Genomic DNA, 72,089 nt, shown 5'->3' with positions numbered 1-72,089 from the left:
TTAATATATAAAAGAGATTGAGTGGAGCTGCTCTAGCAGCTCCGGGAAGGGAATGGGGGGCGGCGGGGGGGAAGACCAGGGTGCTGCCCATTTGGCTTCTTCCTTTAGTCCTCTTGCCCCCTGCACCTGCACTAAACCATGGAGTTCCACAGACAGGGTGGGAAAAGTACTGACCACTATGCAGGCTATTACTTGGTATACATTATTATTAATACAGAAGAGGTCACTGAGGCCTACAGGATGAATGGGGATGCCAGTGTCATGGGCCAGCCGCAGGGACCACAGCCCGTCCTGACTGTCCTGGCTCCATGCGCATGACACTTAGCAACCCAGCCACCATGTGGATGGCACATGCTCACTGCACCTTAACAGGAAGCAAACATTTATACTATTTTGACTAAGAATGTAAAGCCATGGATTGAAATAACCTACTTAGAGCCAGCCTAGCCCTTCAGGGCTTTCTGCTTTTGCTGTAGATCCAGTATTTTGGGCTTCTGAAAACAAAAGTATTCTGTGGGAGGAGATTTGGTTTGGTTGACATGTCTTTGCTAGTAGTAGGGGACGTTGGGTAGCTGGGCATCCTACCGTCCTGCCTTCCACATGCCTTTTTCCTGCCTTTGCTGGGTGTCACCTGGCCTCGTGGAATGGTGGGCCTGCTCCCCAGGGCCCTGGGCAGGAGGCTGGCCAACAGGAACCTCATCTGAGACAGCTTCAGCTTAGCTAGTAGTGTGTGTGTGTGTGTGTGTGTGTGTGTGTGTGTGTGTGTGTAAGTAGCATGATTTCCCTTCCAATTAAAAAGATAATATGACTCATAAGGAACATTTATAAAACATAAGCATGAAGAAAAAATTAGCACACAGAGAAGCACTTTAAGGTGCATATCCTTAAACTTTTATTTTTTCAAAATGAGGATTTAATTTGTGGTGTAACAGTTTCCCATGATAGGAATAATCAAAATCATGAGATTTAAGTGTGAGCAGCAGAGATGGGAGTGAAGACCGATCTTGCTGGCTCATGCCATCCTTAGACTTTTCTGTCCTTTTGTCCCTCCCTCCCTCCCTCTTCCTCTTCTATACCATTTCACCAAAACAGGATCATTTTCTTTAATTTCTGTACCGTGAGCCTCTTCTTGCAATAAATACCTAATAATAAATAATTGTTAATGGTTTAGAAATATTCCTTTGTGTTATAACTCATTCAACCAAATATTTACTTTTTAACATTTTTCTGCTTTTGAAAAGAACACTTGTATCACCATTTTTATTCATAAATCATTGAGTATTTTTCTAGGATAAGTTTCTAGAGATAAAACTGATGGTTATTCAGGGTGGAGACTTTGGATAGTATCATCAAATTGCCTTCCAAAACACCTTCCCAATTTTGTTCTAAAAGCAAATATAAAGATGCAGGACTCCCTACACCTTCGTCAGCTGAACAATAGGGTAGACAGACAGAGCCAAGGACACTGGGGCCGGCCAAGCAGAAGTCTCAACAGGACTAAGCTGAGGACAGCACATCCAGGCTGTGGGATGTTGCATTCAAATGGAATTTTAGTTTTACTGAGAATTTCTGCAGATGTGTTATGTGTCAGTTTTCAAAAACCAACAGAAAAAATAAAACAAAAAGCACTTGTTTGTTTTTGTTTATCTCCTGCAAGAACGTCAGGCAGGGCTCGAACAGGCTACAACCTAATTTGACCTGCCGCTGGGAGGGCTTGTGGATGCTCAGGGTCTCAGGTGGTCACTGCGAAGCTCAGCATAAAGCCTTCCCGCCCTTGCAGTAGGTGCAGAAGGTGGGGTTGAGGAGCTGAAGAGCTTTCTCCTCTTTCTTTTGTCCCAGAGGGAGGGATGGGGCTGAGAAGTGTGCGGAGTCGAGGTTGACTCACCTGTGGCCTCGCTGGCCTCCTGTTGTCCCTACCTGGTGGTCTGAGCTATGGCTGATGGGCAGCAAGGTGAGGGTGGCAGACTTCCTATGTCCCTATCCACCAAGGATTTTTTTTTTTAAAAAATCCATCTTTCCCTGCCCCTGCCTTCCATAGGTGTCTCTCCCAGTCTCCTCTCTGCCTCTCCCCCAGCCCCGTGTGAGATCAAGTGAAGCAGAGAGAGTGCAGGTTGTGGAGAAGGAGCTGAATCAGGTGTATAACAGAGGTCTCCTGAGGGTGCTGAAGACCAAACTAGAGCAGATTCGGATCCCAGTCCCAGGAGCTCAGGGAAGGCCTCATAAAGAAAGTCGCCTCTCTAAGGGCACCACAGAATGTCCAGTTTCCTGCACCCTGGATTTTCTCCCTACCCTTCAGCGGCCTCCTGCCTTTATTTCCCTCCCCTGCAGAGTTGATGGTTGGCCATGAAGTCAACCCCTCTCCTCCACAACCCTCTCTTCTCTGTCTCACAGTCCCTCAGACACTCCAGCCTGGCCTCCATCACACCTGTTTCGTCCATGCTTCTACCTAAACTGCCAACAGCAGCTGGAGAGAAATCACACAGCCCTGCAGATAGATGGGCGCCACTTCTTGCAGGTGGCCTTGAACCACAGCTGCCTACTTAGCCCTCCCCAGTGGCCTTCTGTTTGCCATTATTTTCCACTCTCTACAGAAGGATTTCCAAACTTTCTCCTCTGTCCTGAAACATTTGGCACTTACTGCATCACCCCACCCGTCTAACCACACGGGCTTATGCAACAGTGACACTTGATCCCCCCTCCAACATTTCTCAAAGAGCTAATCATCAAATAGAAAACTCACTATCTTGAAGAGTTGAACTAAAATGGGGTGGGGGAGTGAATGTGACAAAGACAAAGTGGAGAATGTGACAATGACAAAGACCAGAGCAGAGAGAAGGCCCCTCCAAGGAGGAGACCAGGTGTAAATTCTCCAGCACCTTAGCTCTCCCTTTCTCCCATCCTAACTTCAGGTCTCGTTAGGGCAGATGGTCCAAGGACTCCTAAGTAGACACTGCAAGATAGCCCCTGTCCTCCACTGCCCTGGAGGTACAAGACTCCCGATCTCCGTCATTTCTTAGCTGATCTTTTCTGAACTCAGCACAACAGTGTTCAGACTTAGTTTTCCACTGAGATTTAATTAACAGAGATTTAATTCTGGGCTGTGTTCCCTGGGGCACATTCAGATGCATGCTCAGTGGCTAACTTTGGGGGGATTTCTCAGCTCCACCAACTTCTCTCAACTTTGGACATAGCAGGTGCCACAGAAATGTGTAGGGAGAGTCCGATGCAGGAGGAAGAGCCAGTGCTTGATGCTTGAGCAGAAAGGCTTTATATATTCGGGGGTCTCGGGAGCACAGGCCACTTCTTGCTCCCTGGGGGCGACCTTCCAGAACTGGTGGCGGCCTTCCTGAAAGGGGTGGTGGACCGGGCGAACGGGTGTCCGCTGTGAGTTTGAGAGGTGCACATGCGTTCACATGCAACAAGGTGGGATCCTGCCAATTCCTTTGGATTTCCTGCCAGTTGGCAGCGAGACTGAGCCCTCCCCGAGGAGAGCCAGGGAGCGGAAGGCCGGCCTGGGGCTCTGGCCTTAGGAGCGAGCAGTATCTTTCATGTATGGGGCGTCTGAGCGAAGCCGGGCCAGACGGGCCGGCCCCTCACAATTCACTTCCCGGTTTTCTGCCAGGATCTATGATTTTTTTCCAAGGGAAACCTTAGCATTTGTTTGGGGGATTTCGAACGTGCGTATGTATGTGTGTGTGTGTGTGTGTGTATATGTGTGTGTGTGTGTGTGTGTGTGTGTGTGTGTGTGTGTGTGCACGCTCTTGGTGCTTGGTGTGTTTGTTCATGGAAAGGAGCTGGCAGAAGCACTCTCCTCTTCTCACTCTGTGTGCTTGACCCTGTGACCTTGCATTCTCCTGAAGCCTCCTCGCGCAATCTCTTCAGTCTCCTTGCTGCACGATGACCATGACTCCCCTGGACTATCCCATGGCATTTTTATGTCAACAGACTGGAGTGCTTCTCTCCTCCCTGGGAAAAGCTCCTTTGGTCTCCGTGAACTCGGAGGTGGAGGAATTCATGAGAATCAGGGAGCTTGCCTCTAATTGCCTCCTGTGACAGCTCCCCACAGGCCCAGGGAGGAGGTTAGAACATCTCCCTGCAGCATCCAAGGAGGGAGAGTGGCAGGTTCCATTCTCCTGCCAAAGCCACGCAGAGCCTCACAGCACACCGCCGTGGTGGAGGGCCCTGTAGAAACATTCATGCCAAAGGCCACACTGGTGCTCCCACTTGCCTGCCGGAGACCACTTTTTCTCATAAGAGCCTGGCAAAGCAGGGTTATCAGTCCCACCTGACAGATAAGGAAAACAAGCTTCGGACAGGCCCATCACTTTCCCTCAGCCACACATTTTAGTGGATGGAAAAGAGAGAATGTGACAGTTAGCATGTTTTATTTTGAGTTGAATGGTATTATAAGCTTGCACCTGGCCTCCTGGGAGACAAATACCTCTTAGGAACCCTGAAACATCCTGTCCTTAAGGATGATTTTATCCAAAGGAGAAGAGCTCCTAAAATGTGAGGTGATGCCAGGAAACCCTGAAACTACTTATGTGAAGTTTCATCATTACAGTAATTCTTTCATTTAATGGGTTATCCACATTATATATCTTTAGGGATATAATCCTTTGGGCAGTCATTTATATCAATGCATAAATAAATTTATTGAGTCTTAGTCAATATAACAACTAATTGATTTTCATTCTCTTCATGCATTTTTATTTCCATCAGTATGTATTTTCTAGTAATCTTGTCTGAGGAGAAGACACTCTGTGAATTTGAAAGTGGAATGATACCTGTACTCTGAGCTTGCAATTTAGAAGGGAACTTAAATCACCATAAGATAGCATATAGTAAGTGCTGTAAGAATAAAACAAATAGAATTGAAATATTGATTGAGAGCAGGGACTGAGGACAAACAGCTGGGGAGTTCAGAAACACACATGGGAGAGGCAACATGGGGGGTGAGTGTTTGTGAAGGATGGTCAGGATTTCAATTCTAACCTATGGTGGTAGAGAGGGTACAAGGTTGGAGAGACAAGAGGTGTGGCTTTTCCAGGTGACAGAAAGCCATGAGCAAAGGTATGGGGGGCAGGGGAAGCCGACATAAATGAATAGTCATACTAAGTAATAGAGGGAATAAGTACTCTGAAAAAAGTGGGGGGGATGTAAGGTAAGCTTTCAACTTTCCCAGCACACAGAGGGGAGCATGTAACCTCCAGGGAGAGGCACGCTGGGCCTGAGCATCAACACACTCTTGGGATGAGTGATTAGTGCCCCCACCACTCTGACTCCCTTGGGACAGAAGTAAAGGCTGGACTAAAGGTGGGCTTCGTGTGGACTGGGTGGAGGGAAGTGAGTTGTTCAGCGTGGCTACGTGAGAGCCCCACAGGCGTAGTTGGGTGCATTCCTTGCCTGGGGTGCATTTCTGGCCTTGATCTCTGGCTCTGGAGGTGGTTGGGATAATTGAGAGCTTATGCCCCACTCCCCAAAGACTGGTTTTAACACATTTGCAACCTGCATTTTTAATATTATTCCTTCTGACTGGAAGCATTTGGAAATGGTCCTTGCCCCTGGTTTTAAAAGGTGGCATTATTTTATGAACATTTAGACATTGATTAATAAAATTCCGAACCCATTAACTAATGGGGGAAATGCCAAACTTTTTTGTGTATCCAAGAAAGTAAATGTAATAAAAACTATCCCAAAAGGTAAGTTAAATTATAGCCTTCGTGTTTTTTTCTCCTGATGGCCCCACCAGATGTTTTAAAATGCAGGACACAGGCCTTTTTTCCTGCTTTCTCCAGGGAAAGGAGAAAGAAAACTTGGCTCAGATCTACTAACTTTTAGGAGTTAAAGAAAGAGTTATGGCGGGAGAAAGTCTGTCGGGAATCCCTGTGCTGCTGGTTTATAAATGTGGAGACAAGGGAACTAGGGCTCCGTTGATTTTTTAATCCACATTTTCTTACTCACCCACACCCACCCTTCCAGATCACCATCAGAATTTTGTTCTGATTTTGAAACGAAGAAACTGAGCTCAGTGCCCCCTCAGCCCTGTGAGGCTGAAAGGTGACCATTTTGTTTTTTCTTTGTTGAGCCAGGCAAGGCCCATCTTCAGGGCAGGGCCCTGGGTTTGAGGAGTCCCCTCGAGGGCACTGAGCCAGGGTGGGAGTGGCTGTGTGGTCAGTGAAGTGTGCTGTCAGCACCTCTCCCCAAACAGTGTTCTCAGTCTCTAAGTGGCTGGTGTTGGCTCAGTGGTTGAGCATCATCTCATTAACCGAGAGGTCACTGGTTCAATTCCTGGTCAGGGCATATGCCCAGGTTATGGGCTCGGTCCACGGTCAGGGTGCATACAGGAGGCAACCAATGGATGTTTCCCTCTCACATTGATGTTTCTCTCTCCCCCTCCTTTCATCATTACCTATTACAAAAATTTGAGTGCAGTTGGTATCTGGTCATCTCCCACACCAATCCAAACTAGCCTTCTAGCCTGGGCACATGAGAATTTTCAAGGAAGTTTAGGGAGTTGTAGCCCAAGGTCAACACAGGTCAGATGAGACGAACCACTATTGTGTCTGAACACTGCCACCTGGGACCCCAAGTTGTCTGTTCTTTCATTTGCCATCCTCTTCTTTAGGTATCTTGGTGGGCTTGAGATCAGGGTTAAGATGTGTAGGGAATAAGATGGGTGGAAAAGATGAATTCAAACAAAGTTAACTATAAAATTAATTTATGTAAGAGGAATTGGATTTTTTCACTAAAACTTATAAAATCTATGTGGTTTTCACAAGGGGAAAAAGTCTTCATTTGAATAAAATAACTGCAGAAATGGGCTGAAGTGACGTCCATGGAGGAAACCTTCTTGGCCTTGAATGACAGGTGGTTTTGCGGTCCATTCTTAGTTCCTGGTCTGAATGTCCTCTCTCAACTCCCCACATGTGAGGACTTACTGGTACCCTGATCCCATAACTTAACTTTCTCTATTTTTCTTTTGGATTATGAATGTCTACTGGAGTTAGGCAGCAATAACATAATTTGTCACTGTCTAACATACAGTGTTATGTTTGAGCCTTTTGACTGAGCTGAATAAATTAGTGTCTTATTTTATTAATGGCATGCCTTTAAAAGACTGGGTTTATTTAAAGTGAGAGATAAGCTGCAGCGTAAGGGAAAAGATGGAATGAAAATGCCACTTATTTTTTATGCTACTCCCCCGCTGGGCCAAGCTTCCCTCTCACAGAGATCTACCTGCAGGCAGTTTTCAACATCCCAAGCAAGAAAATCTAACGTATTTTCAGCTGTGTTTATACACCTTCCTTCTCATTTCCGTAGTCCTTAGGGGCAGTGGACCAAATGGCCATTCTTTGATTATTATTTGGAGTATTGCAATCACTTCTTGGAAGGCCCCACCTCCTGCTGAGCCCTTCCTTTCAATGTTTCTGCCAAAGTTATCTTACACTCCACACACTCAGTTCCTTCAACCCACCCAGAGCTCTTAGAGAGGCGTCTAGAGACTCTGCAAAGGAGGCCCGCGGCTGTCACCTTCTGTCCCAGAGGCTAACCCTTTCCTCTTATTCCTGTACAATCCCCGTGGCTCCTGGTCAGGTTTCCCCCAGCCTCATAGTGTTCCAGCCACTCTTTCAAGAAAAGTCCCATTTCTTCATGAGACCCTTTCCCAACAGCTTAGGAAAAGAATGGTTCTCTACTGGAAACATATCCACATGGTGCCTATGCCACTCATTACTCCTGACCTAGAAATAATGATGATGATGATGATGATAATAATAATAATAATGGTATTCAAATCTCTTTCTGTAAACAGACATTGGATACATACACATCCTATTAGTGCTATTTCTCTGTGGAACCCTGACTACTATTGGTGGGTATTTTTATGATTATCACATTTTACAGATGTGACCCCGGGGGCACAGAGAAGTTAGGTAACTTGCCCTAGGTCGTTGGCACCAGGAAGTGATACACTTGGGATTCTGTTTGACTTTTGAGTCTGTACTCTTTGCCATGAAATGAAATACATATCCCTTATGCTGTGCTCAGGAATTTTGTTCATCAGTTGGCTGCATGTACCTTTTTTGACCAGAGCACTTATGCTCTCAGCTGTCAGTTTTGAGAAGACAGAATCTGCCCATCTGGTGAATATGCCATGTGGTGTCCCAGCCCAGCCTTCTGAAAGGAAGGCGTTTAGGAAAGCTGCTGCTGATGAATGGTGCTCACTGTAAAGGCAGTTCATGATTCGATGGTCTGGTCTGCTCCTTGACCATCTTCCTTCCTATCTGATGATCATCACAAGACAACTGGGGAAGACCCCATAATTTCATCACTGGACAAAATGTTAGCCATTGAGGAATTATATTTGGGGTTCCCTAATCACCTATCTCAGCATAAAAGCTGGTCAACATTTTAGAAGAGGTGACTCTTCCAAAGTTGAAATGTATGTGCTAGCTCTCTGTGCAATGGGGAGCACAGCACAGACAGGGGCCACCTCATCCTTGTTTTATTCTGAGGCAAGTAGAACCCCTACAGGGAGCAGAGCTGAGTCCGAGGAGACCCAAACTGCGGAGCCAGGTCTCCTCTGACATCGCCATGGACACTCCCTCCTTGGGGTGGAAGTGTGGGAGCCGGCTTCCTAACCTAACATCACGCTCGCTTTCCCTCGTGAATTGTCTTAATGGAATGGTGTTTACGCGAAGTTCTTGACGCATTTGTTTCTAAATATCAGTGAATGCTCTGGTACTTCAATAGCTCTGTTGGCACCCTTGTTCTTGGAGCAGTTTCATTTTCCATTGGCACCGTGGGATTGTTTCTGAAGGCATTTAAAAAAAATGTTTGAGGTACCAGGCAGGACCAGTGAGGTAGACTGGGTGCCCAGCAGTAGACCTCTGTGTGTGTGTCTCTCTCTGTAGCTGTCTCTGTCTCTCCATCTGTCTCTGTCTCTCTTCTTTAAGCAATTTACCTCAGCCCTATTTTCAACCTTTCAGGCTATCAAGCACCAGGGTGTTTAAAGTTTTAATAGGCTTAGAGGTGACTCTTGAGTCCACCAACATCTGCACTCATCTGTAATTTATGGCTGCCTCTTATTTAGTTGGTTTAGTAAATTGTACCTAAGAGTATTCTCTGAGACTTGGCAGCCTGGTGTACAGTTTCACGATTCAGCTGTGTTTTTGCCAACTATTTGGGTTTTTTCTTCTCTCTCTCTTTCTTTTGGATGACATTCTCAAATACTTAATTTGGAGCTTTGGTCTGGAACACACTTTATCAGACACCTTTTGCGTGCCAAGAGACCCCTTATGCGTTCTGTGGAGGCTAACTTTCCACATGCTAACACATTTATTTCTAAATCGCTTTTAAAGTCACCACATTTCCAAATAACAGAAGGTAAAGGGTGGTGCATTTGGACCACTTGGTTCTTGTGCCTCTTGCTTCTCCCCACACCCTCCACCCTCCTTCTCTGGATTTGAATCGAGGGGAAATTCTTCTCTAAGTGGAGAGGTGAGGGTGATGGTGCCTAACCAAACCATAAAATTAATGTCTATTGCAAAAATAAAAGGGCTTACTTTGTTATGTGGTATGTGAGGACATGTTTTGGCCTTATTTCATGTGCTCAGTCTAACCATGCCCCAAAGATTAAATCAAGGCTATTATGGGTATAATTTATTTCTCTTTCAGGTCTGTCATCATGTGTGTAGATTTGGGATATTGTGTTTTCCCACTTTCAGGGGGTAAGGTCCGGATCTGGCAAACATAGTTTTAAGGCCATCTATGAAAAGTCCCCGAGGCAATTTGTTTACAGTTTCACAGAATTTGATTTTCTAGCCAAATCTGTGACTAACTCACGGCTCCCTTTTCCTTTTAATACACACGATGGAGGGCTCAGCTTTCTGGAGCTGAAGTTCCAATTGTGTGGTGGCCTCCAAACAAGAGAAGGTGTAATCCATCCGTGTTATGATGAATACTCTGTAATCATGCAATCTGCTAGAAAAAGGTGATCTTAAGGCAAAATTTGCAATGGAATTAAATCCCTCACTCACACCATTAATCTTCCTTTAAGGTCTGAGGAGAGATTAGTGCTTAGAATAAATCTTTTAGCATTCTTTTTTATAAGTGAAGAATAATGTAACCACCTTAACCCTTTGCATTAGGGGAATGGGAATTTCGGTTGTTAAGCGTGAAACATAAACTTCCCTCCATGTTCCCTTCAGGGTTCATGTCTTCTCTATCCCATTGCACTCATGGGCCAGCGGAGAAGTGTCTGAGGCCACATGTGCAGAACACTCTGAAACTGACCCACATCCTGGGTTGCTGCCTATTTGGTCTCATCTCATGGTGCAGAGATGCCGGATATGAGGACAGTTTGTGCATACTGATGGCTGAGGTATGGGCATTGTGTATCTAAGATCATTGGTGAGTCTGATTTTTTCCTCTGCTGCACCTATATTGCATGTTAGAGCAGAGAAAGACCATGACAAATAACGTCATAGATGCTCGAGTGAAAAATAGAGTAAGCACATTTTCCTTCTACTCAGTGGCCCCCGATTCCTAAACCCATGCAGAGGTTTCTGCCACTAACTGCTTATCTATAGCCTTGTTGGACATGAGGTGCCAGAGGCAGCCTCCCTGCCTGGTATAACCCCGCCCCTTCCATGCACCAGCCTTCCAAGGCAAGGGTCTTGCAAAGGGAGAAGGACAACAATGGTACTTTTTGTATGGCTGTTGCTGATGCAAACAGGTAATTATTTTGTTAAAACTGCTCATAGGTCTCTTAGTTTACTAGAAAGTAAGGAAGTGCTCCAAGATGAATGGAGACATATGTAAAGGACAGAGGAGCCAGTTTAAAAGGACTCCTACTGGTTGATCTAGGTCAGGGGTCCTCAAACTTTTTAAACAGGGGGCCAGTTCACTGTCCCTCAGACCGTTGGAGGGCCGGACTATAGTTTAAAAAAGCAACAACTATGAACAAATTCCTATGCACACTGCACATATCTTATTTTGAAGTAAAAAAACGGCAAAAACACCCGGTGGGCCGGATAAATGTCCTCGGTGGGCCCGCATGTGGCCGGCGGGCCGTAGTTTGAGGACGCCTGACCTAGGTCAATTTAAGCATAAGAAATGAAGCCCTGGCCAGGTAGCTCAGCTGGTTAGAGCATCATCCCAATACACCAAGGTTGCGGGTTTGATCCCGGTCAGGGCACATGCAGGAACAACCAATGAATGCAGAAATAAGTGGAACAACAATAAATGATCTTCATGGATTATAACACATTGAATAAAATAAAAACCTATGAGTTTATATTGGCACAAGTAAAAAAAATAAATGAGGAAAAATACATGCTAAGAATCACTACATAAACCATAATAAAAAATAATAAAATAGAATGCCAAGTAATACATACAGAAGGAATGATGGACTTAGAAATCAACACTGATGCTAAAACCAGTGAGTGAAAATTGGAGGAGAAACAGGATGTTTTTATGATCTCGAAGTGTCTCCACACAAATTATTTATTAATTACATATGGAAAGACAGTTATTTTACAGTGGAGAAATCTCATGGACACCACCTTCCCCAAGTGATCAAAGTCAATGCCACCAGCAATGGGACAAGCTAACAGCATGCAGCGAAGGGCACAGCAGCGCTTGGACATTTCTATAAAAAATTCAGGATCCAATCAAATTGTAAGAAAATGTCAGTCAGCCAAATGGAGAAATGCTCTGGCCTGTGATCTTCGAAAGTGAACAGGTGAACAAACACAGAGACTGGGGAATGTGCCGGCTAAGGAGGGAGAGACATGACCACCAAATGAGGTGTGCTCCTGGAGTGAACCCCAGAATGGGAAATCATCAGCTCTATATACCGTAAAGGTTACTGGGGGGGAACTTTGACAATTGTCTGTGGATTAGATTATAGAATTGCATCAAAATGACATATTATTATTTTGAAAATAGCACTGTGGTTTTTGTAAGAGAATGTTCCTAAGATATACACACTAAACATTAAGGGATAAAGGCATATGATGTCTTCAAGTTACTGTCAAATGGCTTAAAAATAATATGAGTATATAGGTACAAATACTTATCCACATACGTGCTCATGGACACATATATACACATATATACATATAAACAAATATATCTTTACACATACATATCTCTACCTATGTAGGGAGAATGATAAAGCAAATGAAATAAACAATTGATGACTTAGGGTAAAAGGCATATCGAGTGTACCTTGTACTCTTTTAATAACCTAAGTTTTAAGTCATTTTAAAATACAAAATTACAAGAAATGATCATAAGAATAAACTTGATTAAACTTGATTTGAACAAACAACTTGAGGAACTGCTATTCCATACTTGCTTTCTACCTGACCCTACCGGCTACTCTTTTAACTCTCTGCTTGGCAATTACAGCCAGGGCGGGGAGTGTTTTCCCTATTGTGGTTGTTCCACCCAGACCACACCCTCACCTTGCATAAGCAAAACAAAAGTGAGCATCCCTGGCTGCCACCTCAGTCCCAGCAGTGACGAAGGAGGAGGACCTAGCTCGGGGGAGGGAAAGGGCTCTCAGCACTCCAGGCAGGGCGTTCCCCACTGATGGCAGAGAGATGGGAGGGGCCAACCCCTGGTGGTCTGTGGGCCCCTGAGAAGCGCTGGGTCTAACTTGCCCACCCAGGGGAGGCTCAGCGATCAGGACAGGAGGGTGTAACAGCAGCTACAGCAGCTGCACAGGCTCTGCAGAGAGAGGACCTGAGGGGTTGCTGTCTTGGCAAGGACGAATAGGCATTCATCAGGCAAAGTCACATGTGGACACATGACCCACCAATTCTTGCAGCTGTTATCTCTAAAAACAGTCATACCCACAGTAGCTTTTGTGCCTCAATTCAAACTACTGTTTTCCACAAAATTACATTACCTTACTTGAAATTTACTATCTATAGGTATCAATTAGCTTAGGTATCAACTAATTTAGGGGTTAATCTTGTGATCAAAGAAAATGTGTATAGCTGAGATGTAATATTGACTTGGTCTTAGGCCCTGCAATATGATTTACTGGTTATTGTTCCTCAGACAAAGCTTTGCCATCCAGTTTATCGTCAGCACGTCAGCTAACATTGGATGGATCAGTGCAAGCCAGGGTGAACATCAACTGTTATCATTTGGTGTGTGTGGATGGGGGCAGATTGATATTCAGGGTACAGAAATGAGAGAATTTGGGATCTTGAGTTTTTCAAATGTTCTGGGATAATAGCTAGTAAATTTCACTTCCCGGGATATACTTAATATGTCTTTTTAGAGTTTGCTTCCTTTCATAATGGATTCAGAGTGATTTCCAATAAAAAAAAAACAACTTAGGTATCTTTTTAATTAATAATAATGTCAGTGGTTTCTCTTCACTGGGCCTTCAGTGTATAGCAGGGACTATGGCATCTGGTTTAATTCTCACTGCCACCCTATGAAATAAGATTGTTTTTATGAGGATTCAAATTTGGGGCTTTCTGTCAGTCCATCAGTACTTAACTATGTCAGTGTGCAGGCCCCCCCCGCCCCCCACCAATAGAAGCAATTCATGGAGAAGCCTGTTGGTGGGCACCAGAGATTTCTCCTGCATATTGGAATTGTAGCCACTTACCCAGGGGAGCAGTGCTGATTGAAAGTTCATTCTCTGCAGGTTTTCTGCTGCAAAATTAGTCCTTACTTAACTGTCATATTATGGGTAGACATTTATTCTATTTTGGCAAGAGCAATGCATTTAAACACACAAGCAAGCATTTCCTTTCTTTTCCCTTGATATGCAAACATTCCACTGCAAAGTCATCAATGAAACCAGCCACTTCCAGGAAGACATTTTTTTAATAAAAATGTAATGTTCAAATCTTGATGGACAAACACTATAGAAGTTAAAAATAGAAAATTTGGAGATTTGGAAACTGAAATGGTAAAAGAATTAAAATAAACCTGTATTAGTTTCCTACCACTACAGAAATTAATTATCTCACAGTTCTGGAGGCTAGAAATCTAAAACCATGGGTCAGCATACTCTTTGAAGGCTCTAGGACCCTTCCTTGCTTCTTTTTATTTATTTTATTTTTTAAAGTATATTTTTATTTATTTCAGAGAAGAAAGGAGAGGGAGAGAGAGATAGAAACATCAATGATGAGAGAGAATCATTGATTGGCTGCCTCCTGCACACCCCCTACTGGGGACTGAGCCTGCAACTCGGGCATGTGCTCTTGACTGGAATCAAACCCAAGACCCTTCAGTCTGCAGCCGAAGCTCTATCCACTGAGCAAAACCAGCTAGGGCTTTCCTTGCTTCTTCTCACTTCTGTTGGTTGCTGACAATCCTGGTGTTCCTTGGTTTGTAGATGCTTCACTCCAATGTCTGCTTTGGTCTTCACACGGCTTTGTTCCCTGTGTGTCTGAATTCCCCCCTCCATCTAAGAATATCAGTCATAACAGAAGGGTGGTTACCAGAGAGGAGGGGGTGGGGAAAGAATGGAGAGGGTTTGAGGGCTCCATTTATGCTGTTGGAGGGACACTAGACCTTGGGTGGTGAGCACACAATACAATATTCGGATGATGTAGCATAGGATTGCACACTTGAAACATATATAACGTTATTAACCAATGCCACCCAAATAAAGTTAAAAAAAGAACACCAGTCCTTTTTTAGGACCCACCCTAATCCAGTATGTCCTCGTTCTAATAAAATTACACATACAAAGACCCTATTTCCTAATGAAGTCACATTCACAGATAACAGGGATTAAGACTTCAACATATGTTTTTGAGGGACACAATTCAACCCACAACACAACCTAATATTTTAGTAAAGATAAAATATGACCCATGCTATAGTGAGAGGAAATAGATTCCACATCGCTGAGAGCAGTGGCTGTCTGTGCTGCGTGCTCCAGTGACACCTTGGCACGCGCAGTTCAGCCCTGTCTTTGCTGGCTCTGAGTTGCAGGTGAAGTGAAGGCAAAGATTTCGCTGACCTGAGACAGGAAACAACAACAAACCTGCTCTGGCCCAATGATCACCATTAGTTACGTATCTGGTTTTCAGAAATATAATGAAGACTTTTAGGCAATAAAATATGTGGCCTTTAGTCTAGTGACTACATACAGCAGCACCAAGTTTCTGGGGTTCAGTCTGTAAAAAGGAGACAAGGAAATGCTTGGATGCAACTGATCTCATCGTCTAATTGATTATTCTGTCAAATTCCAAAACCGATAGGAAAAAGAAAATCCACTTGGGTACTCGATTCGATCCCCTGAAGGGGCTCCCTACTGGGAGTACGCTAATATTATAAGTGCTGGGTTCTCTTACATCTAGAATGAAACAACACGTCCTTTGGCCATGTGTACATGGTATGAGTAGCACGTTTCCAAGTTCATTACCAAGCTCATGACTGGATCTCCGAATTGTTGATGCAACCCTTTTTGCAATAATTGAAACAAATAGGCTCTTCAATGTGGGGCTTGACATTCCACATAGGGGATGGTCCAAAGTCTCTAGTCACACAGACTAGTCTCTTATAACTGGGGGATGTCCCACAGCAGCTGATCGTCAGTAGACACATCAGGGAATACATTTCCAGTGCCACCCACAAATAAATCTGGGCCAGACTATTTCTTCAGAGGAAATCTTTCAGACACATGCCTGACACAAAGCTAAGAAGTACAGTGTCAATATTTTACTGCAGAGTCTTGTTTAATATGTTGAAAACATTCAATCCCAAATGTCAAGAAAACAGTTGTACTTTGACTTAAGGGCCAAGGCGTACATTTTACTGTGGTTAGTGATGAATGTTGATAAATAACTCTCAATTTTCATCTCTGTTCACCAAAGGAACACTCTCATGCCTATAAGGATTGGCTTGGCCCTGCAAGAAAAACTTTTCTAAATGCTGCACAGGGCAGCAAATGGTAACTCAATTTCTCTTTTGGAAGTCCAACAAGTCTCTGCTGTTATTAGAGGAGCTAGCTCTAACGACTTGTGGAGTGTAGGACATGTCCATAACGTTGAAATTCTGGGCTGGTTTAGATTAGGGGCTTTCTTTCATTGTACTCTTAGAGAGTCTGTTGGAGCACACCTAATTTTTCTCTCATTTCAACACAAGTAGAAACCTGTCAGAGAATAAGCTGGTCTCACCTGGAAGAAGAGTCTTCTGGAATGCTGAGTACAATCGGGGGCCCCAGGAGGTCTGCAGAGGGCATCCTCAAAAGCTTCAAGAGAGAGAGAGAGAACACTGAACTGAAACCAATGAGGGGGTGAGGGGGGTGGGCAGGGGAGTGAGAAAAACCTTGCAACATCAGGGAGCCAAGTGGTTGTGGCTTGATGTATCCTGCATCTTATTTTCTTTGATTTTTCCAGAAAAAGCTGGCAATGAGAATAGAGGAATTGCAAACAATGTAGTGTGCCCTTGCCAAGATATAAATACAGAAGAAACATTCTAAAGGACTATGTACAGTATCAAATTATCTGCAAAGATGATGAAAATAATGACTTACATTCTCCATCCTCTGCCTGGTGACTCACTGAAGTGGAAAATGAAGCAGTTGGGGAGATTAAAGTTACCCCCCAAAAGAGGGAAAGAGGAGTGGCCTCAAGAACAGCCAATCCAATCAGCCAAGTTAAGATGTGGCCAGAGGATCAGTGGCAGGAAGTGGCAGCTAAATGTTTTGTGTTTCCTTCTGTTCTCCATAAATCTTCAATAAGGCAAGTTTCAATCCTGGCTCACCATACTCTGCCTGGGTCACAGATATTTTAAGAAGCACCTAGTGTGTGCCAGGTATCATGTGAGAACAGGCAGACAATTTTTACTGTGCATGCTCACTCAGTGAGAAGACAAGGTAGAAACAAGTGTCCCTGACCCAGTGGTAAAGAGCCCTCTGTGCTGTGTCTATGTTTTTGTAACAGTCTTCTTGAGGTATAATTGACACATGATGCACCCACCCATGAGTATTGTGTTTTATATCTCTACTTGTTTAAAGTATGTCTCATTTAGCAGGCAACAGGCTCCCTGAGGGTAACAACCATGCGTGGTTTATTCATCAATATCCACCCAGCGCTATCACAGGGCCCAATGCAACTCCTCAACAGTTATATATTTTTGATAGACCCAGAGTGAATAATAAGAAAAATTAGATTTCTGAGACTCATAGATTGGCTTAAATAAACCACCCATTCTTTTATTTGCAACCACTAAATAACCATATATATTTTTTACATACTTGGTTTACTGGTTTATGATAATAGGATATTCAGGGACAGCCAGATGGAAGAGATGCATAAGGCTAGTTATGTGAAAAGGGCTCAGAGCTTCCATTTCCTCTCCAGGTGCCACTCTACCCCAGTCTCCATGCGTTCACCAGCCAAGGAGCTCCGGGAACCTCATCTATTCGTGTGTTTATGGAGGCTGCATCACACAAGCATGATTGATCAAATCATTTGGCCATTGGTGATTGATTCAACCACCAGCCCCAACAACTATACAGTATATTTTTAATGAATCCATAATCCTATCTAATAGAAGGGTAATATGCAAATTAACCATCACTCCACGACAAATATGGCAGTGCCCATAGCCACAAATATGGCAGCGTGGGCTGGAACCATGGAGCCAGTGGAGCGGGTGGGGGGCTTGGCTTCCTTCATCACCTGGGGACGAAGGAAGCCAAGCCTCCTGCATGCCCAGGCAGGCTGCTGAGGGAGATATGCAGGGAGTGCAGTGGGGAGACATGCGGGGAGTGAGCGAGGTTCCCTGTCTGGGGGTTCCAAATCTGCCATTGGGTCCTTTCATCGCTGATTCCCCTCATTGCAGGTATCCTCCACACAAAGTTCTGTGCAAATATGTCATGTCCTTATGGGTGAATCCTAAACCGAATGAGTGTCACATCTGGGCAATCTAAGTCCCGTTAGAAAAAGGACCTGGGAGGAGGGATTTAGGAATCACGAAGCCATCGTGACCTGCTCGGTCTCCGGAACTGCTCTCAAGCACAGGCAGTCTGAGACCCTCCCAAACACCACCTGAGCTAAACCTGAGAACCAAGATATTTTCAAGGCCCAAAGTTGACAAGGGTAAGGGGTCAGGGGAGCAAAGCAAGCAGAACAGCCAACTCAACCAAAGACACAGGAGCCTAAGATAATGCAGAGAAATGTCCTGGCCACTGATGCTCTCCTGCAGATGTGGTACCCACACCCAGCTAGGGGTGGGGGTGTGTACCTGCAGAATTTAAGGCCACCAGCAGGAGGGAAAGTCGATGCCTAAGGATTTTTTTGTATATGTCCCACAGTCGAGAAGCAGAGTGAAGTCTTTCAGAACCAAGAAGTGAAGTCTTACCTCAGCGCTGGTGTGTTTAAAAGTATCTAAAAATAGCAGTTCCATTTCCTGCAGCACTTCCGGTGTCCAAAGAGCTAGCACCACAAACCTTGGCCTATCCGGAAGCTTGGTGCTGCAGGAAGTCACTGGCCCTGCCTTCTCTAGCACGGTGGAGAAAGGCTGAGAGAGGAGAGGCCGATATGGTGGCTCCAGTGGTCCAAATTCTGTCTTTGTCTCTGTTACCTAGCCTCTGCGCCCTCCAGGACAGCCTCAGTACCAGTGCAGAGGAGGCTTTGGAGAGGGTAGTGGTGAGAAGAATGCTTCTGACTCTGGATACCCAGTGAAACTGTTGTCAAGAGCCTTTCTAGGGCTGGCAGAAAAACGCAGCAATGAGGGAAGAATAATGTCTTAAAACAAAGAGGTTGGTGTTTTTTTTTTTCTGATCAGCAAAATGTGAATATTACCTAAACCACAGACTTTGCGAGAATTAATTGAAATAAAATTCCAGAAATTGTTTAACAGCCAGGCTGAAGTGGATAGGTTGGTTGAGCGTGAGCATGGTCCTGTGCATGGAAAAGTTGCAGGTTCGATCCCAGGTCAGGGAACATACCTGGCACATACCTGGGTTTCAAGTTGGATCCCTGGTCAGGGCTCCTAAGGAAGGCAATTGAAGGGATGTTTCTTACATTGATGTTTCTCTCTCTCTATCCCTCTCCCTTCCACTCTCTCTAAAAATCAATGGAAAAATGAATTAATGCCATATATACAATGTGGATAATCTAAAAAAATAAATAAAAGAAGTGTGTGTGTGTGGGACCCTAACCAGTTTGGCTCAGTGGATAGAGCGTCGGCCTGCAAACTGAAGGGTCCCAGGTTCGATTCCAGTCAAGGGCATGTACCTTGGTTGTGGGCACATCCCCAGTTGGGGGTGTGCAGGAAGCAGCTGATTGATGTTTCTCTCTCATAGATGTTTCTAACTCTCTATTCCTCTCCCTTCCTCTCCATGAAAAAAATCAATAAGATATATTTAGAAGAAAAAAAAAAAACAGGGTAAAAGAGGTTGAATATGTACTGTATAACTTAAAGCATGTAAAATAATATAACTTTTTAAATATATTTTATTGATTATTGATGTCTGGCAGTCAGACATCCCCTGAGGGGTCCTAGATTGGAGAGGGTTCAGGTTGGGCTGAAGGACCCCCACCCCTGTGCACGAATTTCGTGCACCAGGCCTCTAGTGAATGAATAAAAAGAAAAAATTAGATCTCTAAGGCTCATAGATTGGATTTAATAAACCACCCCTTCTTTTGTGTTTCTCCAAAATCTCAGGCAACTTTCAAAATTGGGAAGTGCCCAGGAGAGAGAAAGGGACTCCCTTTGGTAGGAGGAAAATAATACACACTTAGTCTGTTCCTCCAAACACTTCTCACTGGCTCGTATGCTACTGCTTGACCCCAAATATGAGCAGAGAGAAACTTTGGTGGTGTAGTTTCTCACCTGCTTGGCATGCTTAAGAAAGAGGAAGAGATCCGCTGGCTAAGGATAACCTGTTACTTGACTGGCATAGATAAAATGTTGCAGGGGGAAAAAAGAATTTAAAAGAAGCAGTCTTTTCTAACCCCTTTCAGACAAAATCGAATGGGTTCCTGGCTGGAAGTATCTTTAGGGAGAGACTCAGTCAACATGCTTAGCAAGGACTTGTGTAAAATATGTAGTCGTTTTTATAGAGCTCTTAACTAAGCCTTGGAAACAGGGAAGTCATTTAATATGCTCTCTGGGAGCGGGGATTCTGCGGTGCTAAGAGTAGGATATTACAGTTTCCTCAGCAAAGAAAAATTACGCATGTACACCTGTGAGGCAGAGGGGAAACCACTTACGGGGGTCATAAAACTGTATGCTACAGTCTAATTGTTTACCTTAAGATGACTGTCAGTTCTGGTGCAGCATCTCGGAGCCAATGTTCCTCTGTGGGTTGGAGCTATGACTCAGGATGCTCATTCCAGTTCCCATCTGTAATTTGAACAACAGTTTCTTCTTGTCAGCAGCAAGCTCATGTGCTCACTGGGAACCCAAGGGACCTGTGGACTCAGTTTTTCACAGAGTGCCAAGAACAAGGGGGTGGCGGGGACCCGGATGTTCATAGAACCATTCGTATTCAACTTCAAGTTAGTCCCATGTATTTTTAGTCATTGGGGAGAATTCTGCTGATAAAGTCCCAGATAAACATAAACGCACAATAAATGTGTTCCTGGGGTTGGGGTGGGGGTACGGGGGGAGACATACAATTTCACTTAAAGTGGAACAAGATGGAGTGTGTATGATGGAGGTTGGGGGTAGGGTTGGAGTTTGAATTGTATTTTTAAACCCACTAAGGAATCTTGCTCTATAGAGCAATTCACTGTATCTTTGTGGAGTAAATACACCAATGTTCATCGTTTAATGTATCGTCTGAGTAAGCCATGATTATCACATACTGTCTCAGGCACATTTTTAGTGAGGGAAACTATATAATAGCTTCATATTTGTAAATGGGCTCTGGTAGATTAAAAACATTTACTTTGAAATTCTTGAAACACACTCAGATTGGCTTCTAAGAGAGACGCTGGAAGGGGGAAGGAGGCAGGCAGTAGTACGTAGGCCTTGCTCTCGGTGGATTGTGCTGGTGCTTTGGAGACACCTCGAGAAAGCAGACAGGGTGGCCTCTGTAAAGTGAATCTTCTGAATCAGTCAATTACTTATTAGAATCATAGGATGATGCTGAAGTAACAACCACAGAGGCATTCTCCCTATCTGGAGTCCATCCTGAATTCACACTGGGATTGTGCTCTGGTTGCTGGCTTCCACAGACACGTGTTGTCAGCAGGCTCATTCCTGTTGAGGCCAGAATATCTCCTGAATTAATTGTTTCTCTGACACACCCCAGGACACTTCCAGAATGGAACCAATTCTGAAAAGCAGCCACTCACGACCAGTCTTGCTTGGTTGTGAACCTGTATCAAGTATAAGAGTTGGGCAGCTGCTGTAAGTTCCAGCAGCTCAACCCGCCTGCCCCTCTCAGCCTCCAGAGCCACCTGCCTGGGCTGAGAGAAGGGCAGGTGGTCAGCTTGAATCAGAGTTGGCTTGTGAGAGAAAGCGGTGGCCCCTCCCAGAGTCTCTCTTGCCTTTATGCAGGGGGTCCAGCCAGCTTGATGTGCACCCAACAGTCTTATTGGCCAGAAGCTCCATCACAACTCTTTCTTCCCTGGTAGGGAGAGGCTGTGCTTCATGCTTCCGTAGGCCCTCTCGGAGCCCAGGCTGTCTACTAGGTAAGCAATATAGCATCTTTGGTAACAAAAGGCTCTGGAACCAAATTGCCTTGGTTGAACTGTGTACCTTCACATAAGCTGTTTAATTTCTCTGTGCCTTAGTTTCTTCATCAGTGAAATGGGGACAGTAATAGTATTAAATGGGTTAATATATGTAAAGTGCTTAGAACAGTGATAACTGCTGAATAAATGTCAGCTATCATTTTGAGTCAGACACTGGGACAGTTAGATCTTCCCTTTGTTTCTGTGTATGGCCACCTAGCATGTAGTATGCATGTGTTCTCTGCTTTATTTTAGAAATAATTTAGGATGGCATTTATGTTGTGGCTTAGAGGATGCATTTCTATAAGGCACCTGTCGTCATCTAGAGCTGAGGGACAGATCAACCCAATGTGCCCAGTCAGTTGGCCCAAACCAACCCATCCTTTTGTTCTCCTGAGGTTAAGTGTCTAGAAGGCAGTGCCTGGGAAGCTGAACGCTCTTGTGCAGTGATGTTACTGAGGGATTTCATATTACTCATTTATAGGTAGAATTACCCTCAGATCACTCAGAGAAATTCCACAGCACAGAAACAACAAACAAACAAACAACAAAAACAAACAAAAAACCCCATTTCTTTTCTGAGGCTAGAGCTCTTCTAAAAAAAAAAATCTGCTTGTTATTATTTTTGTTCTTTTTCAATAAAATGCTGTTGGCTGGTTTGAGTAACTCATTTTATTGGAGATGGAGGCTATATATTTTGCCCCTAACTTGCTCCTTTCTTCTAAGGAACTCAAAGGGCTTGAGTAGATGATCTCTTGCCAGGGGAGGTGGGACCCTTACCTGGATTGCGTCAGAGGTAGGGCAAGACAACTGGACAACTGTCCTCAACTTAAGAAGGAGAAACACAATTAGCAATAGGACTAATTTGATATTTAAATTTATATGGACAAGTTAACTGATCTCAGTATCTTAGTTTATAAGTAAGACCCTATGCTAAAAGCTATGAGTGATTAACCATGTTCTCAAGGTACATGAATTTAGCTCAAATGCTCTCTGTTAAAGTAATCTCTAAGTGAACGGTGAGAGCCCTGTAATTTGTGCTGTCAATGTCCCTTTGCAAATCTCTGCATGAATGCCAAAGTTGACACAGAGAGGTGAGAGACTTTCAGTCAAAACACTGAGCAGACTCTATAGCACAAGCAAATGCCTTATCATATTTGGAATGCAACTGGCATGGGCTTGAGCTATCAAATGTCTGAGTTCTCTGGTCCAAATAGTTGGGGTGGGATGGCTTTGATTCTAAAGGTTCTCTTGCTGATTTCAATTAGATAGAAACACAATTTAAGATGAGTTGTTCACTGCTTGTAAACCAAGGAAGATGGCCTAAAGCTCCACTCAGTCCCCAAGAATTTCTCAAGTGCTCTTTTCTGGCTGTGAAAACAGTCTTTCACATCCAGGAAAAATATGGAGGGCTTATTTAGGGAGAGCTATGCCTAGAAACTGTCAACTTTAGATCACTATAAACTGTATAGATACGGAAACAAATGGTCTTAATATAATTATATGTATTTTCTCTTTGGTATGTGCACGTATAGATCTGTGTGTAATCAGGGGACCTCCACCCCCCAAACCAGCCCTTCATTAGACTGTCATGATGGATAAAGCCTGAAAGGGGAGAGGGGTAGAGGGGGCTCAGGCAGGGGAGGGCAGGAAAGCTGTGTGTGTGCTCACAAACATCAAGTTGGAAAGTTACCTGTTGGTTATTCCTTCTCACTCCTTCCCTGAGGCCCACAACTTTTTCATGACATGGGTGTTTCTAGTTCCCCCAACACCTTATGATCTCAGAGTGAGAAAAGGGGCAACTGGCAGTAAAGTGAATTAAAGCTTTGCTGGTGGCTGCCTTGACCTCTCATCTGGAATCTGGCAAAATTCAAGAGGAATATCTGATGGGGGAGCCCGGAGGAGAGAAGGAAAGGTGGAATAAGAGGGGCAGTGGACGTTTGTTTACACATTTATCCATTACACATTCACACATTAGTTCAAGGTCTGTGTCAGGCACCATTAGGCTTTGGCAGCCTCAAATCAATTCACTTATTATGCATTCATTTATTTGACAATGTTTTCTATGATATTGTGGTTTATAAGAAAGAATGAATGTTTGGTATTTGTCTAGAAGTTCCTGGCGCAGAACTCCTAAAACCATTGGGATTTCCTAACTGATGAGAGCCATAAGGGTGTTCTTTGCTATTCTAAGGAGGTGACTTTTGGAAAGCCCCTAGGTAACCTAAGGATGGGGATGGTCCCACCTCGACCTCCTGGAAGGGGAGAGGGCCAGAAGGTAGAATCAATCACCAGAGGCCAATGATTTAATCACTTGTGTCTATGTAATGGAGCCTTCATAAAAACCCAAAAAAGGACAGGGTTCTGGGAGCTTCTAGGGTGGTTAGCACATGGAGATGTGGGGAGAGTGCCACATTATTCCATCTAGCTATTCAATATAAGTCAATAATCTAGTCAGTAAATGTTTTTCTTAGTGTTGTGAGCCACTCCAGCAAATTAATCAAATCCAAGGAGGAGGGGATCATCAGAATCACTTGGACTTGTGATTGACATCTGAAGTTGGGGGGCAGTCTTGTAGGACTGAGCCCTTAACCTGTGAGACCTGACTAGATAGTTTCAGAATTGAGTTGAATTGTAGGACACCCAGCTGGTGTACAGGAATTGCTTGGTGGTATGGGGGAAAAAGAAATCCACATTGTAATTTTAATTAGAAACCATATCTGTTCAATGCCCTGTATGGATCATTGAGCTCTTTTAGCAGTTGGGGTTCAGCCATGAACAAGACAGGAGCTTGCCTAATGGAACCTAGGGTGAGAGCCAGGCAAGCAAATAGGCAGTTCTGATACACAGGAAGTGTACCTCTCCAGCTTTGAGGGTTAGGGAGAGCGTTCAGGATGTAACTAAAGTAAGATCTAAGGGGTGAGAGGGTCACTAGGTCAAATCACCTTCCAGCTAGGTCTTTGAAATTGACCAGTTAACTCTAATGCATTTCTTTTGAGCCTTGCATATCACTTATTTTTTCCTAGTATAGAAAATTTGAGGACTCTGTAGAACAAGATAATGCAATATTCTTTCCATTCCTTTGTAATTTACACTAATAAAAGAGAAACATGCAAATTAACCATCACTCCGCTACACCCACAAGACACACCCACCAGCCAATCAGGAGCAAGTATGCAAATCAACCCAACCAAGATGGCAGCTGGCCACGGAGCTGGAGCAAGCAGGAGGCTTGGGTTGTCCCGGCGATGGATGAAGCTAAGCTTCCCGCCTGCCTGGCTGGCCCTGGCCTCTGCTCAAGGCTACAAAGTTTCAATTATAGAAGATAAATAAATCCTAGATACTTGCTTCCAGCCGGCCCTGACCTCCACTCAAGGAGGCACTGAAAAAAAAAGAAAAGAAAAAAAAAAGGAGGGGCTGGGACCTTGGGTCGCCAGGTGGTGATCAGGCCAGGATGGGACGGCAGGGGCCATTGGGAGTAAGCAGACCAGCAGGGGGGCCAGTTGGGGGTGAGCAGGCCATCAGTGGGAGTCAGTTGGAGGTGATCAGGACAGCGGGGAGGCAGTTTAGAGTGAGCAGGCCAGCAGGGGGGGCAGTTGGGTGTGAGCAGGCTGGCACAGGGGGCAGTTGGGGTGATCAGGCTGGCGGGGGGGGGGGGCGGCATTTGGGAGTGAGCAGGCTGGTGGCGGGGGGCAGTTGGGGGCGAGCAGGCAGGCAGGCAGAGTGGTTAGAGGCAATCAGGCAGGCAGGCAGGCAGGTGAGCTGCTGGAGCCAGCAGTCCCGGATTGTGAGAGGGCTGTCCGACTGCTGGTTTAGGCCAGATCCCTGTAAACCGGCAGTAGGACATCCTTTGAGGGGTCCCAGATTGGAGAGGGTGCAGGCTGAGCTGAGGAACACCCCTCCCCCCCGTGCACAAATTTCATGCACCAGGCCACTAGTTTGATAATAATATTGTCACATTCTTTCTAAAAACAAAATATCTAATATACAAGACAGGGAAAAAGTAGGTTTATAGTTGTGAGTACACAAAACACAGTTTATTCTTGTATTAGTATTTATTAATTATTGTATTATTTTCCATATAAACAACTGTAAACCCACTTTTGGCCCACCTTGTATACTCAAATGTAGGATATCATTCTTTTTTGAATTGGGGAAGAATTTTGAAAGCAATGGACTAGAGAATGTAGAGAAGGTTCCTTCCACTTTATGAATCATTATTCTTAAAAATTGCACCCAAGAACCAGATGTTTTGGGGAGGTGGGTACAGAGGAACATTAGTCACCACAGGTAGGAGTAAAAGATTGGCACAGCCCTTCTGGAGAGCAACCTGGCAGTACTCAGTCAAAGGAAGGCATTCCACTCTTGAGTATGTGGCCCAAACAAATTCTCATGTGTCCACATACAAGGATGTTCATTGCAGTGTTCCTTGTGGTTAGAGATAGGTGGAGGCAGTCACCAACCAGGAGACACCTGGTGGATGTACATCATGAAGTGTTATGCAGCTGGTAGAAGCAGGAGGTGAAGTATTAAACAAGAAAGGCTGAGTGATCATTTATAAGAAACATTATGAGATTTACAACATTATACCACTCACTTAAATTAAAAGGCATATATTGAGACTTATCTTATGAATTTTATAAGCACAAACATGACGATTTATATTACACATTAGAATGGTTTCCTCGTGTGGGTACAAAAAAAAAAAGAGAAGGGAATGGGAGAAAAGGGATAACTAACTAGCCAACCAACTAACCAACTAACTAACCAACCAATCAATCCAAGAGAGCAGCCTTCCTTGGACCAGTGAAGATAATGTGCCATGAACTAAGGAATGTGATGAACTCATCTTTCTGAGGTCCTCTAGAAAAGGAAGGAAGGAAGGAAGGAAGGAAGGCAGAGTGAGTTGGGTGGGTTAGGAGGGTGGGAAGGAAGAAAGGGATGCAAGACCACTCTATCACCTCCTTCTCCTTCCCTGTCCTAGGATGGAAGCTCCCTCCTCATTCCAACCCAGGTGCAGAGCAGGGAGGAGAGGACAGCCAATACTCACCAACCACTGCTGAGAGGCTAAGATTCACAAGACAGAATGGAAGCTTGGGATTTAGTAACCACCTGACCATTAGTCAGGATGGCTGATCACAAGTCTTGGGTCCTGGTACTCTCCAAGCATTAGCTCAGCAGAGCCAGGCCACCCCAACCACTAGGAGTCTCTCTAAGCAGCTTGAGGGGCATCTCTGTGAGGGAGGAGGGTCTCTCAAGTCAAGTGTCACATGGAACTAACCCTCAGCCAGGAGAGGGACAAAGCAGACAACTCCTTACAGAACAGCATCTATCTCACTAGGGTAAGTCCTATCTTGAGGTCATATTACTTGACATTTTTAAAGGAAATCCTAGAATCACTGATATTAGAAGGGTTCTTAGTGGCGACTTCTGATATTTTCCAGCTGAGGATCAAATAAACCCCAAACCCGCAACTTCTGGTGCCCCTATAGCACTTCCTAGATCTGAAATCTGAATATTCTCACTATGAAAGTCAGCATTGAGGGCGGGGTGGAGCTGAGATGTCAATCTGAAGAGAGTGAGCAATGGGAAAAGGAAATGTCTTTGCTTCCAAGATTCTGTTTTGAGATAATTATTTTTATCATGTTAAAAAGGTCAGAGACTAAAAATACTTGACATACCAGCACATTCAATCTTAAATTGATTATTTTTCAAAGTTTTCCATACGACACCAAGAATGAGTTAAATTTCCATCCCTAAAAACATATGACTGAAGAAATTCATACCTTACATATTGTATAATGAAAAGGAACACAAGTATGGCTTTTTTTTTCTGCAGAAAAGAAAAAAAAAGAAGCTTTCTTGAGAAATATTGCTTGAGATCTTTGAATTCAAACATCTGTTGGGCAGCTCATTTTCATAATTGGGAAAGTTATTTGTTACCTTTGTCCTTTGTCCCACAAAGCTTTCTGTTCTTTCTCTTCCATATGAGGGCAACAGTTAGCTCCTAAAATAGTTAAAACACATTTTGTCCTACCTGGTTTACTTTCCAATTTATGGACTCATTTCTCCTCTCAGAGTAAGCTTAGTAAAACATTTGTTTTTAATAAGAAAAATAATTGTTTAAGTAAAAACCTCCTTGCAAGTTCATTTGGCATTTGCTTCTAGTAGTATCCATTTATTTATTATTGTCCCAGAGTAATAGCCTTTTAATTAGCAGTTATTAATATAAAATGCAACATTTATCCTCTCATCCAAGAAAAGAGAAAGAAAAGCTCCTATATTTTATTTGTATTTCTTGGCCTTCTGCCATTTGGTAGCTAAGCAAAAAATAAATGTATATGTTACGGTAAACACCCATTTGTTACATTACATTCTGGAGTGTACCATCTGTATTTGTCTGTGTACTCAAGAAAATTATATAATGTTCACCTGGGTAGCAATTTGTGTTCTGGCAAATCTTTATTTGCTCTCAGGGGAACCTATTTAATATAATTACACTTAATTGATATTTGTGGTGGTGGATTAAGGAAAAAGGAACCGTCATTTAATATGCTTCAGGATTTTATGGGTCTTGTATTTCTTGGCTTGGTTTTCAAAAATACATGTAACCACATTTTTTAAAGCAAGGTACTTAGATAAATTCAGTCTTCTATTAAAATAGTGTACCAAAAGGGTAGAGTTTAAAACTATCTAATGACCTTCTGCTAAAACAATGAAGAAAAAATTAAATCTTTCTCCTCCAAAATATTCTCTTTTATAATTGTGTTGTCTACAGGTTTAAATGATTAAAAATAGGTTGCCCATGATTTAGCTGATTCTTTGGCACACATCCAACCCCATAGAACAAGAGTGGTTGGCTGCAGGAAGAGTTTGCACACTGACTTTTTCTGCTGTCCTCGAATTCTCAGCTGTGAATTTGGTTTTCTTCTTATGTCAAATACAATAGAACTTTCCTTTCTTTACTGCCTGTCAGTGTACAGCAGTTGATGTATTTAACCGATGGCTCTAGGCAACAGTCGGGGCTGCTATATATGTCAAACTCAGCAAACAATAACTCATGCTTTTATTACTGTTTTGTTCATACATATATTTGTTGATTCTTAACTCCTTTTTAAATATAAGCACTTCTACTGAGTAACGCAGCCACCAGTTAAACAATTTACTCATGTATAAAAATGTAGTTGAGGCCAGTTAATGTTGACATGTGCTAGCTGTCCTAGACTTGAAGTCCATACACTCAGAAATAAGACAGAATCAGGTTAGGTCAGCAGTTGGAAAGATTAGCATATTTATGTCTGAGCATATTAATTTTACTTGTAATGGGAAAAATAATGATTAAATAAGGCTCCATGAGACATAAATGTGTGGTTTTTTTCTGACTTTCAAGGGGAAAAAAATGTGACCTATAAATGACAAGGTCACATATAAATGATAAGGTTGTAAGGAAAGACGGGATACTTCACATAGAGTGAGCACATACCTTTTCCTAGACCTGTTTTTCCATGAGAACGACAACTCACTATCAGGCCTGTTTCCCCCAAAGAAATATCCAATTGATCTCTCATTTTGTTTCTCCCTCTGTACCCACAAAAATGCATAAGAGAGTAGGTCCCATCTAACATCTCAAAGGCAATGATGAGAATCCATTCATCATTCTGGTCCTAAGAAACTATTTGGCAAAAAGCGAGTGGAACAAGAGTTCACAAGCTGAGTATTTCCAACCAGGGTGGATGGAGACACCATGGGCCTCCTGAGTATGGGAGAGGGTCTGTGAGCAGGGGGCTGCGGGTTTCTGACTCTTGGCACTTCCGAACCTCTGGCTCCATCTTTGTAGAAGGAGGGGACCGACAGAAGGTACCCAAAAGCTCTTCCAGCTCTAAGTTTCCTTGGATTCTTATTTCTTACCTCTTTAGTTGTCATGTAAGCAGATCCCTAGTCCTAAAATAGTTTCTACAGTATATACTGTACTAACTATCAATTATCCTATTTCCAAGGGAAAACTTCTGGAACATTTCCTTATTAGCTCTTGTTCTCAAGGGACAGCCAAAATCTCACAATCTGAGGTCCATAAAGTGTGCACATCATTAGGTACTAAATTACCCAGCCCTTCCTCACCACCCTCCACCTATTCTCCCAGGTGAAGAAACTGAGGCCTGGAGAGTCAAGTGACCTGCTCAGAGTCCCACCGTATCAGGAACTAGAATGTCCGTCCAGGCAAGAGGCTTTCTGCCAACCAGCTGCGCTGTAATAACTCAATTACTCAACATTGGACACTTTCACTTGGCAAACAAGTAATCCTAAAAGAAGAAGAATAAATGGACTCCTGACATTGTTTTTGAGTTGTTGGATGTTTCAAGCTCTTTTGCGCATTTCTGTGGGTTGAAAGAGGGAGCAAGGAGGGAGAGGAGACAGAGAGACACAAAGAGGTTTGTTTCCATGGAGAAGACTGCACTTCTTTGGGTGGAAAGAACCCTGTCTTTGGGAGATGGGAATATATCCTGCTGCCTATCCCCCTATTTTCCAGGGCTAGTTCCTTTTCTAAGAAATCAAGGACCAAGAGATGAGGGTGATGCCAAACTCTTACTTAAAATTCCCAGGTGGGATGACTTGTTCCCACAACTTTAGTGTGAGGTGAGTTTCAGTATAAAATTCCTGGGCTGCCATGTCATTTGCATTAAACCATCAGCTTGTTGGCTTGAGATGACAGCACATGACACATCCAAATAATTCGTCTGTCAAGTCTATTCAGAGAAAGAGCAGGAGCGAAGTGCCGGAAAGTGAGTCTGAGAGAGACGGAGCTCTTTCTGACACAGAATAGAACATTTTCTCCCTGTTTTTAATTTAAGGCTCTGGAACTGTGGCTCTTCAGTCTGAGAACTGACACATTTCCAGGCCTGAAACTATCCTGTTTACCTTAAAGAAAGGTGTGAGGTGAGGGTGACAAGAGTGTACTCAATCAGAGGTATCAAAGGCCAAAGGGCTCACAGGCAAGAGAGAAAATCGCCTGAATTTGACAAAATGCAATTTTGGATGAAGGCTGTCCTTTCTCTGACCTGACCATCGATTAGCCCACCCCAACTAACCTGCCCTGGGAGTTGGGGTCTCCTGACTGTAAGTATTAAAAGGGCACAGAGAGCAATAGAAACAATGCCAGAATACTTTTGAGGATCACTGAAACATCCTTCTCTAATGAGAAAATTGAACAGACTCAGACAGTCCACCCACCAAAAATGGAAATCACCATATCATGCTGAGCAGGGTGAATTTTTGGTGAGCTGGATGTGGAAAATGTGGGATTTGAGGTCTCTCTTCTGCCCTCTATGGATCCTGGGGTCCTGGAGGAGTTATAGATTCTCTTCTGAGCTTCAGGTGCCTCATCTAGAAAATGAGGATCAGAAGCGTACTGCCTCGTAGAGCTGTTGTGAAAGTGATAATAATTATTTAGTGAGTGTTGCCCTGTGTCAGGCACTGAGCTAAGCAGTTTAGTATCCAACTTAATGCTCAAAATAGTCTCAGGAAGCATGTATTATTAACGTTACAGCATAGATGTGTAAACTGAGGCTGAGAGAAGTTGCCCAAGGTCACCCGGCTATGAAGTGACAGATTAGGATTTGGGCCCAAGTTTGTCAGATGCCATGACTGATGCTCTTACCACTATTCTCTTTGTAAAATAAAGTTATTTGTAAGATGGTGGCCATTTTACAGCAGCTAGTGATTCTTGTAAAGGAATCGCTTTATAGTCATCTTATAGGGAACCTTCACTCACTCAGTGTCCTCAGGCTACAAGCACCATTTAAATGGCAGCTAGCAATCTATGATAATAATGACTATCATACATGGAAAGCCTGTTTGGTGCTGGGCCAGGTTCTAAGCACTTGAGATGTTTTGACTCATTTAATTCCCACAACAACTTTATGAATTAGGTGCTATTATTATACCCATTTCATGGATGAGGAAACTAGGATACTGAGATCTTTAGTAACTTGCCCAAAGTCCCATTGCTAATAAGTGGAAGAGCTGGAATTAAACTTTGGTTTTGCTGAACCAAAGCGTATGACATCTCCTCATGTGAATCATGGGTCTAAGCATTGGCCGAGTGAATTCATAAAATGAGTTCTCCTTACCTGTCTGGGGAGCCAGAGTGATTGTTGATGCTGCAGGATTGACAGGTGAGAGCTCTTCTGTGTAGATTTGTCAGGAACATATGGCCACAGAAACTATCGTTTTCCCTCCAATAGTCTCCTGAGTGTTCCTTAACCCTTGTTAATCCAAGGGTCCTTACAGAAAATCCTAGTCACTGTTTGCCCCAGGCAGCCCCAACTGTTAACCCTCCTAACTGTTCAGGACTCTATTCCCAGGTTGGTTCTTGTCTTTATTGCTGGAGACTTGGGAATATGAGGCAAAAGAAAGAAGGGAGTCTGTGAGGAGGTGAACCCAGCACATGTGACCAATGGTTGGCTTCTACCAACCAGCTTTCTAGTGAATCCCTACTACGATTTTCATAATGTCCTTGCAATTTTCCTGTGATGCACAAGGTAGAGGTCTCCGCTCTTGGAGGGTAGAAAACAATATTGCATTTTAAAACTCAGTGTTCTTATTATAAACAAGAGCATTTTAAACTATCTTATGCCCAAAAGGAACTTACTAGAGGGCTATTGAGTAGTTCACAGCATGGTGGAAAGGCCAGAGAAAAGAACTCAGAAATGGCAGCAAAGCAAGAGAGATGCACAGAGAAATGGCCTGTCCGGTGACGCAGCCACCGCTGGTGAACCCTGGACCCCACCCTGTGGCCAGACTGGACCCTGCGGCACCTGCAATAACCCAACTGGCCCATTTTGAGACCCTCTGTCTTCATGGAGGTCGCCATAGGTTAGGAAAAGCACAGACTCATCCATTACTGAGGCAGAGGTTGGGCAGTCAAGGTGTGACAATTGTCTATCACAGCTTCTGGTCTATTCACCAGGAACCTCATCCTGAGTAAGCCCTGCTGGATGAATGTCTCCGTGTGACAACTGTGGACACTGGAGTTAGAGATGGTCAGTAATGTAACCCATTTCACGCAATTCCTAATGTCAGCATCACCTTTAGCAAGTCGAGTCTCAACTGGAGAAGCAGTGGCTTAGGCAGGAGGAGTGGCATTTTCATGGACAGATTGCCTGGATGCGACCTCACCTCTTCCCTGGGTGGAATGAAGAAGCTAATTGTCCTCTATAAAGTGTTCCAGCGTCTTTGGCATTCTGGCAGGAGCGGGGCCTGAGGTGTCTGAAGGGGAAGACAGTTAAAATGAAGTGTAGTCTATAAAATGCACCATTTATTTCTATATATTCATTTGCATCTGGTATGCACGGAGCTGTTAAATATACTCCCAAAGAACAGAAACATTATCCATTTCCATAATTTTTGAATTATAGAAATATTTAGTAAAACTGAAAATACAGCAAGCTTTTATAGGCCGTTAGAGTGATTGAAAGGCCCTGACAACTCCTCATAGTTCACAGTCATGAGAAACAGATGTGCAGATCTTAAGGGAGCAAAGATGTGAGAACGTCCTGGGGACCAGAGGGAGATGCTTTCTATGAGATTTCAGGAGGCTCCGAGACTGAGAAAGAACCGCAGATGCAGAGCGGGGAGACTTGCAGCTTAAGCCGAATCACCGCCAGGCCCCGGTGTGGGGGAAGCGGCACTGACGACAATTCTAGACGGTCAAACCCCAGACGTGGCCATCCGATGGGCTAGCAGACATCTTCCCGGAGCAGGACCAGGGTGGGGAGATTTCCAGGATTCACGTTTCAGGAATGTGTCTGTTTTTTCAGCAAGCTTTCTGTACTGTGTCACATCTGTGAAAAGGAACACGTTTTCCTCATTTGTTTTCTTTGAGAAAAGAAAGGCAAAAAGAGAAAGAGACCACATGGTCTAGTCAGAAGCCAGAAGCTATGTTTGAGAACTGGTCTCGCAAGTGACTAGCTGTGTTGCTCTTGGGCACATGGTACTTAATTCTTCAAAATCTCAGATCCTTGCCTACCTCACAGGATTAAGTTAGAGAAATTAAAAAATGCCCCGTGTAACTTTTTTTTTTTTAATTATGCGGGCATCCTGGTATAGTTAACAACAGAGTTGGTAGGAACCAGGCCCAGGATGCCAGCCAGCTTCCGGCTGCTGTTCTCCCAGCAGTGTAACACTTACCTAGATACAAGGCAACCTAGGCAGCTGCCTACGGCTGGGGTGCCCCGTGTAACTTAAAGCAATGCATTAGTCCCCCCTTATCTGAGGGGAATACATTCCAAGACCCTAGCGCAGTGGTCGGCAAACTCATTAATCAACAGAGCCAAATATCAACAGTACAACGATTGAAATTTCTTTTGAGAGCCGAAAACCGACTTCTGCGCATGGGCCACGAAGTTTCAATCGCACTGTACGTGCGTGCTCGCACGTGGTATTTTGTGGAAGAGCCACACTCAAGGGGCCAAAGAGCTGCAGTTTGCTGACCACTGCCCTAGCGGATGCCTGAAACTGTGGATAGTACCAAACCCTATATTTACTACATTTTTCCTATACATCCTTACCTTTCACTTACAGGAAGCACTTTACGGCTTCTCTTTGGCATATCTGAATTACCAGCATTGCTACTCTTGTGCTTTGGTGCTTTATTAAGTAAAATGAGGGTTACTTGAACATAAGCACGGAGATATTGCAACAGTCAATCTGATAACGAGACAGTACTAAGTGATTAAGGGCGGGGAGCATCCACAGCAGCGTGCAGACACTAGATAAAGGGATGACTCACATCTCGGGCAGGATGGAATGGGACAGTGAGAGATTTCATCACGCTAATCAGAGCTGCACGCAATATGAATTGTATATTTCTGGAATTTTCCATTTAATATTTTTTGACCATGGTTAACTAAAACCACAGAAAGTGAAACCTCAGATAAAGAGACACTACTGTATTCAATTGGGAGGTGTCAGTCATAAACAGAAATGTGCCCAATCCCAACTTGGGTATAATTTGGATCTCAGTTTCTTCAAAAATCCAAGTTAAGAACTCAAGAAACACACACACAATAGATCAATGTGTTGGTCCAGAAACCTCAAAATGCTAGGGAAATATGGCCATTTCTAGTAAAAATATAGAACGGACATGAATCTGCTTTTACCCTCTCCTAAATACCAATAAAATAACAGTAAAAAGATTTGGTAAAAGCATCAACACCCAAGGAAGGGAAGAATGGAGAGGAGACACAGCAATAAAATTTAGGAGGCTGGAGAGCAATTGAATGAGTGGAAAAGGATCTAAAGAAAAGTGAATGATAATAGGTAACAGGGCTACCTGGGAGTCCGCAAAACCTCTGCTGCAGAGGCCTCCAGAGCCGTAGGAATTGACAGCACTTGGAACCTCTGGGAGTCTATTAAAGCTCTTTTGAACCCTGAGTTCCTCCTTCTCCCTCTATACTCAGCCCAGAGACTGCCCTTCTCTTAACAAAACCAAGGACTAGAGGCCCCTGGGAAGGGAAAATGGAGGGTGTCTGGCACAATGGAGGACGAGGTGAGTGTAAGTGGTGAGGACCCAGTCCTCATCCTCCCATGGGCAGGCCGGTGTTAGCCACTCTGCAGTAGTTAGGAAAAGTGTTTTAGCAGGAGTCTAACCAGCCCAAGATGTAAAACGTAAACATACTGACTTGGGAGGTTCTAAAATACATGACCCAGCCAGTTTCATTTAACCAACATGTATTGAAGGCCTATTATGTGCACTTTTCTAAGTCCAAAAGATTCCACAGAAAAGAAAGAAATCCTTACCCTTATGGAGCCTACATTTGAGAGGAGAGAAGGAAACAATGAAAAGAGTAAATGAGAAAAATGTGTATTGTATGGTAGATGGTTATAGTTACCATGGAGAAAAATAAATTACAGAAAGGGACAGCACATGTCTGGAGATGAGAGAAGCTGAACCTATAAATAAGGTGGTCAGAAGAGGGTTGGTTGAGAAGGGCGTCTTTGAGGGAAGGCCTGGACGAGCTGAAGGAGTGGGCCTGGGAACTCACGAGGGGAAGGGCTGCCTGGCAGAGGGAATAGCCACAAGGACAGCTCTGGTGTCTGGCATGATACCAGAAGGGCCAGAGGCTGGGTAGCAGGAGAGGAGTGAGTTCAAGGTCAGGAGGTCAGGATGAAGTCAAAGTGGCTAAGGGACTTTGGCAGACTGAATAATGGCTCTCAAAGATGTTCACATCCTAATCCCCAGAAATGGTATGTCACCTTACATGGCACAAAGGACTTTTAAATGGAAGACCTGAGACAGGGAGATTACCCTTCATTGCCCAAGTGGACCCAAGTGGACCCACAAGGGTTTTCTTAAGTGACAGAGGGAGGCAGGAGAGTCAGCGTCAGGGAAGGAGATGTGGACACTGAAGCCCAGATGGCAAGATGAATGATGTCAGGAAGGGTTCAAGCGCCAAGGAATGCAGGTGGCTTCCAGAAACTGGGAAAGGCAAGGAACCAGATTCTCCCTTGGAGCCTCCAGAAGGAATGCGGCCCTGCGGACACCTTGATTTTATGAATCCTAGCCTCCAGAACTATAAAACAATAAAAGCGTGTTGTTTTAAGCCACCAAGTTTGTGGTAATTTGTTACAGAAGCCGTAGGAAGCTGGTGGAGGAGGAGAGGGAGCAGACCCAGCATAGTCTTCTATTTCATTAAGCAACAACTTTGCAAAAGAAGCTGGCCTTATTTTTTAATGCAAGTAGAAAAAAAAATGCCCACTTTCTGAAGTGTTATTTATTGCCTTGAATATAACTTTAAAATATTATTTACCATAAAACCATTCAAGCTCTTAAGTAATGCTTTCCCATATTTTTACTTTAATGCCTCAGAATCTGCTCTCCCCATGAGCATTAGCAAATATGACTGGTTAATTTAAATACGTATTAACCTGGATTTATCATCCTGATGTTTTCCCTTCTGCACCCATTTCTTGGAACTGACCAGGATGATGTGTGTTTCTGTCTGAGGGATCGCTATAGTACTGAGCAGAGCCCACGAAAGCCCAGGGCTATAGACACTCACCATAGATGTAATACCTGGGGTCGGGAGGAAGGGTGGCTGGGGGAAGGGGAAGCTGCAAAGGCTTCTGGGGATGCCAGCAGAGAGGAGATTCTGCAGACTGAGTTGAGAGAGATCTGTGGGTCTTCTCCTTGGAAATATCCCCGGAGTAATCAAGACCTTTGAGGACAGTGATTTATAAGAAATAAAAAATCAGTGTGTCTTTCCTTTTACAACCAGACCAACATCACTGGCCTTGCTGTATAGGACAAACAGGAAGCAAACAAACAGCTTTTGTGTTTTTGGCCCCTTGATGGAGACGAAATGAGATGGTCTCCGACTTGATAGGAGATGGAGGCCAGTGCGTTGAGCTGAAGGGAGTGGCTGTCCTGGAGGCGGGAGAGGAGTGTCCTCCTAGGGACTGAGAAGGGGATGCATGGGGTGCAGTGCCTGTGGGCAGTGCTTTGGAGCCATAGGATGCCAGTAGAGATGGACACAAAATGCCTTTAGAGGATGCTGAGGGTGTCTGGGACCCTCCTTGATCCATGAGCAAACTCGGGGAGGAACATCTCAGAAGTTGCTTGGAGCAGCTTGCTAGACAGACAGGGAGGACTAGGCTTCATCAGCTGCCTCCTGGAGGGATGGCAAGGGGATAAGGTCCATGCTTCTTGCTTCTATTCCAGGCTCCACATAAGCCCCTGGGAATCACGTGCCCATTCTAGGGAGGGAAGTTTTAGCAACTTGTTACAACTCTGTCTCTTACGGTAGATGCCACAGGGAGCTGACTTTGCTTCCAGGCACTTGTGACATTGTGTGGTTTAATGAGAGCAATGTTGGGATGCTGAGTCCCATCCCTGGCTTGGCCACCAACTAGCTGGGTGACATTGGCTAGGTCCTTAACCTCACAGTAAAGAGACTGGGACATAAACTTCCATAACTGCAAATTCTTGAGCCGAGTAGAAGACTTCTGCTGTATTCCATCTCTCCTAACCAATCCCAGCCTAAAGCAAAACCAAGTCAAACCATGAAATAGCCCCACAAACTAAAAAGGGGTATAGCAGTATTATCTGAGAGGTGCCACAAAAGACTATAGGAGAAAAATAATCATATGTGGGTAGTTTAGAAAAAAAAATAAGGACCTATCAAATAAAGTTGTTACCTAGTGTCATAAAGTCCAGGGGATTTTATTACTCTTGATGCTCCATATGTATCTAAAATGGCTGTGAAGATGGAGAAAGCTATTTTAAAGGACTCTCCCAGGGTCCTGGACCCGTGTGGCTCAGTTGGTTGGAACATCGGTCAGGGCACATACTTAGGTTGTGGGTTTGATCTCCTGTCGGGGCGCTTGTGGGAAACAACTGATGGACACCTCTCTCTCTCAAATCAATTTTAGGAAACAAAAAGCATATTCTTGGGTGAGGATTACAAAATAAAGGACCCTCTCTGGAGTGAGGTATGGAAAAAATCTTTCAAGTGGCAAAATCCAAATTTCATAGCTTGGAAAACAATTGGCCTTGAGTGGAAAATGTGATCTTTTTTTTTTTTTTTTTTTGTAGAGCCTCTGCTTTTGGCTCTTAGAATTACATCGCTGTCAGACCTGTCAGTCATTGCTCCAAACTGCCTGGAGACAGTGGTTTCACACAGCCCATTGAAGCCCGGTGCTGGGGCTGTGAGCAAACCTGTGGTGTTCCAGCGTTGCTGCCAGTAGATCTGAAGGCTGTAATAAGATTCCGGAAATCTGGAGCTGTGTGGGTATGTCAGGAAACAAAGTGAAGAAAATGTGCCTTTGAATTTGCTTTCACCAAAGGTTGATGCTGAAACCATGTATGTGATGGGATCTGAACTGCTCTTTCCCAAACATCCTTTAAAGCTCTAACAAGGAGCGAAGCAAGGCCACCATCACCTGAGCCACTGCGGGCTGATGTCTGCCTCGTGTTGCAGGGACCTGGGACTACCTGGTCCCTTTTCTCTGGATCCTACTCTGCACTCCCTCCCTAGTCTTGCTGCCCACGGGTGGCTGCGTCCTGGTCATCCCTGCAGGAGCTCCAGGACCCACAGCTGCTCACGTCCACGGCCCAGGCAGGGTTCTGGCCGGATCCGGTGAAAGTCTTGCCAGGACTCAAGACCTTGACGTTTCCGTGATGCTGTTTGTTAGTGTGCTGCTTTCTTGGTTCTGGATGTCGAGAGGCTGGGGCAATGCACGAACAAGAAACGCCTCATTGCTCTAAGACCTTGGAAGAGGGCATTTTTCTTTCTTTTTCCTTTTTTTTAAAAATGTTTTTATTGATTTCAGAGAGGAAGGGAGAGGGAGAGATAGAAGCATCAATGATGAGAGAGAATCATTGATCGGCTGCCTCCTACATGTCCCCAACTGGGGACTAGCCTGCAACCCGGGCCTGTGCCCTGACCAGGAATCGAGCGACCTCTTGGTTCATAGGTTGACGCTCAATCTCTGAGCCACGCCGGCCGGGCTAAAGTGCATTTTAACCTCCATTTTACATACGAGGAAACTTGGCTTTGGAAAGGCTGAGCGATTTTCTCCAGGCCCCATGACCTCCCCTAAACTAATAACGCAGGCAGGGGAAGAGCCTGGGCCCCTGTGCAGGAAACACCTAGTCCTAGAGTGTCTCCCGCCTATTGCCATCGCTCTCACTGCAAACAGAAATGTGGAAATAAATGCCTGCCTCTGTGAATGGGGAAACGCAGTTTCGCCAAAATTAAACGTAGTAAATACAGAGCTACTCTGAGAATTCCTATTCAGATCGAGTCTATAAGACATGGAACAAAGTTTGTTTTTCTCCTCTATTTCTAGAGAATGTCTTTTCCTCGGCAGACTTAAATTCAGGTTTTGGCAAAAATGGCTTCATGGAATTGTTTTCTAAATAGAAGGAAGGCTTTTTTTTAAATTGAATTTGGAAAGCACCTGCCTAATATCAATACTGATGGCAGAGATGAAGCAAAGCTTTCTTTTCTACCTTAAAGCTGTAATTCAAAATGCGTTGCTGAAGCTAGAGTTAAAATGAGTACCTGGGTAAAGTCTCTAGTGTTCAGGTGCTGTGCAGGTTCGTAAGTTAGTTGATCTCACCACTGCCTTAAAAATGTATTAACGTTGGAAAGAGGAGGGACGTGCAGGAATTAGCCAGTAGCTGGCAATGAACTTAAATGTTTGGGTTAACTCCATCACTTAAAGAGAACCTAGATTTAAGAAAGGACAACATTCCTGGGCTGAAATGAAGTCTTTGAGCCTATCGTGGGCATTTCATAGGATGTTCTTAACATTCCCCAACTTTTCAAAAAGACAAACGGCTACGTAGTGACAGTGAGAAGCACGGGGTAGGGTGCAGTGCGGACTCTTGGCCCTTGCTATTTGGGGCTCCTAATTAGCCTCTTCCTTCCTATGTCTTGTGTTTCCTATCAAGAAAACCCAAGATATAAAACTTTCCTCCATCTTCTCAACACTCATCCTCACTGGTATGTTTTGAAAAGATAATATCTACTCATAGATCCACACAGTAAATTCCTAGAAAAAAATACTGCATAAAAACCTCCGGTATTGTGCTCTTCACGCCCCCCTTTCCTGATCGCTGGGACAAGGCAACCCATGTGGGCAACTCGGAGGAAGAGGTGCCTTTCTCTTCTCCCCCTTTCAGAGTCTAATTAAATAGCAACCAGTCCCCAGACTGGAGAGTCAGGCTGGTTATAACTTAATCTAGTTAGCTATAAATAATCTTGCCCAGGTCCCAATTTCTTCATCTGCAAATTGGAACTAATATTTATGCTGTAGCTCAAAGGGGTTTAGGCAGGCCTAATGAGATCAGTTGTGTAGGGGGTTTGGCGCTTGTTGGATGGGAGGCATTATATAAATATGCTGTCATTTTCATTAGGATTATTTTCATCATAATTTTATGCTAAACACAGCTGTGGCAACATATGTTTTAAAGATTTAAATAAACATTCTTAAATTTGTGAAACCTGATTCACTTTTGCCCAATTGGGCTAAATTTGCCATCATTTTGAAAATTCTGCAGGCAAGGCCTTCGATTCACAAAGCCTTTCCCTGTGGCAAAGAGCTTAGACACCGACAAGCATGACTTTCTTTTGTAAGCTATTTAAAAACACAGCAAAATTGCCCAGTCTGAGAGCTTGGAGGCGGGGTTTCCTCAGAGGAACGTGTGAGGGGAGAATCACGTACAACAGTAAAACTTGAGGCCATCTCAGAAACCACCTACTACTGACACAAAAGCTTGGCTATGGGCCACGTCCATCTTGGGCTGTATTAATAAGTGTTTGCTTCACCTTTCCCCAGGATTAAGTGTGTGGTGACTCAGCTGCAGAGTTTAAATGACCCGAAACATTGGCTCTACTGTGCCCTTGGAGTGTAACATGGGACTACCCTTTAATAGGATTATACCAGCAAAAGACTCAAATCTTCTTTTACCCTTTCCCTAAAGTTTGATTTTATTCAGGGGCTTTGAGTGGCAGGACCACAATCCCTGAGTTTCTTGTGCTGTGATACAGATAACTAACCAGATAAATTGATAAAATATGAAGACTGCATATTTTGGCTTTTTCCAATCAGTGCCTACAGCTGATTAAGCCCAGTATTGAGGGAGATTAATCGGGTCCACAACCCTACTGTTGACTCCTTATTTATCTTGATACAAATTTATTCTCTTTCTCAATAGGTTATATAAATCAGTGATCGCCTGCCTTGGTTTTGGAACATCCCAAGATATCTTGTTATCTCAGAGTTATACACCACCCTATTATCTGTGTTCCTGGGTTATGCATATAAGCATACGAGTTCATTGGTGGAATTAATTTATTTTTCTGCAGACTTTTTAAAGCAAATCACACACACACACACACACACACACACACACACACACACGGAGTCTCATAGATGCTATGGGTTGAAGGTGCAGCTAGGATTTTCCAATTTATCAGATTTGCTAGATGAATGTGTGGGTGGTGGTTCTTAGAACTGCAACTTCTAAACCAGATTGTGAGAGTAGCAGGAAATCAGCGAGCTTCTTTAATTAGGGCCCAACTAATGCACCATTGTGGGAATAAATTTATTTTCCTATTATTTCAGGAAAACTTAATTTAGAAATGGCTCCTGACAACTCAAACAGGCCTCAGTTAATACCAACAAAATAAGGAAGGAATTTCGCAGAGAAAACAAACAAAAAGCAGCCTCATAACCTGCATTATAAAATATCATTCTCCACAAGTGATTTTTGGTTAACTCAAACCAGCCAGAAGGGACTCTCTCTCCATGGGTATTCTTAATATGCGGAGTGGAGCATCAGCTAACATTTATTGAGTGCTTAATATGCACTAGGCACATGTTTTGAGGGATTAATTCATTCAAACCTCATAACTATCCTAGGAAGTTGATTCTGTAATTATCATCCCCATTTTACAGATGGGAAAACTGACGCACAGAGAGGTGAAATCACTTGCCCAAGATCACATAAGCAGGAAGCAGAAGGACTTCGAGGAGCTAGAGCAAATAAGAGAAAAGAAAGAAGAGGAGGAGAAAGGGCAGGAAGCCCAGAGGTTTGAAGCCATGGATTGGAAGTGATGGTGACAAAAGGCTGAAGCTCATCCACCAAGTAGCCCTTTGAAGGAAGAAGAAACCAAATAGTCACAGATAGGGAGGGGTGGGGGGATGGGGATGGAGCGGGAGAAACCTGTATCTTAAGAACCAATTCCATAGGCATTCTGACCCTAAGTACCCCAAACACTGAGAGGGCAGCTCTCCAAGGAGGTGTTTGCCATATACAAGTGTGTGGGACAAGATCAGTAAATGAGCCAAGGACCAATTCTCCACACCCGGGGCTATAGCTGCACCTGGGCTCCGGGCTGCCACGTACCAGCTCTGTGCTCTTGGGCATGCTTGTTCGTCTTGTGGACCTTCTGTTCGACATCTGCTGCAATGTGCATGGCAATGCAGACATACTTCATTATATTGCGCTTGTCTTCATTGCACTTCACAAGTGCTGGTGGTTTATACAAAGTGAAGGCAAGAGCCTCCACCAGCAAAAAGATTAAGACCCGCTTTATTACGATACCCGCTTTATTGTGGTGGTCTGGAGCAGAGCCCACCATATCTCCGAGGGAGGCCTGCAATGCTGACCTCACGGGGTCTTGAAGAAGATACTGTGTTTAGAAATGCTTTTAAACTATAAACTGTAACTATTATCATGATCGTGATTCCGGATCACGGTTCAGAGAGACAAATAGAATGAGCAAAGCATTGGGAGTTAGGAGACAGTCGGCCATTAAATACCTGGAGTCCTTAGGAGGCTCCCTTAACCTCGGGCTTCAGTGTCCTGCTCTGCAAAATAAGGCGATGGTTTAAGATTGCTGGTTCGCAGCTAAAATATTTGACACCCTGGTGTGGGCTCATCTAAGGAGCGATAGAATCATAGCTAGCTGGAAATCGTGCAACATCCACAGTTCATAGAAAATGTGGGTTTATCACACATTCCCCTTGTGAATATCATCAGAAAAAAGGGGAAAAACTGCTGACATGGATCATCTGCAAGGTTTCCTCTAGCTCTGAGTTTATTCATTTTGCTCAACATGTTCTACCAAAGGCGATGTTGATGGGTACAGTATATCATAGAATTATTTCAACCCCAGACAGTTCAATCTAAAACATTCGAGATTATACTGAATGGCACATTCATCTGGGGGAAACAGATTATGTTGAACTCTGTTTTGGCTGGTTTTGTATTTAGTTTTATTTGTTTGTGTTTGTTTTGGGGCAATGGTGAATTTCTGCTCAGATTTAGTTTGTCATCAGTTCGGTCCTGCAGTTCTTTTTCCGATTTATAAATGTCTTGCCTGACTCTACCTAGTTCAGCTATTGATTTATTTGCCCTTTGCTGTGGGCAAATATAATCTTCATTATATTTTAAGAAATTTTTTTATAATTTATCAGCATCACTTTCAAGTGTATGACTGCTTTCTTCAGTAACCTCAAATATTTCAGGCAAAGTCAAGGGAGAATTAAAATAATCAATATTTTAGTAGCAATATTTCAGAAGTCCCAAAAATCCGTTTCTGTTTTTGAGTGTAGGCCTAACTGATGCTCAGGAAATTCAGGAAGCTTTAAATTCAAACACTAAAGATAGAAGGTGAATGCCTGCCATCAACATTTAGCTAGAGGGTATGGATCAAAACTCTGGACATTTTTCCTGTCTTCTTGGCCCCAGAAGAAGGGTCACAGGCACTGCTGCTCAGTGGTGACAAATGGAACTGAGAACATGTCCTATAACTTCGCATTGTGATAGCAGGACAACAAAAGCACACACACAAAAAATGTGGATCCAGTTTGAGTCTCTGTGTAAGAACTAAGAGTATGCTCACTTTAAATGTGTTTAAAATGTTAAAAATCCACAAAATTGCAGAAGCTTATAAAGTAATTTACAGGCAGTTATTTGAAATCTTCCGTACACGTCTGGCTGATCACCTGCCAACCCAGCCCCATCACTGGTTTCATCTCAGCCCCACGCTGTTCCAGGCAGGAGCTCGGCAAACAGGCTCAGGGAACAGTTCCTTCGAGGCCAGCCAAAGATTGTTTATGTTCAGTGTCCTCACCACAAAATTACACATTTTGGTGAAATTCTGCCTTTGTTAAAACGCAATATAATTAAACACAAAATTTACAATAGAACATGTTTAGAAAAGTGTAACTTCGATTTGTGTGCCTTTTATTGTTCCCACGCTGGTCATAGCCCAGAGTAATTGACGTGAACCATTGTACAGATGAGTTTCTTGGGCGATAGGAGTGATGTGCGCCTTGAATGTAAAAAGCATTGATGTAGGCCTCATCTCTTTTGATTTGTTGCTATTAATTTCTCTTCCATTTTTAAGTTACTGCCTGCTTTAGTTCTGGGCTTCCTTGCCCCCTTGTTTTTTGGATTTTTCAATATTCTGGTTTCTATATGGCCTCCCATTTCTTGCCCATCATGATATATACCAGCTCCTCTCTCTTCACTTATACACGTAAATGTGAGGGCCTAGCTTTTTAAATTTAAAATTACAATATGGGTTTAAATCTACTTGAAACAATATTTAGAAATGCATTGTTTTGTACACATTATTTGACAAGGGTCATTAAAGTTAGGTCCTATGAATCTGGAAATCCAGGATAGTCAACTTGAAATAAGGATGTCAGGCAAGAAGACAGAATAACGTTGGGAGAAGGAACTCAGTCATTTCCCCCTGTAATTTAAAATACCAGAAAACATCAGTCATTTAGGTTTCCAAGTTACTTTATAGCCTGACTTAAAGATGTGATTTGCATTATAGGTTTGTATGAATGAACACCAGGAGCTGAGATTTTAAATAATATTATAAACTTTAAGTTCTCCAAGTTTTTCAGATTTTATATCTGATAAGTATAGGCATCACCTCATTTATATTAATAACAACTCTCCTCCTGGCCTGTCACAAGTGAGATATTTTAGAGCAGGGGTTCTCAAACTTTTTAAACAGAGGGCCAGTTCACTGTCCCTCAGACCGTTGGAGGGCCGGACTATAGTTTAAAAAAACTATGAACAAATTCCTATGCACACTGCACATATCTTATTTTGAAGTAAAAAAACAAAACGGCAAAAACACCTGCCTGTGGCCCGCAGGCCGTAGTTTGAGGATGCCTGTTTTAGAGTCCCTATCCTGAATAGTCCTGGGAACCCCACAGGTGGTAGCAGAGTTTATCAATGAATTCTGGTGGTGATTGTGATTGGTGGAAGTGGGGTTTCCCTTTCCCCACTGGGTGCTGGGTTCTTACGATATCTTGAGAAAAAGAATTTTCTGAGACTCGCATAGGAGGATGAGTGACCTATATGTGCATCCCTGGGTTTCCAAAGTCCCATGTCCCTTAACCCAGTCCTGGAAGAAGTGCAGCTGGGGATTCAGTAGAGCTAAAAGCAAAGCCAGTGTCCAGAGTTGCCGTTCCATGTTGGAATTGGGTCTGGTTTAGCATTAAGCTAGTTGTAGTCCACTAGTCCATTGTGGGGGGTCCACATGGCTGTGGGCCATGTGGGTGAATGTAGGGGAACCAAGAAAGTGCAACCCCTGCAACAAGAGCCCCAAGAGAACTAAGAGAGCAAACTTCTTTGTTTAAGGCACTAAATATCTCAAATCTTCCCCTGTTCCCAGGTGTGACTGACAGAGAGTAACTTCCCTATTTCACTCAGACTGTACTGGGTATGCATCTAACCTCCCCCACCCCCCACCCCCGCACCATTTAGTCCCTTCCCCATAAATCTGCTGGGAATGGACTGGTGGCTTCCTGGGGAGTGTTAAACTGTAGCTTCCTGGCAAAACTGCACAAGTGGCATGCCTATAATATTTGGCCCTCCCTTAGCTCCTTTCCTGTTATTAATAACTAGGTTAATTACAACAGTAATTAGTGATCACCACTGTGAAGAACCCAAGCAGGATTCACCATCCCAGACCCCAGCATTTCCACAAAGGAGATGCTCAAGTCTGAATGTTTCCTTGCTATGTAGCCTTCTGGAAAATTATCCATGAGATAGAGAGGTAAGGAGCCAGGTAGCCTCATGAATACATGAGGCCACAGATCCTTCTGGGAAGCCCCTCTCCCATTACTCAGTTTTTTTCTGGGTTCCAGACCCTTCTGTTCCTTTGGCCTTAGAGGTGGTAATGGCTTCCCTTTATTGCTAATTCTGTGCCTCACCATTCCTTCTAGTTCCCCTAACATTGTCCTCATCTTTGTAAAGTATTTCATCATTAAATTCCCCAACTGTCTGAGTGTGTCCTCTAGCTCCTGCCTGAATTCAGACTATATCTCCCGATAGGGGTTATACGTTTCTAGAAGCCAGAGATTAAGTCTTTGCTCATCTTTGAAACTGCAGAGTATTGAACGCAAAGCCCTTGTGGAAAACGCTCCATGAATGGTGAAGGCCGGGAAGGAAGAAGGGTCAGAGTGGGTGAAGAAAGAAGAGCCAGGTGGCACAATGGTATAACACAGCAATAGGGACCCAACTCCATTATCCACATCGTGCTCTCCGACTATCAGGGTGAAGGCGAAACAGCCAGGAAGGACAGGGGCCTGAGCTGCCTTCTTGTTCGCCCTGGAACAGACAGCTCTTTCTCACTTACTGTGCCACCTGCCTCCTCTTACGGCAGCAAACGGCCTTCCCTGGCTCCGGTGGGGACCACACCAACCTGGGGAAGCAGCTGGGCTTCTCCTTTTAAGTTAGAGGCCCCAGGACCCTCTCCAGGAAGAAGCCCACTCAGTGTTGCACAATCCCAATGCCACCAAGCTGGGCTGCCATGGCCCTGTCACTGCACTCATTGTGTTCCTATTGTATGCAGACCATTAGAGATGTAAGGATAGAAAGACAGAGTTTGTTCCTATTGTATGCAGATCATTAGAGATTTAAGGATAGAAAGACATAGAGTTTCTACCCTCAGAAATTGTGGAGGCACTATCCAGAGTTCATGGAACAGGTAGCAGGGGCATTTACAGAGTATCACATCGACCCCCCAAAAATGAACTAGAAAGTCTAACTGAAATAATATCAGCTGAGCAAAGTGTAGGGCGCAGATGGGAATAGTCATGTAGGGATGACTCAGTAGGACCGGCTAGATTTTGAGCCAGATTAGTGGTAAGGACATTCAACCAGGTAGTTCGGAAAATATATTAGAAAGCAATCGATCAATGTCAAGCACTGTCTTTAGGAATGTGGGTCTCAGGGTCTTCTGAGGATGCATTACTGCTAGTGGAAGAAAACCAATTATGTAAGCATGTGTTCAAAGGTCAGTGTGGAGACTTTGTACTTTATTTTTTCTTAGTTTGGCAACCTCCACAAATAATGGTACGCAGTTGAATGAAAGGGATTGGAAATTCTCTTCCTGGAACTCAGATCATACATACTGATTAGGTATTTGCTCGGATTCCTATTTAACCATCCATCATGTCTGCTAGTAAGCCCATGGTGTGTCCAGCACGTTGGAGCAATCTTTGATCCCATCTCAAATAAAATAGACTAATGCACATTTGTTTTTCCCATTTTCATTATCACTAAATGAAATGCCAGAAGACATTTACATATAACCTCTAGAGAAAATAAACCACTTTCCTAACTGACATCAGCTCTGTCTTTTCATAAAACAGAACCGCACATCTTTCCTAAGCCAAAGGCACATCTACTCTCCTCCTGCTGTTTGAAAGCTGTGGTGTAGGAAGCTCCTGTCCTGGGCCTCCTTCTGGAAGAAGCTGGTCTCCAGAGCCCAATAAAGGATAGGAAAAATAAACGATGGCATAAGTATGTACTGAGGAAGGTCTTACATTTTTGCATTCTCCTCCCCCGCCTCCACCCCTTTGGTGCTTTTTCATGGAAGGAAGCAATGAAAGACTGTTCCACGTTGTTTCTATAGCGGTCATAAAACTGAAAAGGTAGCTCAACAGTGGAAGAGAAACATGCTTAACAAATAATTATAAAGGCACTATGGGGCTAGAAAGTTGGCCATTGGGTAGTTTAGGGAATATTGTGGGCTGGCACATTGAAGAACTAGAAAAATTAGATATAGCCTGCTACCTAGGGGTGAAGGAGTATCCAGTGTCTCAAGCATTTATTTATTCATTTGAGAATTATTTCCTGAGGACCTTTCCCAGGTGTTGGGAATAAAGGAGTGGACAACACATAAACATATCTAGTGCTGGAGACTGACAGTAATTAAGATAAAGGTAGGGATTGCCCTCTGTCTTTCTACCCTAAGTCTCACATATTGTGCATTCAATAGGAGCACAGTGAGTGCAGTTAGAGAACCTGTGGCTGGGAAGAGCCCAGCACTGAGTGGGCTCTTCCCAGTGGAGCTTCTGGGGGCCTCTATCTTAGAGGGAGAAGCCCACGCTATAGCCTTGTGTGGCAGCCACCATGGTAGTAAGGGCATCTCCAGAAACAGAAGCCAAATAAACAATGGTTAAAATGCATGGTGTGCTAGATAGTGCAAAGGATAAAAATAAAGTTTGGAAGGAGACAAAGAATGTTAATGGGGAGCACAATTTTAGGGAAATCTCTGCCATCCATCAACAAAGAAGAGTTGGAAATATAATGGAAGAGTGAAGTACTTACTAAGAGCTTAGTCAAGAACTAGAGCTACCATACACCTATGTGTTTGACATTCTGTGTATTAAGCAGTAGTAGGGTAAAGGGTTTTGAGGCAGAAGTCCTGGCCCAAGCTGTCACTTCTGGCCAGATGAACTTGGGTGAATCATTTTAACATCTCCCAAGCCACAGATTCATCATCTGTATAAAGGACAAAGCATCTTCATGGCCTGCTGCCATGAAGCAGAGTTATGGGGAGAACCTAATAAATATTGAATCTGCAAAGTCTTTGCTGACATCCAAGCTCTGGGATTACTTGGCAAACACAGATCGCCAAGGACCCCTCCAGCCCCTACTGCCAGAATTTCTGATTCAGTGGATCAGAGATGGAGCCAGAGTCTAATTCAGTGGTACTCAATCTTGAATAAACACGAGAATCACCTAGGAAGCTCCCGAAAAATACAGACACCAGATGCTCACTACAAAGTAATTAAATCAGACCTGGGTCGCAAGCCTGGGTATTTTTTAAAGAGCTCTTCAGGGGATTCTGATATATAGATAGGTTGATAATCAAGTTGAGTGAAGTCCATGCCACTGTGAATCAGTAAAATTACAAGATGATGAGAGGTCTCAACCACCTTCCTCATACATATCAGAAATGTGGGACTCCCTTACTTCACCTATAATAAGCGCTAAGGTCCCTCCAAGGTGGGAAGCGGCATCCCAGGTAGCTAGGCAGACACATGTAAACCTTTCCAGATGCCTAAGAATCTGCTATTTTTGCCAACTTCCAGAGAAAGAGAATGCATCATTTCCCTCTCTCTATTATTTAATTACTAGTGGCCCAGTGCATGAAATTCATGCACATTTAAAAGGGATTAATTAGAGGAAATATTTTAATATTGCTATTTGCCCTTTCTCTATAATAGAAGTGTCAGAGATGAAAGAAAATTAGTAAAATGTATATGAAAATCTTCCTCCTGTTAGAGTCTGGGGCACACTGCGGGACCCAGAGTCAAGTCCCCGCTCACCTGCGGCGCCTCAAAATCGCTCGAGACCCAGACCCAGCCAGCCCCACCCCCAGCCAGCCCCACCCCCATTGGGTGAGATCCAGACCTGGCTGGCCCCACCCTTGTCAAGCCCCACCGGGCGGGGGGGGGGGGGGGCACAGTCTCAGGTCCCCTGGCCCAGCGCTGGGCGGGGGGCACAGCCTCAGGTCCCCAGTCAAGCCCTGCCAGGTGGGGGGTGCAGCATCAGGGCCCCCATCAAGCCCTGCAGAATAGAGGGTGCAGCCTCAGGTCCCCCATCAAGCCCCACCGGGTGGGGGGCACAGCCTCAGGTCTCCTGGCACTGGGTTGGGGGGCGTGGCCTGAGGTCTCCTGGCCCAGGGTGGGGGAAGCAGCCTGAGGTCCCCCAGCCCAGCACCGGGGTGCACCTTGAGGTCCCCCATCAAGCCCTGCCGGGCAGGGGGCGCAGCCTCAGGTCCCCTCCCCCGGCCCAGCCCCATGCAGCCGAAGGTCCCTGCTGATTGCTCTCTAAGGCTCGTTAGGGGAACTCAGCCTCGGCTGTGGATACAGCCATCTTGTGTTATGGAAACCTCACCTCCGCTGTGGGCGCTGCCATCTTTGTGATGGCATGATGGTCAGCTTGCATATTCCCTCTTTATTACATAGGATCCTCATGATGAGGAATCCATCCTTTAGGTTTATCCTAATCCCTCAGTGTATGGACACAGAGCAACAGGAAATGCACATGAGCTAGGGGTGTCTAAATGCAAAGACTGACTCAAGTGAAATATCAGCAGGAGGATGTAATTATAACAATACATTTCCTTACCTTTTTGTTATCTTTTATTCAGAATAGAAGTAAGCAGGGAAGTGTATCGGCTCTGAAAACAAACCCAAATTATGGTACCCTGGAGTCCAAAGTGTCATGGGCGACTGGATAAAAGAAGAGAGGCATGACCTATTGCCTACAACATTGACCTGCAAATACTCATTTGCAAACAGGAGAGTTTTCTTTAAAAAGAATGTTAAAGAAAGATAGTCAAACTAGGAAGATTATAGTGGAGTTTTAGATGCAAATATCAAATGATGAGATTTCCCTCTACAAACCATTCTGTATCTTGAAATAATTGCAGATCCTTTTCTCTTTATTTCATTTATTTTGTAATCTCTGCTATATACTGATACATGGGAAAGTGTGAAAGTTCCAGAGGGAATGTAAACGAAGGAAAATTGATACCAGGTTCCTGTGCTGGGGAGCAGTTTCTGTGGGATGTGGGAGCCAGGGGTGACTGAAGCAGGTGACAAGGAGGGAGGCCAGCTGGGAAGGACGGGGCTATGATGCCTTCAGCCCTGAGCCACGTGCTCACTGAGCTGTCTGTCTGTTCACCTAAACTTGGTTTTCTCAGCAACTAGAATGCAAACAAGAATCACTGAAGCGCAAACAATTATCTGTTGGGACCAGGTGACTGCTGGCGTCCCTTATACAGCTTAAAGAAAGCATCTTTCGACTCTTGGACTCTGTTTTTGAACTGTCTTATTTTCCCATGGTAATTACTACCTTAAATAACCATGTAGGAGAAATGTTTTAATTTTGGCATCTTGGTTTTGTGAAGTCTTATTTACCAGTGTAACTCCAGACCAGTTCCCTTTTTACATTTTCAAAAGTGAGATAAGAAACCTCTGATTGTTGGCGAAGAAGGACAATATCTGTTTGGTTGTTTAAGAGCTGGTTTACTAGTAAAAGGTCGCTCACAACACATTTTTCAATTAAATATTTACAAATGAAAACAGCTGATTTCTATTACTCAGAAAACAGAAAAGGAAAATAAAAACCATCGTGTTTAGAAAGAAAACATTATGAGAAATCCACGATTTCATTAGGACTTCAAGGCTGACCTCATTATTTAGAATACCTTTCAAAAATGTCACAGGGAGCTTATATAGTAAATATAAATATATATATAGTAAATATATAGTAAATATAAGCCAGTAGCATTGAGTCATCTTTGCATCTATTGATTTTGGCTTTATGATGCTCTTATTTAAAAGCTATTTAAATTATTTTTTTGTGATTCCACACTTCTTCATTTTCGGCCATTGCCCTATTATCCTTATTCATTTAAAGGCTCCAGAAATGATTGTTCCCAGAATGTAAGTACAAATTAACATACTGTATTAAATTTACCTTTGCTTATTTTCTTCACTCCTTTTATTTAAAAAAATTTAATTGATTTGAGAGGGAGAGAGATCAATTGCTTGTTCCATTTATTTATGCATTAGTTGATTGATTCTTGTATGTGCCCTGACCAGGGATTGAACTCAGGGACAATGCTCTAACCTCTGGGCTACCTGGCCAGGGCTCTTCCCTCCTTCTGATTCAGTAAATCAGTGGAGAATGAGTCAAAACTAGATCACTGCAGTCTGCAGTTTTACATTATAATTGGTGCCAAATTATGGAAAACTCCATGAAAGATTGCTTTGAGGCAAATAATTTGATTTAAAAAAATTTGTGTAGGGAAAGCGTAGTTGGTTTTCCCTACTAAGCTGCATTAGGCAAATTGAAATTCAATAAATTTACCTTAATTATATGACTATTTCTGAGGGAATCATTATTGTTGTTGCTATGTAGTATTATTTTAAGTGATCCATAATAACGTCACTTTGTCATTTCTCATATAGTCAGACTTAGGGTTTAGTACCCACCAGTTGGAAGTTCATGGTAGTCCATATAGATTTTTATTGACTAAATAGTTATCTTGTGAGCTGCTTTCAAGCCTGTTTATTTTTTCTCTCATTTCTTTACACTACCCTCAGGAAGTAGGTAGGGCAAGAATGATGCTCTCCATTCCCAAGGATGAAGAATTCATGCCCACAGATGCAGAGAACCAACCCCAGTCCTCCTAATAATCCCCACAGGATCTTCTCTCTTTCTATCCCATCCCTCTACATCAGTGGTTCTCAGCCACCGACAATTTTGCTCCTCCTCCCCTCTCCCAAAGGAAATTGTATGGAGACATTTTTGGTTGTGGGTAGAGGCCAGGAATGCTGAGGAGCACCCTTCAAGGCACAGGATAACCCCCTCCAATACAGAATTATCTGTCTCAATTACCAACAGTGCTGCTGTCGAGAAACTGCTTCCCCTGTGCCTGGAGTAGCTTCAGTGGTCAATGATACCCAAGAAGCTCAGCTCCTGTGGTCAGCTGGAGGGCTGGCTAGTTACAAATGCAAGAACCTCCTTTCCTGGAGGTCCAAAGCCACTTGTGATAATTTAATTTTAATTTTTAAATGTTTTTTTTTAATTACAAGAGAATATATGCTCCATGCATACAACAATGTCAATGAGCATCTTTGGCCAAGAACAGACTTGTAGTAAATCCAAGTTAGACTTATTGATCTGACTACAGCATGGAAGGCCACTGGGAACCATGGCTGTAAGAGGATGCTATGGGGCTTGCAGTAGAATTAAGCTGGTGTGGGCTGATTTGGAGTAGGCTTCAAGGATGTGTGGTTTTGCTTTGGACGGGGCGTGTCAGGAAGTGAGAGAAGTGAAATTCTTTGGGTATCTTAACAGTTTTTATCGAAGAGGTAGAAGAACAGAGTGGGCTAATGCTTTAATTGGCAAATATGTGGCAGTCACTCATATTTGGTTATTTGTGATTTACATGGTGTTTTTGTTTTTGTCTGTGCTCAGACATGTTTACAGAGTGGCTTGTGTTTGTCTTGCTTCATCACAGTCACAGATGAAGATGTGAAATTATGTTCCTCAGGAGAACATGAGGGTCCAGCTATGAAAGCCAATCCAGCTCCCAGGTACAGCTGTCAGGGGCAACTTTTTTTCTTTTTCACTGTTTTTCTTTTTTACATCGAAAAACAACAAACAAATCAGAAGTACCTGTAATTGCACAATTCTGAGATAAGCAAATTAAGATTTATATTGTAGATCCTTTCAGTATTTTTCCCAGGGATATGTAATTATTTTCAAAATAATAGTAACATTTATCAAACAAGGATTTATAGCCTGCTTTTTCACTTAGCAAGATATCAAGTACATTTTTCTCATGTCAACAAATATTTTTCCACAACATCATTTTTTCTTTTATTGGCTACAAGTGGCTCATGAGATGGATGGCCTCTAATTTACTTAATCAATTCCATATTGTAAACATTTACATTATTTGACAGTTTTTAACTATTATAAATTATGCTGGGGTAGATATCCTTGTACAACATCTGATAATTTACTAGGATTAAATTCCTAAAAGAAAGATTGCTGGCTTAAACAACAGCTATAATTTTCAAGGATATGTTGAGATAATCATGTTTTAGGATGATAGCCTCTGTCTGCCAGTCAGGAAAAAATTATAAGAATTGGGTTAAAGTGATTATCATGGAGATCTTCTTTGTCAAGGGTTTCTCTTATAACTCAGACTCCAGAAAAGGACAAATGACAATAAAGACAAAGTTATAAATTGGAGAAAATCTCATTTGTGACTTGATGAGGATTTTTAGGAAAAAGCTAATATTCACATGTGACAGATATCTGGAATTTTTTGCCTCTTATAGAAAAATCGAACTTACAAATCAGAATGGAAACCCCTCTGATATCTCTTCTTTCCCTGCTCATGGAGTGACAAGTTAACCATTTTTTTTCTATGTGACAATTAGAATAGAGGGTATCTGATTCAAAGCAGAGTGAATGGGGACCTGTTTTCTCAGAAGAAATAAGGGTACATGTTGGATGACATTGGATGAAGACAGGAGAACTTAGAATAGGAGGATTGTGTTTTGAGAGGTCCTACTATAGGTTTTCTTTCTATTTCTTGGCTAGTTGTATCAGATAGTACCCTTAGCACAGGACTGAATATCAAACCATGTTTAAAGGCATCTTGTTGCTGATTTAATGGGATTGAATTTACAGTTTTACAAAGGACCATGCTGTCTGATGCAAGTTTTTGATAGAGATCCTTTTCCAGGTTAAAGAAGTTTCCAACTATGCCCAGCTTACAAAGACTTTGTATCAGGAATGAGTAAATGTTGAAATGTATCAAGTTTTTTTTTTTGCATCACAAACTTTTTTCCTTTAATCTGTTAATGCCATATGAAAACTTAATAGGTTTTCTGATATTCAACCATTCCTATATCCTTAAACTAAACTCTACTTTGCTCTATGGACAATATTGCTCATTTACTGGAGACCCAAATCAGACAAAACTGCCAACTAAACTCTCTGGATAAAAGGGGCCACTGACTAGGCTCTGCCGATGGGCAGTCACAGGCTGGAATCCGTGTTTCAGCACCACTCGAAGCAGTGACAGGATCTGCCAGATCTGAGTGCTGTAAGCCTCATTCTCCTCTGGAAAAGGATCTCTGTTTGATTCCCAGCAGCCAAGCCCTGCAGATCCCCCCAGGGATCCCTGAGAGGTGAGACCCTAGACTAGGGCCTAGAGCCTCCTGGGCGGGGCGGCGCGGGGGTTGGGGGGGGGGGGCGGTGCAAAATGCTGGGGAAGCTGAATGTTCACCTTGGATTCTCTTGTTCCCACTGGACAAACTGTAGGCTCCCAGGGACCCTCTCGGTGTGGTGCTGCACCAGCCAGGAGAGGGACAAAAGTGAAACCACTCCTCTTACCCTTCTAATGTAGTCCTTCTTGGTCTCTGTGGTCCAGGGGGCGCTTCCACCTCATTCCCAGGTTCTGGGGTTTTCACTGTAGTGTATTGTCTATGGATAGTTGTTAGTTGGCCTTCTTGTGAGGGAGACTGCAGCCAGGAACAACCTATGTTGCCATCTTGGTGACATCACCTCCCCAACAGGGATTTCTTTTGGGGACAATGAAAATCTTCTAAAATTGATTGCAGTGATGGTTGCATAACTCTGTGAATATACTTTGCGTTTTCCAAATGACTCGGCTTCTCTGTTCACTGCCTCCCCCATCTTCCTCCAAAGAAACATCTGAATTGAACGGACAACTGGTGTAGGAGTCAACTGAACCAGACATATCCGAATACTTCAGCCCTCCTCACTTGGCTCTTTTTGGAAGCCTGTCCAGGTCTTGGAGCACTTTAAGACATGTCCCTAGTCCTGTGCCTAGCAAGACACCTGGCACATATTAGGTGATCAATGAGTTGAATTGCATGTCACCTTTCATTGTTCACTCTTTAGGGCAGAGAGGTGAGGTAAAGTATTCTTGTTAATACTGGCCCACAGGGGGGATTCAAAGTCTTCCAAATGCAGAGCTGTATGGTCCTGCATGGAACGCCAGGGCACTTGTTCCAGCTCACAAAAGCCCTTTGTGGGTCTCCTCAGCCTCGTTATATCATCCTCTACCCCATTAAATCCATCTGTTTTCATTGGATAATGACTCCCATTTTTGAATCTCTGGAAAATCCATCCCCACCTCCATTTGTATCTCCAGTGGCAGATTTCCAACATCCTGACAGCAGCAGGGCTTTCTGTCCTCTCTGTAGCCCTGCAGCCACCAGGGGCCGAAGACCAATTTGCTGTAATGAATTTAATATGTTTAGTCTGAGCCATATAGTTTCAGCCCAGCCAGAGAGGGCCCCTTTAGGGTTATTTCATTAAGTGAATCAAAGAAGTATGTTGGCAACTGAGGACTGAGTATGCAAACCCTTCTGGTACCAACCTCATTTCAAGTCCAGCCAGCTTCTGAGCCACTTACTGGACTATCCCAAAGACCTTTTTGGCAGCAGTTTATCTTAGAATCCATACTATACCATTCTCAAGCATAGACTCTAACTCTTGGAAGATGTGCTTGTTGGTTTCCCATCTAAACATTGTCCCATGTTAGTGATAAGAGATAGTTTTGTGAGTGATCAATTTCTTTGAATATTTGGGCAACTTTTTTTTATGTGAGTTGATTCATATTTATATCTAAAATATATCTAGTGACTATATTTTCATAAGGAAGGCAAATGCAAAATAGTTTAGGAATTGGTAAATTTTAAGGGTTTTAAGAAATTATCTGGTTTGGGTCTACACCTCTAGAAATAGACTACTGAGGCCTTCAGGATTCAGGACATCAATCTTAAGTGGAAATTCTAGGGCCTTTGACAAGGTAGGTACTGAATACCTATTAGATTCATCCACTCATCTATTTACTTGTTCCATCAATATTATGAGCAGGCACTCAACCAGGCATTAGAGGAATCAGACATGAATAAAGAAGGTACCTGCTGAGGGTGTGGAGAAAAGGGAACCCTCGTGCACTGTTGGTGGGAGTGCAGATTGGTGCAGCCACTGTGGGAAGCAGTATGGAATTCCCCCCCCCCCCAAAAAAAAAAATGGAACTTCCCTTATGACCCAGCAATTCCACTTCTGGGAATATATCTGATGAAACCGGAAACACATGGATTCGAAGGAACGTATGCACCCTTATGTTCACTGCAGTGCTATTTACAATAGCCAAGATTTGGAAGCAACCCAGGTGCCCATCAGTAGGTGATAGATAATAAAGCTGTGGTACATTTATGCAATGGAATACTGTGCGGGGCTTTTTAGGAAATTTTACCTTTTGCAACAGCATGGATGGCATCATGCTAAGTGAAATAAGCCAGTCAGAGGAAGACAAATACCATATGCTTTCACTTATATGTGGAATCAAATGAACAAAATAAACTAACAAAATAGAAACAGACTCATAGATACAAAGAACAGACTGACAGTTGTCAGAGGAGAGGAGGGCTGGAGGGCTGGGTGAAAAAAGTGAAAGCATTAAGAAAAAAATAAGCCAGCCCTAGCAAGGTTGTACAATGGTTAGAACGTTGTTTGATTCTAGTCAAGGGTACGTACCTTGGTTGCAGGCTTGATCCCTGGCCTGGGTCTGGGTGCGTGTGGGAGGCGATCAATCAATGTGTCTCTTGCACATCAATGTTTCTCTCTCTCTGTCTCTCCCTCTCCCTTCCACTCTCTAGAAATCAATGGAAAATATCCTTGGGTGAAGATTAACCAAAAAAAAAGAGAAAACAACAACTCAGGGACACAGACAATAGCATGGTGATTGCCAGAGGGAAGGAGGAGTGTGGGGGCTTGTGGAAGAAAGTAAACGGGATAAATGGTGACAGAAGACTAGACTTTGGATGGTGCACACATAATGCAATGTGTAGATGATGTATTGTAAAATTGTACGTTTGAAACCTATATAATTTTATTAACCAATGTAACCTCAATAAATTCAATAATTTTTTTTTTAATTTGGAAAAAGAAGGTACCATGCCCTTAACGATTAGTTCACAGTTTGGTACAGGAAACATGTAAACACCACAACATGATGAGGGCTACCAGAAAGGCACAAGGGTCCTTATTATCAAAGGAAAACTGGAACCAAGTAAAGGCCACTTGAAATAAATTTTTCAAAGTTAATTGGGGAAGTACAATTTGTTTGAGAATTGGTCTCAAAAAATAAAACTAAAAATATGAAAATAATTTTTACTTATTAAACAAAAGTTAAATTATTAAATTTTATCTACATTGCAATTCTTAGATATACTAAGAATGGATCAAAATTACATTTTTAAATTACAAGTGGCATTATAGCAGGAGGGGAATATTATATAGGGGGTTATTTTCCAAGAATATTTAAGAGTTCCATTAGTTTTTCCAAGGATCAATATTATTTTATTTTTATATCTAAGGCATTTTATTTTGCATCCCTATATTTATTGTCTCCTTTCATTGCTAATGCACTTAATCCTGTAAGATTCTCATTTTTTAATAGCTTTCCATGCAATTCCAATAGTTCTTTGTAAAGAACTTCTCTCGTCTTTGTACAATACTACATCATTTGCAAATTTTGCCATTTTATGTTGCAATTGAAAAGACATTAGTACCAAAGGAAGGAAAATAAACACCAGTGTGAACCTGGGTAGGATGTTTTGGTGGAGATGTTATGTTGACTATTGGTTCTTCTCAAACTCTTAGTTATAGGGATTTGGAAAATAAATATTTGGATAACAGTCATCTCCTCCCCTGCAATATATCAGGTGTTCAGGTGACACAAAGACTGTGGGATAAAAAATATTTAAATTTATTAACAGACAAGAAATGGTGTATTCCCATAATTGATTCCAAAAGTAAATTTCTCTGTATGACTTAACCAGTGATATGATCAATGTTAGTTGCAACGAAACTGGAGGTTATTAAAATTGTTTGAGATCACTGGAGTTTCTTTCACTTAAAACGAAATGTGTCCCTGAGGTCTTCTAATTCTAAATTCAGTGAGTATCCTTTCTCTATTGGCTCCCAACCACTTTATGAATCCAGGCCGTTTGTAATTACTATTGTATTGTTTCCCAGAATTCCAATCTTTACAGGATGCTAGAAAGAAGACTAAAAATTATTTTACTAAAGAAAGACCAAACATTCTTTTACTAAAACAATAAAAATGTCCCCAGGAGTGGGGACAATTCCACTGAATCTACTTTGCAAACCATTTTCTAGATTATTAAATGGAATGGCTTATGAAATGGGATGCCATGGTGTAGAAAATTCATAATTTGGCATGGATTATCCACAGATATTATGACATTCCATGATACAAGTAAATATTATCCTTAATCTTCCAGAACATCTATCATGCATCTGTAGTGCAAAAGTACACCTTTAAAGATCTTGTTGGAAAACAATTTGAAAACAATTAAAATAAATAGTCAGATCAGTACCATCTCTGAGTGCTATCAAGACTCTCCATCAACGCTAACAAGACTATGCCTCTTTCCATTTCTGGCTGGCATCTCATTTTTATTTGTGCTGACCTTATCCTATCTCACTTCTGGATGGTCTTTCTCCTTTGATAGGCAAAGGCAGCCCTTAACTCAGCCTAACAGATCTGCCACCAGAAAGGTAAAGAAGTCATGTTTCATCCCCCTCAGATGGAGCAATTTCAGGAGAGATCTCAGTTTAGGTCACCTGACCATCATTGTCACTCTGGCTTCTGCTATGTCTAAGGACAGAAGGTTACTGTCATTGGTCTAGTCCAGGTCTTCTGACTTCTTCCCAGGCTAAGGGGGTAGGTTATGTTACCAGAAAAATGGAGAAAATCTGAGCAGAAAAAGACAGCAGCCACTACAGAGACAAATTCTCACCTTCTATTACTTTCTGTCTTTCCATTCATCTCCTAGTATTACATGCTGCTTATGGGCCTACAGGTGGGCCATTTAAACTGAGGCTAATCTGACTTGGACTTCAATTATCTATAATAATAAAAGCCTAAACGACTATCGCAAACGAATGGACGACCCAACAGGCTGTGTGGGGCGACCAGGCCCGCAAGGGGGTTAGTGAGGGATGACCAAACAACCCAACAGCAGGCTGCGTGGGGTGATCAGGCCTGCAGGGGGGAAGCTGGGGGTGACCAGGCTTGCAGGGGGGGCAGTGAGGGATGACCAAACAACTGAGAAGCAGACTGTGTGGGATGACCAGGCCGGCAGGGGGGTTAGTGAGGGGTGACCATATGACTGAGCAGCAGGCTGCGTGGGGCAACCAGGTCGGCAGGGGGGTTAGTGAGGGGCGACCAAATGACCAAACAGCAGGCTGCGTGGGGTGGCCAGGCCTGCAGGGGGGGCAGTTAGGGGCAACCAGGCCGATGGGGAGGCAATGAGGGGCAACCAGGCTAGCAGAAGGGGGCAGTGAGGGGCTACCAGGCTGTGGAGGGGGGCATTTGGGGGTGACCAGGCTGGCAGGGGGGGGGGCAGTAAGGAGCAACCAGGCCAGCAGGGGGGCAGTTAAGGGTGACCAGGCCAGCAGGGGGGCAGTAAGGGGTGACCAGGCCAGCAGAGGGGGCAGTTAGGGATGATCAGGCAGGCAGGCAGGTGAGCAATTAGGAGCCAGTGGTTCTGGATTGTGAGAGGGATGTCTGACTGCCGGTTCCCCAGGATTGGGCCTAAACCAGCAGTTGGACATCCCCTGAGGGATCCCAGATTGGAGAGGGTACAGGCTGGGCTGAGGGGACCTCCCCCACCCCCTGTGCATGAATTTCATAAACCAGGCCTCTAGTGTGTGTGTGTGTGTGTGTGTGTGTGTGTGTATGTGTATATATATATATATATATATATATTTAACATTTTTATTGATTTCAGAGAGGAAGGGAGATAGAGAGAAACATCAATGATGAGAGAGAATCATTTATTGGCTGGCTCCTGCATGCCCCCTACTGGGAATTGAGCCCACAACCTGGGCATATGCCCTGACCTGGAATCAAACCATGACTTCTTGGCTCAACCACGTGAGCCGGGCTTGAATTATATTTTCATTAGCATTGTACCTGATTGTGAAACGATTTATATAGAAATGGGAAGTAATTCATAGACGGCCTGAGTTTCGCCTTGTGAGCCTATTTGCTGTGATCACACCTGAGAAACAGTGTGTGGTTTCCTCCTTTAATTTTAACTGTGCTTTAATAAATTAGAAGAGGTGTGACAGCAAACACATTGAAAGTCTCAGTGCAAAATAAATTTGTTTCCAAAAATGTCCTGTTTCTACAAATAAATTTGTCTCTCAAAGTGCTATGAGAAAAATCCAATAAAACTTCTCTCATCCCCTTGAATAAAAAGAGCAACACTCATTTAAATTTATTTTAATAATATTTATGATTCTTACAGTTTATATATGTGGTTTACATTTTTTATTTATTATTGGCTTTGAAACTAGTTTTAATAGTCATTAAGTACTCAAAAACTTATTTCGCTGGTAAAATTTTTCCTCGCCTTTATTAAGAAGCAGTTCTCCCACAGATCAATAAACATATATTGGGCATTTCAATAGTTCTGGACTCTGAACTAGAAGCTGTAAGAAACAAAGCAAAAGTCTTCAACAAGTTTGCCATTTAGCTAGGGACACTCGGCTTAGACTTGAAATAAAAGAGAAGTACCCACAGCCCTGATCCTATGTCCAGGATCCAGCAGTTCATGTCACTGGACGTCATTTAAGGGAGAGTCGGCTTCACAGGCTTTGTGGTACCACTGCGGTGGGGAGAGCATTGCAATCAAGCAATAATGACATTCTGCTTTAGTCATTCTCACCTTCCTCTAGTCTGAGATACACGAGCTCAAGTCCTCCTTTGTAGGAAATATATTTAAGTTGAGCGAGTGTTAGGCCTTGTAAAAAAAACAACCCCAATATGTATAAAGGCTTGAAGGTGATAAAGCTCAAAACGGACGGTCATGACCACCAAGCAGTGATTTAGAAACCCAGGTTTTTTCCTCTTGTGGCTTTTCCACCTTCAACATAGGGCTTCCAAGGATGCTCTGCTCACCTGACTCAAGCCAGAGGTGGGAGGGGACATAGGTAGGAGGTTTTCATGGGCCAAACCTGGAATGAAGCACATCCCTTCCGCACATTCCATTGACTGGAAGCCAGGTCTGTGGCCACACTCTGTCCCTAGGTGCGTGAACAAGATGAAGAAGAAATTGTGTGAATAGCTGGCTTTGACACCCATTCAAGAAAGAGAAAGGAGACGGGGAAGAGTGTACCAGTTGAAATGTGTCATTTGATGACCCACTCCTCCACTTTTTAATAAACGTGCATCTAATTAATGAAAGAACATCCTTCTCCAATGCCAGATATTGATTTGTGGAATGTCTCAAAACATGGTTGAGCATTTTTAGATATGCTTAGCTTGTACACGTGTATACGTGCATAGCAAGAGGAGCACCACAGTAAAGCTTCATTACATTCTCATGCAGGAGCATGTGTGGGGATAAAAAGATTGTGTGTGTGTGTGTGTGTGTGTGTGTGTGTGTGTGTGTGTGTGCACGCGGTTTGTGGATGCATAGGTATCTCCTTAAATAGTATCTCCTTTGTGGATGCATAGGTATCTCCTTAAATGTATAGAAATCTTTGATTTTATATCAATAGTAGAACATGCATGTTTCTCAAATTAAATGGACATGTATTTTAAAGTTCCCATTTTAGAGTAGAAAATGTAAATCACGATTTTAGAATTTGTTCATTCACTTACACTAGTGGTGAGGAAACATTTTTCTGCCAAAGGCTATTTGGATATTTATAACACCGTTTGCGGGCCATACAAAATTATCAACTTTAAAATTAGCCTGCTATATTTGCTCACACACTTAATTCATTCACCCCTAATGCCTTGGCAGGGCCAGACCAAGTGATTTCTTGGGCCTTATACTGCCCACAGGCCAGACATTCCCCGCCCCGACATACACAAAGGTAATTTTAATAATTTAGAAAACACTCTGTTTTGCATTTGACGGGTGTTATGGGTTGACTTGTATCCCCAAGAAAGATAGGTGGAAGTCCTAACTAACGCCTTGAATCTGGGAACGTGAAGTTATTTGGAAAAAGGGCCTTTGCAGATGTAATCAGGTTAAGATGAGAGCATACTATATTAGGATGGGCCCTCATCCAATCAATAATGTATAATTGGACACGGAGTGACACAGACACACAGGGCATGATGGACTTACAAGCCAAAGAGCACCGAGGGGTGCCGGCCACCACCAGAGCCAGGGGAGAGGCGCAGACCAGATTCTCCTCAGAACCTCCAGAGAGAACCAACCCGGCCAACGCCTGAATTTCAGACTTCTCGCCTCCAGGACCGGGAGAGAATAAATTCATGTTGTTTTAAGCCACCCAGTTTGTGGTAATTTGTAACAGCAGCCCTAGGAAACGAGCACATGGCTTATACATTTATTTTTAGTATTGATGCTTACGTCTTATAAACTTGCAACTTACACATTTTTATGCTCCTAAAAAAAAAAAAGGTGTGAGCCAGAGCTAAGAACCGTGACTCTGCCCACTGCCAACAAATGGGGATAATAGTTGCTTTTATAAAATCACTTTGGACTTATAAACAACTGCATTTGAGAATACTTTCCAGAAACTAGCTAGTTTGTAAGTAAAGGAGCTTCTGTGTCATTTAAATTATTCACATATATTTATCTCATGAAAGGTGTATGTAATTGCATTACGTGCATGGAAGGAACAGAAAATCAATCACTTTTCAGTTCCTAGACTGTCTCATTAGGTAGTTTTGCTTTTCTCACAAATGAACATGAAAACCTCCCAAACTAGCAATGCCTGTACATCTCTTTTCAAAAGGCTAGTTCAGACTCGATGCCTCTGAGCTTCCATTTAAGTAAACTGGATGCTGACCTGCCAGAGATGTCCCTAAATGTCTTGGATGGTCCCAACCCCATGAGATCAATGAACTTGGCCCTGATTGACTGGTGACAGGCTGGGTCTCTCATGGCTGGGCCCTGCTGAGGAGCGGCCCTCGCCTTCCAACCACCCAGCCCTTTTCTACTGCGCTGGGTCTGATAGACAGCGATTGATTGTGGGAGGTGGAAACTCCTCATGTGGATTTTACAAGCAATTGTTCCTGTCCTTCCTTCATCTTGGAGCACACTTGGCACTTCTAGAATAGAGTTCCTCTTCTAGCAGCTTCCTACTTTTCTTGAGCAATTGGTACAGGTAACTGAAATTAAAGTAGCACTTTAGATTTTATATCTGGTTTTAATTGCATTCATGGGAAGAATACAGGCATAAATATTCTTCACTTTCATTTTCATGTAAGAAAGTCTATGTATATACCATCTAGTCAGTGCAAACCTCATGGCCTGAGAGCAGGAATAAAGTGAGATTGCTTCCTATCTCAAAAAGATATGGAATCTACTTAACAAATAAACTGGTGAATGGAGTGGATCCAGAGACATGAAAGCATGGAACAGAGTGCGGAATCTGGGGGGGTGGGGGGAGGTAATCAGCCAAAGATCTTGTATGCATATATGCATAACCCATGGACGCAGACAGTGGGGTGGTGAGGGTCTGGGGGGGCGGTGCTGAAGGGAGTTGATGGGGGAAAAGGGGGACATATGTAATACTTTCAACAATAAAGATTTTTTAAAAAAGAGTAGAGAGCAGGTCAGAAATAGGCACAATTTTTCATACTGAGCCATAAAGTATTAAGATCGCATTAATTGCAAAGGTTCCTCTTTTCCATCTTTTTAAAGTACAGGCAACACATGAAAACAATTTCCTGTACTTTGTCTTTTGATTTAATGCTTGCTGTAGACATGTGTTACATTTTAATGGGGGTGTGGCTAGAGGGGAAATTGTACTCAAACTCTATAGTCACAAGAGTGTGGTGGATACGTTTCTTGCAGAGATGGAAAGAATTACATTATTGACCACATAAATTAGATTTGGGATGCTTGACAGGATTCTATGATCTATTTCCATGTTGTTTATAATACTGGGTCCCTGTGCTTCTTAGAGAAGTCCCCTGTCATTCTGTATCCTGCTGTTTGTTTGTTCATTTAATTAAGTGCCTTTTATAAGGGGGGTGCTTAGAATTGGGTCACATACAATGTTTGCGGCAGGAGAAAAGACATCCCCAATACACAACAACAACGACAACAACAACAAACTAATGGAGTTTGAAGTTTATAAGTGGAAGGTCTGGTCGAACTAAAGATGGAAAATCCATGTAATGAATCTTTCCAATAAAAAAAGTGACCATTTTCATGTGTGGGGGGTTTCTCATGGTTCTGAAGACTCTCACTTCGTTTTATTTACCTGAAAACTTTAAACTTGCAACACAATAAAATAAAACTTAAGCTCAAGATTTAAAACATTCTTCTCAAGGAGAAACAAATTTTCTTCTAGAATATCAACTTTTCATTTGGATTGGGAAATATGTAGGAAAGTGCCCCTAGAGTCTGGGAATATTCTTTTATTACAAAACAAGACCTTAATTGTTTCTAAAATCCTCTTAAGTGGTCTCTGTCATTTTTTCTAGTAAAATATGCCACAAAATGCTCAGGAGTTACATTGGGGTAAGACACCAGAAGAGTTCATGTCTCAGAACAGTCTTACATGACCATTTCAGAAAAACCAGGAGAATTGGTCACAGGCTGACTGTGATGAGCTGAATGGGTGCCAGGCAAAATGTATCAGTTTTTGGGTCAGAGCACTTGGTGAAGTACTGTGAATTGCAATTAATTTAGAAGGCTGAATTTTCTGATTCCCTGTGTGAATCGACATAGCTTTATTATCTTGGTGCTGGTAGTAACTCATAGCCATTTATTTTTATCAGAGGGCAAAACTAAGGAAATGAAATATGAGTTTAAAAAAAGATAGAAAACCCAGAATTCCCAGGTAAGAATTTCAAAATGACCATTCTTGGGCAAACCAAAGCAAATAGCTCAGTCAGCTAACAGAGGGTATGGAGACCAAGGCATTTAGTGTCTTCATCTCTTCAGAGAAGTGACAGGGGTGTGCAAATAAACTGGACTACCCCGTATAATATAGGGCCCAAATCAACGCCACATTTTCTCAGGAGCACAGATGTCACACAGAAAAGGACATACTATAGCTGACAAATGTAAACTTTGTAAGTTCAAAATTAAAGAATACAAATTGAAATAATAAGACACTGGTGTTCAAATATCCAATTAGCAAGATTTTTTTTAATAACACTGAACACTCATAGGAGATTGGGTAAAATGGACACATCTTATACACTGTTGTCTGGAAGTTTCTCTCTCCCTCTTTTTTCTTTTTTTGACATAACTTTAATCAAATATGTATTAAATTACTTTTTAAAATAACACCAGTTTATTTGATGAGTACCTACACATATATAAAACCATGTAAACGTAACTGTGATAGCCTGGGGCAGTGGTTGGCAAACTCATTAGTCAACAGAGTCAAATATCAACAGTACAACGATTGAAATTTCTTTTGAGAGCCGAAAACCAACTTCTGCGCATGGGCCACGAAGGTTCAATCGCACGTGGTCTTTTGTGGAAGAGCCACACTCAAGGGGCCAAAGAGCCGCATGTGGCTCGTGAACCGCAGTTTGCCGACCACCGGCCTGGGGGGTTAAGAAGCAGGAGGGGGGGCAGGGAAAGGCTCGGGGTACTCTCAGGAAGGAGAGCGAGCTGGGTCCTGGGTCCTGGGTCCTGGGTCCTAAAGGTTTTAGGGTGGAGATGTTAGGGCCGGTCCCAGGGGGAAGATCTCAATAGACTATCCAGCAGTTTCCCAGGTGTCGTCCTTTCAGGGTTGTGGTCTCCACTGACTGATTGGTCAGCGCCAGGGCAGGGGCTCATTATCTAATGCAGCTGGTCCTGAGGTCAGCCAAGGGGGCTGCTGGTCTGCTTTTGCTGCTGTCCTGGGCCTGGCGCTGAAATACAACCAAGGCCTAGATGTTATCTCTAGAGAGGAAAGGTCAGGGGGTCCAAGCTGCAGTATGAGCAGCGATGAGCTTGGGAGTGAGGTTTCACCCTACAACGGTCCTTTGCCAGGCACCTGGTGACCTTCTGTACCTGGCCCAGCGTCCTTGCTCTGCTCATGTCTAACTGCCTACCACATTTCTTTATCTAAAAAGTGTAAAAGCCACCTGTTTTGGTCATTTCTTTAGGTTCCATTTCTGAGAGACCTCCGTACGTACAAATTAAATTGTTTTTCTCCCCTCCTATTAATCTGTCATGTGTCAATTTAATTATCACCATATATATATATATATATATATATATATATATATATATCACTTAAAAAATGAACATGGTAAAGTCTTAATAGAGATAAAATTGCCAGAATAGAAACATTTCTTTCTGCCAGTTAATGGCCTGGTGGCTCCTCGTTTGTGGCAAAAGTTCCTCTGCGACCAATGGTTTCATAGGCACTGGTGAATTTGGTCCAGGATAACATTTTCCCTGGAAAAGGTAAACTATGGCATTCCTCACCCAAATGGGAAATTTAGTGTTAAACCAATTTAGCTACAGGTGAAAATTGACTATGTGTATCACAGAAGTGGTTTCTCACCACCGGAAAAAAAAAAAATGTCCTGTTTGAGAAAGAAATCACCAAAACCCAAAACCGCCTTTCCTTTTCATAGCAATTTTCAGCCAAAAGAAAAAGGAGTTTTATTTTTTGCAAATCCACAAAAATGTGATATTCGCCAGTGAGGAAATCACATTTATACACAGTATTAGAGATGTTTTTCTCATCCAGGCAAATGGGAGCGTTTTACATGAAACTCTTCGGAGAGGAAGGGCGAGGGGCTAGTGCTTCCCATAAAGAAAACAGTCTTCCTTGCCTTGGAAGTAGAAATTGCTCAAGAAGTAGACTTGGAAGTGCCCTCTCGTCTCTTTGCCTTAGTCCATCGCTGAAGACTCCAATAAACCCCACTTTGAACTTCTTTTAGGTAAACATTTTTTATGGATTTAAGCTGCGGCTTAAAAAACTGGCTTGAGAACCTGCACATGACAAGACCACTTTTCCAAAGGACTTGAGGGTGTTAGATGCTTCCTCGGGGAAACAGGAGCACATTCCGAGACCGCTGGCCAGGAGGGAGCAGACCACACTGACCCCCCCCCTCCCCCGGCCCTCCGCCCCAGCCTGTTCTGTCCCAGAGACTAGAGCCAGGGCGCTCAGTATTCCCAGTCATGTCCAGCCCTAGCTCTGGGCCTTCCTGGAAAACCTGTAAATTGCCAAGTTTGTGTTAGAACCTGTCCATGGGCAAGATGCAAATCCCCTGGAAACAGTACAACTGACTGTGCTAAGGAGGAAGATGGGGACACAGGTGCATGGAGTTTAGAGGTGCATAGCTGCCCAGCCTGAACTGATTGACCTCTTCCTTAGGAGAGCTGGGCAATGGCCATGCATGGAGGGATGTGACAAACAAACGGGGAAGCTGGGGACAGAAGGGCAGCCCCAGAGAGTCCTGGGGCTTGCTCCCTGGTAGGCAGCCCAAGGGGGGCTGGGGAGTAGTCTCTCCCAGCAATGCCAGGTCAGACAGAGCCCGGCAGACCGAAGTGTGTTCCCGCATGGCGGTTGGGGAGGGCAGGTATGGAGGATGGGGTGATGGGAGGTGGGACATGTTAGAGAGAAACCCGACTGACAAACTCCCAACAGGTAATAGGAGAAGGTGGCAAAGCGGAAAAAAAAAAAAAAAAGGCAGCTCCAATCCCACTATGAGCCAACTATACTAATAAAAGGGTAATATGCTAATTAGACTGGACATCTTCTGGACAAAGCCACAGTGGCAGGGGCCGAGGCAGAGTTGGTTAGGGGCGATCAGACTGGCAGGGGGGGATCAGTTAGGGGGTGATCAGGCCTGCAGGGGAGGACAGTTAGGGGGTGATCAGGCCGGCAGGGGAGGGCAGTTAGGGGATGATCAGGCCAGCAGGAAAGAGCAGTTAGGGAGTGATCAGGCCAGCAGGCAGAGGCAGTTAGGGGCAATCAGGCAGGTAGGCAGGCGAGCGGTTAGGACCCAGCGGTCCCGGATAGCAAGAGGGCAGTCGGACATCCCCTGAGGGTTCCTGGATTAGAAAGGGTGCAGGCCGGGCTGAGGGACACCCCCCTCCCGTGCAAAAATTTCATGCAACAGGCTTCTAGTCTATATAATAAAAGCCTAAGCAGCCATTACAGTGGGACAACCAGAACGACCAGTCACTATGATGCACACTGACCACCAGGGGGCAGACACTCAATGCAGGAGTTTCCCCCTAGTGGTCAGTGTGCTCCCACAGTGGGAGCACCACTCAGCCAGAAGCTGGGCTCACAGCTGGTGAGCGCAGTGGCTGTGGTGGGAACGTCTCCCACCTCCACAGCAGCACTGAGAAGCAGTGAGCCAAGCAGTAAGGAGTGAGCAGGCGGGCAGTAAGGAGCAAGGGATTCCAGATTGCAAGAGGGCACAGGCCGGGCTGAGGGACCCACCCAGTGCCTTAATTTCATGCACCGGGCCTCTAGTTTATAATAAGTTGCAGATCAAATCATTTCTGATTCCAAAGACTTCTTAACATTCCTAGTCATTGGTGGAACAGGACACCTCTAGGAAGGTGTTTCTAAGAATACAGTCCCCAGATCAGCAGAATCAACATCACTGGGAACTTTTTAAAGCAAATTCTCAAGTACCACCCCAGACCTACGGAGTGAGAAACTCTGGGGAGGGGCTCATAGCCTGTGTTTCCACACGCCCATGAGAGGATCCTGGTGCTCACTGAAGCTTGGAAACCACTGCTCTAGAGCATTTCTTCTTAGATTTTAAGGTACATGGGAATCTCGAGATGATCTTGTTAAATAAAAGGACATGTGCTTTTGTGAGATTTTTACATGGAAGAATTTTAGAGAGAACTTAGGAGGCAATAAAAGGAAGTGGCTAGAGAAATGTTTCTGAGAAAGTAAATTCGAGTAACCCTCCACCTTCTAGACATGGGTCACTCTTTCCCTCTGTATATTACAAACCATCAGTGGAGCACCTCATGATCGAGAAAGAGGACTTCTCCTATCTGGTCATCTGCTTAATCACTCATTTTCTTCAAAGTAATTTGAAGAATTTGTTTAATTTGATTCTTCCCTCAGCACATAGAGGAAGCAATAAAAGGAATTGCTACTTGGTCTTTCTGAACATAGATTAAGGAGATGCTTGGAAATAACAGGAAATATAGAAAAGTGTGATCGTGTTATCATTGAATAGGTCTGTTAAAAATGAGTTTGTTGGGCATCAGATATAACCTGGGATTTGGGAGAGCAGGTTCCACAAATTCAGGAAAAGTTTGTATAATTCTATAGCCAGCTAGTCTAAAAGGAAGATGTTGAAGGCTCTAAATAAGCAAAAGCCTGCCCCTAAAACTTGGGTCTTCCCCATAATGGAGAGACTGGTTCCAATCTGGATTCTCCTATGAAACAACAACCTGGCAGGTCTGAGGGTCACAGCAAATTCCACCTGCCCACTGGCACTGCTCCACTGCATGACCTGAGGCAGTTGCTTTTTTCCACACCTCATTTTGCTCATCTGCAAAGTGGGCTAATAATATCTACCTGTGAGGACTGGTGAGAATTAAATGTGTTGACTGTAAACAAACGTTAGCCAGATATTTCTCCAGCAAAATGGTTTTTTTTTGCAACAAGGAATTGCAATCCAAAACACGCAACCAGTGGGCCACGTGTAAGTCCGCTGAAACAAAGGAGAGGAAGCCTTTATTAAAGAGGCAAAGAGGAAGTTGGGAAGGACTGCCCCTGTTGTGCTTCATGATCAATGTAGGGTGTGAGAGCTCCCCCTTTGGGCCTCCGTACTTCACTTTAAATGAGGTGTCTGTTTATTATTATTATTATTTTTTTACAAATGGGATAACATACATAGAGAAGTTAGTCCAGTGCTTGACATGTGGTAAGATTGTGTAAATGGAAAACATTTAATTTTTGAAACAGTCCAGGCTGAGCTAGTCTACCAGTGTGTAAGTCAGGCCACCACACACCCTTCTTAAGACTGTGTTGGCATCCTGCTCCTTTCAGAAACACAATTGCATTCAGCCTGGGGCAATGCACCCGGAACAAAATGGAAAGATGGTGCCGTTTTGCTACGTATTAAGCAATTTCAATTCACCAGGTCTGGATGAACTTTTCTAGAGTATTGACTCACTCCCTATCACTACAGAAATGGAGAAATGGCGACATTCTCAGCTCCTGATCCACCTCTTCTGTCTCCATGTGGATACTTAATAAGGTCATGTGGGCTGCAGCCTGGCCCTTGAATTCTCAGCATTACCAAGATTCACAAAAGCAGGATGCAATTCTCCAAAACTTAACTTCTGACCAGGGCACTAAAATGTCAAGGACCTTGCTGACTACTAACTGGCCCATATGCACATCCCAGGGCACTATGATGCCAGGGCCTCGAGTGCTAGAGCTCTGTGCCAGGCCCCGCACCTTCTGGACTCCAGGGCCTCCAGGAAGGAGCTGGGTCATTCCAGACTTTAGGATGCGGCAAGCACCACACACCTACCAGTCAAAGCAGGAGGGCTTGCTGGGCCTCTCGACACCAAAGAACTGTTTTAGGGGAGCACTTTAATGAACTGAGTGTAGATGCATTCAAAACACATGGAATAAATGCTCCTTGAAATAAACATGGGTTTTTAAAAAATGAAGAGGAAAGCAAATGCTTTGGCAAAATACATTTTGGGTTTTTTGAACCCCAAATATTTGAAAACTGTTCAGGCATTCTTACTCAATGCAGAGTGCCATTTAGCTCTCCTGTGGTGACTAATAATATATACAAAAGTGGGAAAATTTAGCATATTTCTCTAGTCCTGCCATTTCCAGAAAGACACAGATTAACAAGAAGGTTTTCAGAGAATACTTTTTTAAATACTTGGGAAATTAATTTTTTGATATTTGAAGAGAAATAAGGAGAGTTAAATATAAATAGATTAATCACTAGAAGATATAAGAGTAAATAGCTACTTCATTGTTAATTTAAATGCTGAGATGCTGAGGTGCATAGTCGG

At 43.4% G+C, this 72,089-nt stretch overlaps 2 long non-coding RNA genes across 3 annotated transcripts; one reads left to right on the top strand and one right to left on the bottom strand.

The window, feature by feature from the left end:
* The first annotated feature begins 17,361 nt into the window (after nucleotides 1–17,361).
* On the top strand, nucleotides 17,362–29,997 carry LOC129149458 (uncharacterized). 2 transcript variants are annotated; one of them, XR_008556356.1, is made up of 3 exons: nucleotides 17,362–17,475; nucleotides 18,584–18,757; nucleotides 29,824–29,997. It is a non-coding gene; the product is annotated as an uncharacterized LOC129149458 (long non-coding RNA). The 2 variants fall into 2 exon arrangements; XR_008556355.1 differs by having other exon boundaries at nucleotides 17,461–17,511.
* Nucleotides 29,998–33,489: 3,492 nt separating this feature from the next.
* Nucleotides 33,490–63,451, bottom strand: LOC129149456 (uncharacterized). Its single transcript, XR_008556353.1, has 3 exons — nucleotides 63,264–63,451; nucleotides 62,140–62,208; nucleotides 33,490–33,523 (listed from the first exon to the last, which is right to left on the bottom strand). It is a non-coding gene; the product is annotated as an uncharacterized LOC129149456 (long non-coding RNA).
* Between the last annotated feature and the right edge of the window lie 8,638 nt (nucleotides 63,452–72,089).

Source organism: Eptesicus fuscus, chromosome 6, assembly GCF_027574615.1.
Source record: "Eptesicus fuscus isolate TK198812 chromosome 6, DD_ASM_mEF_20220401, whole genome shotgun sequence".
Classification (NCBI taxonomy): Eukaryota; Metazoa; Chordata; class Mammalia; order Chiroptera; family Vespertilionidae; genus Eptesicus; species Eptesicus fuscus.
The sequence above is the reverse complement of the archived record's forward strand: the minus strand, read 5'-3'. Positions and strand labels throughout refer to the sequence as shown.